The 72089-nt window shown below is 39.9% G+C and overlaps 1 protein-coding gene across 1 annotated transcript; it reads right to left on the bottom strand.

Annotated features, from left to right (window-relative positions):
* Nucleotides 1–630: 630 nt before the first annotated feature.
* On the bottom strand, nucleotides 631–26461 carry LOC127661561 (lysyl oxidase homolog 1-like). The gene is made up of 7 exons (XM_052152320.1): nucleotides 25048–26461; nucleotides 19665–19773; nucleotides 19191–19328; nucleotides 7682–7838; nucleotides 7306–7401; nucleotides 6652–6767; nucleotides 631–5832 (listed from the first exon to the last, which is right to left on the bottom strand). Exons 1-7 carry the CDS (start codon nucleotides 26087–26089, stop codon nucleotides 5826–5828), a joined length of 1665 nt encoding a protein of 554 aa, XP_052008280.1. The 5' UTR covers nucleotides 26090–26461; the 3' UTR covers nucleotides 631–5825.
* Nucleotides 26462–72089: the final 45628 nt, after the last annotated feature.

Here is a 72089-nt window from a genome sequence, read left to right on the forward strand (position 1 = left end):
AAAATTACAACTCATGACTTTAGGAGTTAAACTTTTTTAATGGAAAAAGATTACTGAGTGCACCTCTAAGATTGAGTGTTGAATTTTGAATGTTTGAAGTAATGCCTAAAATATCCATGTACTTACATGCTTATATTTCAAAGCCATTGAAATTATTGTTATTGATATTCAGAGTCGTGTATTTGTTTGTATTTTACTTAATACATTTTGTGGGTGGATTAAAGATATAGCTGATGTTTTTGTTGTTCTAAAACAAGTAAAACCTATTGAAAGTTATTTACTTTCTATTAATAATATGTATTAAAACCATTTTGGTTTGACAAATTCCATGTTTTTAATGCTTAATTTGAGTCTAAATTGTGTTGTCAATTTAGAATACATTTAAATGTGAACTTATTGACAAACCATGATTTCTGTTTAAAGGCATTCATACACAGGTTCTATGCAAATGCATGCGTATGCACAGTTAGCATGAATTTAATTTCTTTCAAAAATAAAGTTTTTTTTTTTTTCAAATCAAACGATAATTAATGAGCTGCCTCAGTTGAAGATCACTGCGTTAGATTTTCTGGGGAAAACAAAGGACTCCCAAATGTACTATGCAATTTAAATTGATGCTAAATATTGATATACACTTTAGTCTTTATTTAGATTCAGATAAACTACGACAAATGTTCAGAAAACCAACAACAACACAACAACAACCAACAACAACAATGATGACAACAACACATAGAGATTGATGTGTGGTAATGATGTGTGCACCTGTCTTGGACCACAAAACTAGATCTATCTATATTTTTGTCTATATTTTAAAACAGTCATTATAATAATGATTTATACACGATATAAAGGGATACAATAAAACAGAAAGTCTGTTCTGCATTTAATCTGGATATTTTTAATAGAAACCAGGTGGAGTGAATTACAGAATTGCTCACTACAGGAAGGAATCCACTTGCTATGTCTGTGTCTTGTTTCGAAGGCTGCGTGCTTGGTAGGATGCTTCCTTTGAAGGCTGCAGTATACCGAGTGTACTCCTTTAAACAAGCATCGTTTAAACGAGATGGCCTTCGTTGTACAAATGGAAACGTAACGTAATGTGGTTGCTAAGATAGCACACCACTCTTTAACAAGCACGAGCGCTTGATCGCGAGGGAATGTATGAAGTACAATTTAGGCGAATTATAATGATGTAGAGAGAAAGGAAAATAGATTTTACAGGTGTACTTTTAGTCTAGTACTTAATTTTAATTATATATTAATATAATTATACATATGATATACTCTGCACCTATCTACTGAGGTACTTCAACTTGGGAATTAACATTAGTTGCATTTGAACATCATATTTACTGGGGAATAGACATTTTCGTTGAAAATAAGAATTGTGGGATGTGAGTGCCCACGAAGGATTCACCTCATGCGTCCTCCGAATTCCCATGAAAGAAGGTCACATTCAAAGGCTGCATTCAGAGTGTCCCACTCACTTTTCTGAAATGAGAGAGCCTCAATGACGTATGCAGCCAACAAATGCGACCTCCTGAGGACACAGCCTTCCAAACGAGACACAGTCTTTTTTTGAAGAGCATCATGCAAAGACAAACAACATACATTCCATTTACATTGTATATCTCATGTTGACAATAATATGACCCCACAGAAAGCTTGTTAGAACACTTGCAGCTAATTATAATAGCTGCTTTTTAGCATATAATGTGGATTTGCAGATGTTGTAAGTTTGTTATATAGTGTCCCTTCAAGTGTAGTGTACTAGGGAACTGAAAACATTAATTTCTCTTTCCGAGGTAGGTATGGATGGTATGAAGTTTGTTAGTAACATCAAGTTATGCAATGTTAGCTCTGCAACAGTAGTATCATCTAGGTTGTTTTCTGCCACAGCTTGGCTATTTAACAAATCTTGGAATACATCTAGATTTCAGATACAAAGAAATATGAATTCCTGGAATGTACCACAGCAAGTACAGTATTTTACTCCCACACAGTACATAAGAACAGAGTATTGAATACAAACAGAAACAATTAATTCATTTCCTACCTAACTAATAGCATGCATCAGATGGTTAACTGTATCATATAAAGCAAATAGTGACCTGTGGCATCTGACCAGTGTTGGCAGTTTAAAGGAACCATTCACTCAAATATGAAAATGTAGTTTTTATTTACTATAACTGTCATGTCATTCCAAACCTAAGCTGTTGTGTCTGTGGAACCCAAAATCAGAATTGTGAAGAATCTGTACACAGATTTATTGTATGCAACTCCAGTCCATAAGTCACCACTATGTTGAGCTCAAAAAAGGACAAAAAACACTAGAAAAGCACTACAAATGAACTCGACTCATGTGCTATGTATGCTTTGGAACAACATGATTTTTTTCATTTTTGGGTGAACTGTTCCTTTAAGACATAATACTGTAGATACATTCCACATTAAAACAAGCATCCACAACAAAAAGGTTTACAAGCTTAACATCTCAGTTGTAGTTAATTCCTTGCTCTGCGTAATAATTGAAAACCAAATTCAAGCCATACTGTCACATAAGCATCCACTTGTAAGGGGACCTTCTCAAGTATATCCTGATTTTTTTGAAAATTGACATAAAAGGCAACATTACAACCACATCTAAATTACAGCAAGGTAAAGACTAAGGAACAAAAGGTACACTTTGATAAACTCAGTGCTGCTGTCAGATTTTACATACAAGGCTTTTTATTCAAAGTGCCATTCAAAAAGCCATTTTTTCCAGCCCCTTAATTCAAGCTAAATCTACATTTTACCGAATTGATAAATGTAATTATTGACAGGCTGGTTGTTCTCTCAGACATATTTTTCCCCCAGTATTGCACCTTTGCTAAAGTGGCACAGAACAAAGAAAGAGTCTTGGGGGAAGAGGGAAAGAAGGATTGCTTCCAGTTGCTGAACTTTCTACCCTACTCTAGAATATCTTTGATTTCTCCTAATTTGAATTATATATAGAGAGTTGTATAGTGCTGTAATGATTGAGGATTTTAAGTGGGCATGTTTACTGATACACCAATATGGTGGCGATTCTTTTTACCTGCTGAGCCTGTGCGTGGATGGTTTGTGATATTGTTTGCCACTTTGGACAGTATGTGAGACTGGCTTGGTGCTGATAAGTATCTTGTTCCCACCTCTTAAAGGGATTGTTCACCCCAAAATGATCATTTTCTCATCATTTATTCAACCTCATGCCATCCCAGATGTGCATGTCTTTCTTTCTTCTGCTGAACACAAATGTAGATTTTTAGAAGAATATTTGAGCTATGTAGGTCACAATAGAGGTACCAAAATTTTGAAGCTCCATAATGAAAAGTAATCCCTAAGAATATATATCTTCATAAGCGAAATGATAACTGTGGGTGGGACAGATTTAATATTTAATATTTAAATTCCACTCCATGCCCAGTAGGTGGCAATATGCATGAAAAATGTGAATCGCAAAAACAAAAGATTGATGGGAAATTGAGGTGATTGATAGTAAAAAGTTCTCTACGGACCTAAGCGCTGATTCACATTAATGACATGTTTAAATGGTAATTTATGGATTACTTTTATTCTGACTTTATCTGTTTTTTGGAGTTAAACATTTTTTGGTTCCCATTCACTTGCATTGTATGGATCTACAGAGCTGAAATATTCTTCTAAAGTTTGAATTTGTGTTCAGCAAAATAAAAAAAGTTTTACACATCTGGGATGGCATGAGGCTGAGAAAATGATGAGATAATTTTCATTTTCTGGTAAATAATACCTTTATCTCACACTTTTTCTCCCTTCTTATAGGACTGATATTGTGGTTCTTTAATTGACGGAATTGTACTTCATTTATCCACCGTTTGAATTTGTATTATTAGTATATCTAAATTAGTTCATTATCTGTGTATGTGTGAATTGGTTTTGAGTTGTGATGCACATGTATTTGGAAATGTAACTTTTCCTGTGTCTATTTTGGTGGTGTAATTAGACATTCTGAAATATACAAATCTGTCTGTGCTCATTCAATTAGCATAGTGTTGTTTTGAATGTTAACAATAAAGTTTGTAAACAAATGTAACTATCCGACATTGTTTTTCCAGACACTGGACCATACCGGTTTATCAAAGGTGGTGGTAGCACTCTTTTGATCCACTTGTTTCCTCACAGTGCCATACCTGGCCTGACTTTGCATTTCAGCAATGTTTGGAATTTACATTTAACCACTCTAAAACATGGCTAAAGACCCCATGAAAAAAAAGTAGAGTTTGTGGTTTTGGCCCATGTCTAATATGTTTGAGGCCCTCTATATCCTAGAGTACTCCAAAATATTGACAAAATGTACTTTTACCAGATATACGCATTTAAAATGTACAGATTTTGTCTAATTAAATGCTTCTAGAATGATAATTTCCCTAATACCACCTGCCCCTGCCAAAAACAAGTAGCAAATCATGACTCAAGCCAAATGTATTTTCTTTCTTTTTTCAAAGCGGTCGAAGCTGGAAGAGTTATTTAGTTGAAATGTCAACAGCATGGCAAAAAAAAGCGAGTTGTATTTTTTGTTGTAAATTATCCAAAGGTCAACAAGAATGCATATTTTATTGACCCTACTCCCTAACCCAAACCCAAACCCAAACCCAACCCTAAACCTAACCATCAGTAGAGTAAAAATATAACCTCCGAATAGCATTCACCATTGTTTATGGGAATGTGATTACTTCCTGGTTTCCATGGGACCAGAACCTGTGTTTCAAAGTGAACACGATTACTTCTTGGTTTCAATTGTGTCTAGGAGTATCAGTAGCGCCACAGAGAAGGGTGAACATGTTTGAACACGCCATGCTTTTCATGGCACGCTTCTCAGTAATTTTGGAAACTGGGTTGATTTTAGGGTACATTGACATTCGGAAGCAGCATGTCGATTTCCTGCATGGTCATATTGCCAATTTCATGGGGTCTTAAAGGATTTAGACTTACAGTAATTGGGGAGTGTGTGTGTGTGTGTGTGTGTGTGTGTATGTGTGTGTGTGTCTTTAATGAAAAATGTGGGTTAATGTGTTGGCTGTGTTGGCTTAGGGTATAGAATCTATAGTTTGTACAGTATAAAAATCATTATGTCTATGGAGATTTCTCATAAGGATAACCACACCAACATGTGTGTGTATGTGTGTGTGTGTGTGTGTGTCTTTAATGAAAAATGGGGGTTAATGTGTTGGCTGCATAGAAAACAAACGTTGGTCTGCCATGTGCTGTGGACTATGGAATAACTCAGTGTGTTGTATGTGCGTGGGCAGGTTTGGGTGACATCTATTTTTAGGTTAAAAACTGGTAATTACAAGGGTATTATGCTATATTTGTGGTTTATGATGACATTTCTAGTGTTCCAATAATTCAAATCACTTAAAAAACATACTAAATTAAATAGTTTTTGAAAATGTAAAAATGCAAAACGTTTTTTGTGAGGGTTAGGTTTAGGGGTAGGGTTTGGCTTAAGGTATAGAATCTATAGTTTGTACAGTATAAAAATCATTATGTCTATGGAGAGTCCTCATAAGGATAACCACACCAACATGTGTGTGTGTATGTGTGTGTTTGAATGAGTGTGTGTGTCAGTATGTGTGCTCATTCCTCTTGGCACAAGCTGAACCCAGGTTCACAATGGGCTAACAGGACTGTAAAAGCACATAAACAAGAACCAAAAAAAATACAATAAACAATCACAATAACACCAGAAATTCCATTCACATTGCAATGGAACAGCACTCCACTGGAGATTCCTCCACACTAAGCTGCCCAGACATGGCAAATCATGACCTACAGAAACAGAAAATACAGTGAAGGAATAGGATAAAAAAAAAGATGGTAAGTCAACTGAAACATACTTTGCCGAATGTAATGCCAAATGAATTGTCTGTGGAGAGTTTTTTGCAAAATAATGATACGTGGGTCCTTACAGGTATTGCAGTAGATCCGAGGTGAAATGTCCACTGAGAGGCGCTAAAAGCAAGTTAAATTTTCCCCAAAAGAGATGACGTTTTTAAGTTTAATGCTTTATCTAGTTTTAAATCAACAAAATCTACCTCAATACCTTAAACTTAACCCATAGTGTCTTAAAAAGTAAATGTGAAAATGCAGTTTCTGAGACAACAAAATAATTTTGTAATGTGTCTATGCTTCTCTCAGTTCAAGTGTCTGCTGGTTTGTATCCTGGTCCTTTACATCACATGTGAAACGCTCTATCAACTGAACAAGCTTATAAATGTGGTTGGTTATGTAATGCAAATGTTAAAATGTATCGCCTTACAAGTCATGCACTATAATCAAAGTGCTTTTATGTCAGAAGAATTTTGGAACTGATGCCATTTTACTCCTGATTTGTGCAAAAGGGGGAAAAAAAGTCATCATTGTTTTAGCACCTTAAAATTGTTTATTTCACCAGGAAACTGCTGCGATAGCCACATACAAATCATTTTGCAAACATGTAAGTAAAGTATTGTAAAGACGTTGCAATTGTTACTTGTATTTTAAGCAGTGTAAGGCTCCATATTTTTCTTGAGTTCACACAGCTAACCAACTCCTTTATGATTGACATTGTTTTTGACAATGATTGTCTACAAAAAAAGATTTACTTACTGGGAGATTTTGCAATTTGTTGTTTTGACAAAGCGCCCTGTGTAGTGGATATTGCACCTTACTACATTGTTGGTGAAGTCAGATTCCAGCACCAAGTACTTAGGGTTAACCTGGAGCTAAAAAAAAAAAAAAAAAAAGAACAGGCAAAGTAGTTTTATGCCAAGTTCACACTTGTATGGCATGAGATTACATCACAATTTAGCTTTGGAGCAAAAGGTAAGGACGACCTCCTTTAACATCCATGTACATCAGCTATTGTGGTGTCTTTCTGCAAAGGGTCAGAATGTGAGAGTATAGAATCTACTCAATAGAATCTACATTAGGGCATGTCTGTACTCTGTATATGCACTATTTATGAGCACAGGGTTCCATACACAACAGGAGCATGATGAACACAATGCACAAGCCCCAGTGACATAATACACTAAAGAGCTGGACAAGAAGTCTGGTGCAGCTGCTAGGGAACACCAAAAGACTCCTCATGCCAAACTTTTAGCAGGACATTTCATATTCTTTAGATGTCGTAAATACAAGATACTCTTTGTGAGGACTCTCTGTTTGAAGGTTTGAAGAGAATTGTCTCTGCAAATGCTAATATCAAATGTTCAGTGTAATATAGGAGACAGAGTGTTTGGCCTTCTTTCATAGTGTTACCTTCAGTATATAGTTTCCTGGCTGAACATCAGTGATGTCAATCCATTGACAATCAATATCTGCATTGTATGTGTCATAGCAACCTGGGCTGAGACCCTGGAAAATCAATGGATGACAACACACAGTACACTAATAAATAATATAGATACTGTAATTAATGGGAATATTAAATGAACAAACTAATATTAATACAAAATAACATTTTTAAATACATGCAAACAAACATAAATGAATAAAGTATCTACTAATTAACGCAATATTTATAAATGTACCTGATGACAAAAAATAAGACATACAATTTCAAGATAACAGGTCTCAAAACTGGCATAGGAGTACAGAAACAGTATTGCTCATGGCACTGTGTATGGTACTGTACCTGGGTATGTGAAGTACAAGCGTAACGTTTCAGGTGACCAAAGTCACAGGTGGTGTCCTCCAGACAGAAGCTCGCCTTGTGTCCCTCTGCCACCTTACGGCCAGTGCTCACCTCTAGCAGGTCATAGTGACTGAACTCATCCATACTGTGGTAATGTCTGAAGCAGAAAGAGCACCAATCTTAGAACTAGACTGCTTTAGCCCATTAGACATTTAGACAGTTTAAATTCAATTAAAGACCCAATCAAATCGCTGGATGTTTTCTTAACTGTGTTAACAAATGTTCTATTGCAACAAAGTTTGGGCAGGATATCGAAGGACTTTTTTTATATAACCAAAAGGCCTTAGTTACATTAAAGCTGTGAACAATAATTTGCTACTTGTTAGTTGGTTGCAGTTGATAGTAGAAGAGGAATTCTCATCTTGTGTTCCAAAATGTGCCAGACCACAATACATAGCGTTGCATTGTCAATATTGCCGCAAGGTGGTAGTTTTTACATTGAAACCTGTTTGCCCCCCGCCCCCCGCCTGCATTTCAAACTTTTTTTTATTGTTTCTTTTTATTACCCTCTGTCCACATATGTTGCCATACATTTTAGGAAAACTATTTGCTCTTTAATTTTTTCTTATTGATTTTAGTTTTTGTGCATGTTTATTAGGTGGCACTAGTTACAAATCTAAAAGGGAACAGTAAAATGGACACAGTAATAACACAACTGGTCTCAGGATGTTAATAAATAGATGGCCTCAAAGCTAACACACAACTCTTAATCTGGTTTCATTTAACTGTAATTTTAAACTTTAACTACATTTATTTATTATTTTTGAGTCATAACATATTTCTTCCCCCAAAGCTAGCAGACATCAACATTTCTTGTCACTGACAGGTTTATTACATACACATGAATTGTTCATTATTTTCTTTAAGCCCTCAAATTTAGCAAGTTCAAATATTTTCTTTCTTATTTCAGCAGGTGAGGTAAGAGCTTCTTGAATGAACAGAACCTGACTTTACATGTCACACCACTTTTTATTACCATGAGTTTGGTCTTTTGGCCAAAGCACATTTTTGGAATGCTGTGGTAATACCTGAAGGACTGTGGCTGGGAAAACACAGGTACTTTCCACTAACAGGCATGAGTTCATATTTTCCAGAGGGATAGTATATATTTCCTATGCCAGTGCCAATCATATTAAAACCTATTTGATGAGGGGATGACAGATATTTCAGAGTACATTTTGAATGACAGAACAAATACTGATGAATGCAACCCACAGATAGACCAGCGACAACATACAGTTGGATCCGCTATTCACTTACAGGCAGTGCTTTATTTGTAAATGAAGAATTGTCAGTTCAATAACAATGATTAAGGGGTGTGGAGACCAATGCTGACCATACGACCTCAGCTTTCCTGGATTACACAATGACGTCACTAAACAATGACCCATCCCAGTTAGAAAAATTTGTCTGGACCTCTGTGGGCCAGATCTGGCCCATGCACTATTGTGAGTAGAAATTATGAGTGGTTCTTGCCCAGATGTGGCAAAAAGTGTGTAAACTGAAGGAGAAAATGATGTGGTCTAGATGTGGTTCATACAAAGCTCATATTATTAACCTTATAGTCCAGATGTGGCCTAAGAATGCCACAAGGAAGTTGACTGAGGCATGTTAAAATAATATGACAACAAGCAGTTTAAATACATTATTTTTATATTTGTTGAAGTTAATCAGTTGTCAATACAGAGAAGTACTGAACAGGGGTGGGTGAGAATTAAATGAACAATGTAATTTCAGGAATGTCTTTCTAAAGATACACAACCACAGTCAGTGTGACGGGCTCCCGGACTATAATGTAGGTTACTCAATAACCCCCGTTCTAAAAAATAAATAAATGAAGTTCTCTTTCTAACATTTGTTCAGTATCTCAGTATGGGATATAGTGATATATAACTCCTGTATTTCAGCTATGCTGTTCGAAGCAGACCATCAACTGACTTGGGGGGACGGGGGACAAAATAACACACTTGTGCTTCACAGTGTTATTGTTGATTTGTATATATATATTATTACTTTTACACATCGACAGATTGACTACCCACACCAAGATATCCAATCTGTAAATTGTAAAAAAGTGTGAGGTGACGCACAATTTACAGCCGCACAAATGACCTGGACTGAAATGCTCTTAAACATTTCTCTCCACATACAAATGTAGAGTACAAACTGGACAGAGACAATTAAGCTGCTCGTCCTCCAATGTGGAAAACGGTGGTAGGTGAAAATCCAGCAAGCTTACATCTGAGCATGGAGTCGCTCATCTTAGGCACAAAGGCTGGATTCGTTTTTAGAGATACTCTCGACAAATCCACCCCAAAGCGCATACAAGAGTGATGTACCGACAATGCATGGAGTTCACTAACTCACGGTTGTCAGAGCCAGTAACAAAGCTGTCTTAAGAGAAAGGAGCTTAAAATCCATAATTTCAACTGGCTCAAACGGAGGCTGTGAAATCGCGTTCAGAACCACGGACAGATCCCATGACGGAACTAGCGGTTTTGACAAAGGGATTCCCTTATTCTCCATTGACGGAGAGCGAGCATCCCCTCTGATGTCACTGTCACCCTGCGATTTAAGTGACGGCGAGGACACAAGTGTTGCGCTGCCATTCAGTGCTGAAACTCTCTCATTTGCAATAGTCCCAATGGAATGACTGATGGGTTTGTGGACATGAGACCCAATACGCATAGAATGAGACTTTTTTCCAACTCTGAAAAAGGGACAAACAGCTGTGATTCGATCCAATGTGCTTCTCTGGCAGAAATGCTCGATACAGATCGGAGTTTAATCTGAGACCCAAATATTTTATTTCCTGTGAGGGCCTTGTCTCATTTATTTAGAATTTCTCTATTTCTCTAAATGAGACACCAGTCTCTCGTATCTATCTCTGCTTGCTCTCACGATGGAGCGCAGAGCAGTAGATTTTCTAGATAAGCAGACACTCTGAGACCCATTAATCTCAGCTGCGGTAGCACTGCTTCCACGCACTCGCTGAACACTCTCGGTGCTAATGACAGTCTGAAAGGCACCATCAAAACTACGTAGGCTACTTCCTGATAAGCAAACCTAAGAAATGTTCGGTGTGATGGGTAAACGGCAATGTTGACTGACGTAAACCAGTCTCTGGGACGAAAAAGATTTTGAGCATGAGCATTTTGAATTTGTACCTTCTGAGGTGCTTTTTGAGGTTCTTCAAACCCAGAATGGGATGGAGACCTCCCTCTGTCTTAGGAAGGTTGAAATACCCGGAGTAAAAACCCTGATGGCTGTTCTCCACCGGCAAAACCCTTATAGCTCTTATGCTCAGCCAATTGGCAATTTCTTCCTCCAAAATCTGAGCGGACACCCCCTCCGCTGTTGAAATTAACACCTTGTTGAAGAGAGGTGGTTTTGCGAGTATTAACCACCAAAACCATTTCAGTTGGCTGTGTAATGTAATTTTAGAAGTGGGCTGCTTGTGACACAGGGGCAGTGTTTGCGTATGGCAGAATATGGTTTCCATACCCTAGCATTCAGGCAAAACAGGGGAAATAAACAGCTCATTTAAGATAATCCAAATATTTATTAAACAGATCTGAACATAACATTGGCAGCAAGGGTCTGTTAATAGTGATGATTTATGGTAGTGGGAGGTCTCCGTTGATGAGTGCTGTTTTCATTGTAAAGGCGAATCCTCTGATTGATCCCGTTTCAGGATTGTGGGTAATGTAGTCCTTTGGTGGGGATTTTGGCAATGAAATACGTTTTTTTTTTTAAAGAAGTAAAGAGGTAAAAAGCTAACAACAGCAACAGCTATTATTAACAACATATCTGCAGAGTTGAACGAAAATCAAGCTCAAGTGAAAACTTTGCTACGGGCAGCAAATGACCTGGGCCGTCAAGGTCTGCCCTTCAATTGGCATGATGAGCGGAAACAATCAAACAACTGAGGACATTTTTGTGAACTAATTGATGTTTTTAGAGAAATGGACAGTGCGATGAGAGCATGAATGGAGTGAACATATGGACATTATACATCAAAGGACAGTCAGAATGATCTCATCACAGTGTTTGGGAACAAAATTGTTAAAAAGTTAAGAGGCCAATTCTTTTCACTTTTGGTGGATGAAACCAAAGTCCTGTCAAAGGAGCAGCTTGCAGTTCTTTTGCAGTATGTACACTCTGGTAAAATTAAAGAGTGTGCTCTAGTAGCTTTTCATATGCAAGACCTCTCTGCAGATTAACTTTTTACGTTTATTGTTAACAAGTTAAGCGAGTTTGGTATAGATATGTAGTTTTGCATTGGACAGTGTCATGATGGTGTCAGTGTTATGTGGAGTTCAGTCAATGTAGTTCAGGATAGAATTAAGGAGAAATTACCTCATGCAGCTTATACTCATTGCTATGCCCACAGATTGAATTTGGTTCTTGTGAACACTATTAGGAATATTCCAGAACTGTCAGCCTTTTTTCAACATGCTGCAAATGTTGTACACTTTCACTTACACTGTCAAATAGTAACACAAGCCACAGAATGTTAAATGATGCACAAAAGCCCCTGGGGAAAAAAGTGCTACAGCTGGTATGGACATGCACAACTCGGTGGCTATGCTGGTACAGAGCGGTACAAAAACTAATATTGCACTATGAATTTTAGAATTTTGGATTCATCTGGCACGGCACAGAAGGATGGATTAGTCGAGGCAAAAATTTTGTTGTCAATCTTCACATTGTCAAAAACGTATTAGGGTGATCATGCGTCCTCTTTTTCCCGGACATTTCCTCTTTTTCTGACCTTAAAAAAAGCGTCTGGCCAGGATTTCTAAATTTGTGGAAATGTCCAGGATTTGGCTTTAGTTGCATTATGATGTGCATCTGGTCTAATACTTAATTGTGTGTGCACGCATATTTGTATTGCTTTAACCCCTCTTTGTAAGTCCCACCTCCTCGCAGACCAATTGGTCGATTATAAGAGGCTTGTGGCAACTATTGGCCAAATTCTGCCTGCCAATCTCTCCACGAACGTGTGAAGCACTGTTGTGTTTGGCATCAAACTTTTGCTTGACAATAGCAGCAAATGACAGCTGAGACAAAGGAAAGTGCAAATTTACTGAAGATTTCCACCAAAAATTCCCATGCTTTCGTCCAGGTCGAGATCTGTGGGAAGCAGAATGTATGACATGTAAAGCTGCACTTATGTATCAGTTGATAATAAAGGTGATTTAGAAGAACACATTAGCTCATAATTTATGTTATGCTAATAGAGTGTCTTTTTCACTGTATTAAAGTTTGCATTCATAGTTACACTGTTTTGAACCCTATTATTCCACCCCACCCCAAAAAGGTGTCCTCTTTTTGGAAAACCAGAATATGGTAACACTAGTATTAGCTATTACATTTAATCTGTCTGAACAGCTGCAGGAGTCTTGACTTGTTGTCCTCAAAGCAATAGCTCTGATCAGAAAAACAAAAGAGCACCTTGAGACCATAAGATCTGACACCGAATGGGAGGCCAGGTTAGAAAAGGCAAAAAAAATTGCTGTCACACTAGGTGTTTCACCTGAGTATGCAACCACAGTATCAAAGTCCCAACCAGCAAGACTACATAAAGTGTCATCACTCTTGAGCAGGTATCTTACAGCTTCAGCCACTGGATCTAGAGAATTATGGGAGTAGACAACACAAAACGATTTTGGCTGAATTCTGTCACTGGTTTACTGACAGTGATGCCCTTTTAGTCACTAGAAGGCCTTTGAGAAAAGCCACCTTTATTCTTGGATTCAGCAAAAATGGCTGCATTTGCAAACTACTACGCTGCTTGGTTGATGAAGTAATTCTCGAGTCCCAGATCAGCTCTGCAAGGATTTTTTTAAAGTGTAATGACAAACCAACAAATGACAACAACATTTTGTCAGATTTACTTCAATTGCAGTCTATGCCTGTAGCCTACAGTACAATGTGTTGTTAAAACTATTCCAAATCGTGCTGACCCTACTGATCACAACAGCTTCCAACAAAAAAAAAAATTCTCTGCCCTTAAACAATTAAAAATATAAGGACAACAACGGGTGATGAGAGACTAAGTCAATCTAAACAATTGAGACTTGAGAAAGAGTTGGTAAAATGTTTAGATTTGGAAGAACTTGTAACCGATTTTGCACTTTTCCGACCTCACCCCAACCCACTTATGGAATAAAAACTGCACAGCGACAAAATAGATAAGACCTATGTATTTATGTATAATGTGAGTAATTTTTTAGATAATAATGCAGTCTAATCTTTTATACATAGGGACAACTAGTAATCTTCTTCATAGGTTTGTAGTCTTTTGTTGTGTTACTCAAAGCGCAATCAAACCATTTTAAACTGTGTTGGCGGTTGTCATGGCAACGTTTGGCTCACCCAGTGACATAGGTGTGGACTACCTATCTGAATGGCAAATGGATTTGTGAAGTGTGTTGATAAACAGTCTAATTTCAGTAATATAATTTACTGTAGTTGGAAATGGGCAATAATTGTTGTTATCTGTAAGTCAGAGTCTGTGCATTCTTTTAGTATGGTGAATTTGTGCACATATATTTGTTTAGATATAATGTGGTTTCATGGTTCCATTACTCAGAAATGTCAATGTGGTATGGCCAGAGGGAACTATGCCATACCCTAGGTTTTTGTTAAATGCTGCCACTGTTGTGACATATTGGTCTATTTTTCTAGACCAATAATTGTAAAAGAACAAATTGTACACAAGAGTACACATACTAATTATAGGAACATAGTTATACATTAAACAATACACATGCACAATATTACTGGCCACAAGATCATTTTCTCAAGGTAACAACATCCTTATATCACTGCCATGGAATGTAAATTTGTGGCTTCATGATCCCATGTTGAGGGAACAACATTATTTTCTCGTGGCCACAAGTTTAATAAGGAAAACAGGCCTGCATGGCCACAGCAATCTTGGATAAACAGAATGGAGATGATTGATAAAATAAAATTTTATTTTGAATTAGGTATGACATCAAGACATAGTGTGGTCTCTGGTGTTAATACATGGCTAAACGATAAGGTAATGGTGTCTAAAACAACAACAGTTAATGGGCTTTGCGGACAACAAATGGCTCCTGAATGAAATGGTCAGGTTTATCATATATCAATTAATGCCATAGATAGGGCTTAATACGTGGTGCTGTAATGAAGTTTGAATAATTTGGGACAAACCCCTACACTTGTTAACATATTACATTCAAAAACACAGAATAATACTGTATAAGAATGCAAAATATATAAAACCCTAATAAGAAAACGTTGGGACAGTATGAAAAATTATAATAATAAAAAAAATAATAATGTAACACGCACAAGAAGAGATAGTCACAATGTCGGGTAAAACTGCTTTATTGGCAGAATGGCAAAAGTACAAAGGGGCAAATCCAGAGAAGAGTAGTCGAGGGGAGCGTAAGGTCGAAGCCGGGAAATCAGAATAACAAACAAACAAACAAACAAACAAACACTGGAGTAGTCGAAACAGGGGAAAGCTAGCGAAACACTAGAGCTGGCAAAGCGAAGGGGTAACTAAACAATAACCAACAAACGTGGGGGGAGAGGGCAGAGTAAATATAGAGGAAATGAACCGTGCAGGTGAAACTAATATTCTGGTGATTGGGAGCGAGCGTGAGAGCTAGAGGGGGCGGGGTGAACTTGAGGATCAGAGTTCGTTACAAATAATTTGATTTGTAAATTATATTTCACCCTTTGCTATATTGAAAGCACTACAAAACATGATATGATGCTTTACCTTGTGAATTGTATTGTTATTTTGTTTTTGTTTTTTTATGTACAGTCATTTCAAATCAGATAATTGCAACACGCTCCAAAAAAGTTGAGAAAGGGGCAATTTAAGACTAATAACAATTTGACAAGTTAAAATAACAAGGCAACATGAAACAGGAGATGCAATCATGTCATAGTATACAAGGAGCTTACAAAAACAGCCAAGTACTTCAAGAGCAAGGATCAATCGAGACTTGTCAATTTGCCAACAGATGCTTCAGCAAATAATCCAACACTTTGAGAACAATGTTCCCAAAGACAAATTGGAAGGATTTTGGGCATTTCACCATTTACAGTGCACAATATAGTTAAAAGATTCAAGGAATATGGTCAAATCTTGGTGCATAAAGGGCAAGACAAAAACCACTTCTGAATGTGCTTGACCTCTGATCCCTCTGACATCACTCTCTTAAAAAATCATCATTCATCTGTAATAGATATCATGAACATGGGCTTGGTATTACTTCAGTAAACCTTTGTTTGTCAACACCATTCGCCACTGCATCCACAGATGCAATTTAAGACTTTACAATGCAAAGCAGAAGCCCTACTTTAACACTGTCCAGAAGTGCTGCTGACTTCTCTGGACTCGGTCTCATATTAGATGGAAAGTAGAACAGTGGAACCGTGTTTTTTGGTCTGATGAGACCACATTTCAAATAGTTTTTTAAAAACATAGCAGTAGTCTTCTCCCAGCCAAAGAGGAGAAAGACCATCCAAGCTGTTATCAGCGGCAGGTCTAAAAGTCAATGCCTGTATGGGTCAGGGGTGTGTCAGTGCCCATGGCATGGGTAACTCGCACATCTGTGAGGGCACCATTAATGCAAACAGATATGTACAAATTTGGAGCAGCATATACTGCCACCCAGCACCGATTTTTCAGCAGGACAGCTTCAAACCACATACTGGCCGAGTAAGCAGAGAGTGTGAGTGCTAGATTGGCCTGCCTGCAGCCCTGACCATCTCCAAATGAGAATGTGTGGTGCATTATGAAGCGCACAATATGGCAATGAAGACCCCGTACAATTGTGCAGCTGAAGACCTGCATAATGGATGAATGGGGGAATATTCCACTTAATTCCACAAAAATTAACAAACTTGTGTCTTCACTGCCTAAATGCTTAATAAATATTATTAGAAGACATGGTGGTGTTTCACAGTGGTAAACACTTAAATGTCCCAACTTTTTTGGACTGTACAAATAATTAAAATAAATGTCCTACTGTCCAAAATTTTTCGGAATTGGGGTTGTAGAATCACTTATCTTTCCTAATTTTGAAAAGTGGTGATTTTGATTCACCCTAATGACTCAGTCAAGCTTTGTGCACTCTGAATTTTTTTTTGCAGATAACTTTTTAAGACAGAAGGTGGTGACAAGTAATGTTTTCAGTGATTTATTGAATTGTTGACTCAACTAATTCATTAACAACACGAGTCCTTCATGTCCGATTCATTCAAAGACGTGATAGAAACACCATAATGATATTTGCACCATTATCTTTTTGAATGTATTAACTATGACTAATACGAGCCTAACTGAAATAAAAAGTGATAATACGTATAAAATGCATGTAAAGAGAAGTAGTTCCTTAAAATAAAACTCTTGGCCAAAAGAGAAGGCAGCTTTAAAATATGTCATTTCAAAGGCACTGAATGTTACATTTAGGTATCTTCTGGCTGCCAATCAAATTACATTACGATATTCAATTAGTGTACGAATCACTCTTTTGAGTCTGTTCTCAATTAATTAGTCATAGTCAAAGGTGTGAGCGAAATGATCTGAATCATTTCACGGTTTATTCAGAATCACGACAGCTCATTCACAGATTGATGTGTTTGGAGTTCTCTCTCTCTCTCTCTCTCTCTCTCTCCTGTAACACAGTATTGGAATACTTTAGAAAACAGAGAACAGGAAGAGCGTTGGATGAAGTTGTTTACTTAATGTAATTCAGCTAACAAAACCTGCACCATTTGCCAGTGATGAAGGTCATTAGCCTAATTTAAACACATGTGTTTGCAGTGTGTAAACGACTCAGTCCTGCAGGTAAAGATATTTGGATTTTCCAACCAAAATAGTATCAAAACAGTACACAAAGTCATGAAAAGCACCATGACATTACCATGGTTTGACATTATATGTACCGTAATGTATGGCATTCTTTGTCTTGTAAATATATGAAAGTGGCAATAATTCAGAACCAATGTATATCATAGTAACGTAATGTCACTGTTTACATTCTTTTTTTTTTTTTAAGGAAGTTTTAGAAACTTCCAGAAGTGTGAAACACACACAGGCTAATGCAACTTTATACATTGAGGGAATGAAGGAACGTTTGTGTTTATAAATCACTGTTTGTATTCATTTAGTATTAAAGTAGAAAGACATAAGCCTCCCCTTATACATCCTTAGTAGATGTACAGAGAAATCAAAGCAGTTAATGCACTAAAATGCTGATGGCAGTTTTAACTTCTTTGTGAGATCACTTTTAGGGCATTTTCACACCTGGCTCGTTTAAACTATTTGTTTTGGAACCTGGTGCGTTTTCTCCCTTAGTTTGGTTCATTAGGCATATATGAACATGCCAATTGCACTTGAACCTCTCCAAAACAATTGAACTTCTTAAATCATTTCTGGCTCAGAACTGTATTGATTTAGCTACATATATTCAAGTTTGTGAAGCACCCTGAGCTATCATCTTGAAAAGTCTTTTAATACACTTGTCTGATGTCTGGTGAAACAATGGAGCTTTAATTCTGAACTATGAGTGTTGGCTGGATTAGTCTGTGTTTGAAGGACACATGCATTGACAATTACAGTATAAGCATTTGTATGAAAATGCCTTGGTTCTTTATGAGCAGTAAATGCACTTATTTCATAACCTATGTGGTATAAGAACCACCGTTTCACATTTATTTAACAGTATTGTATTCTTTGAGCTGAATGTCAGAATTTTAATGTATAACATTAGACTATAGACCCACACTTCAATACGAGAATGCATTCATTTTAGTTAGAATCCTTCGGTCTCTAAAGTATAAAACCATTTTACCGTTCTATGAACGCTATCTTGGTGTCAGCATGCTATCTCAGCTACAGGGGAAACAACTTGTGCTTGTGATTCAGTTGTTGTAGCTGTATGCAGTAAATTAGTTAATAAATGTCCCTTTTTCCTTCCTATTTTTTACAACGTATGACTCCATTTATACTGTGAAATAAGACTATTTAGTATACAGTTTTTTATATATTTAGTATACAAAATTTGCATGGTTATGTAAAAACTTGAAAGCGCACTTTATTTTGTTTTAGATCATTAGACATGTTATGGTGCCTTGGAATCATTAGACATAGTTATGGTGCCTTGGAATCTGAAACCATGCCGTGTCAGTAGGATACATCTTCATAGATAAAACGCTCCCTGTGAAGTCATTGACTGAGTGGGCAGTGATGCAGCAAGAGTGTGTTCATTTCCTCATCTGACTCATTTGAGAAAACATTTGAGTTTCTTTGTAAAGCAATGGATGTCTTACAAGCATCCATTGCTGGGGTTGTGATGTATTTTTGGATCACCACATAAATGGATAGCTATGGTCACACACACATAGCTATAGAGATCCTTGATCTTGAACTTACTGGTGACAGCTGTGCCACTCCCAGGTGTGTCGAGGTCGGTTGGGCATGAAATCAGCCATCCCTTGGTTCTTCACTCTTTGAGGGAACCGCAGAAGAACCCTGACATTATAGTCTGTTGTATCATCATTGTAGGCCGAGCTGGATAGAGAAAGGAAGTTTAACAAGGTAATGAAGCATAGAGTAATGGAAAAACTATGTATGAAATGAGCTCATAACAGCACCATGGAATTTCTATGATGTGCACCACCCATATTCTTACACTTAAGATTTTCTATTTTCTCCACAAACATTTTGCTTTCTTCAGTTTAGTTGTCTACACTGATATTGAATGGAGGGGTATAACCAATTCTGAAAGTGTTAGGTTAGGTTAAAATGTGAGTGTGAGAGTGCAATTGGGTGTAAATACAGCCTGCCTAACTTTGTTTGGCCAGTCGTAAATAGAGAAATAGAGGACTAAGAGTTGACCATTCTCACCTGGCCAAACATTTCTCCTCTGCAGCACAGCGCAAGGAGTACATGTGGGCTCTTTGAATGTATGTAGAAGCTTGCACATAGTTTGGGTCAGGAACCAGGTCAGGTAAACCTACAGACAAAAAAACAACAGGACAAATGCTGAAGCACACACACTGAAATTAATCATAATGCATGGGTCTTTAACATTATCAGGCCAAGGTGCCCTTGGTGAATAGACAGATGGAACAGGGGCCCACTGTTACATATTAAAAAAAATTGAGTGTATCATTTTAAGTCCTTTAATTACATGCATAAATTACCATATGTAATGTATTTGAATACTTTGTTGTTGTTATTACATTGCAAAGCCATTACAATAATCATAATTCACATATTTCACATAGAGTCACATATTTCTACATTACACTTTACTATTATATTGTAATGTGGGAGGGACAATGAAACATTTAGCTGAACTTCTAAGCTTCTAAACTTTAGCTTTGATTAACACTTTAGCATTTGAGTTAACATATTTCATTTTTGCTGAAAGCATATTTTAAATTTTTCACAAACATGAGTTTGAGATCAAACAAAATATGGTAAACCCCCTGCAGTACTGCTGCAGACCCCCTGTTGAAGACCCCTGTCTCAGAAAACACTGTTCTGGGGACAAATGGGGTTCTTTAATGTTCTGAAGTTACATACTTTTAAATGGAAAAGTGAGAAACATATATGAAAAAATGTCTGTGTCCAAATAAGCATGCCTTTGAAACAATACACAAGAGAAAAATAGTTGTTTTATGAGGTAATGCTGAAGCCTCAGAGTATAATAGATCAAATGTTGTTTCTCATCTGGTTTCAAGGTTAGGCAAAATAAGTTTATACTACCAGAGTAAAGAACAAAGTATTGCACATAGCTTCAAGGGGATAACAAGAGTACGAAAGATGAGGGAGGGTGACAGTGAAAGAAAATGAGCTCACTTCCCTACAGGATTCAAATTGGGCCTATGACCAACTCTGTTAGAAAACAGAAAAATAAATAAAAAAGAAAAACAGCTAGCTGTGACAGCTAAGGTTCATACAACTTTCAGCCAAGCAGTACAGTGCCAGTGGAACCACTTCACCTTCAGTTAAAGAATGCATCCTGGCTGTTAGAATCTTATGAATATAGTACAATTGTAGTCTAATCTGTGGCATCAAATGATCTTACATGGACATTAACATTTCTTTAAAGGGAAGACAGCATTCAGTTTAGAAACATGCTAAATCTGCTTTCCTGCTTTGCATGCACTGGCTTTCAGAGAGAAGAAAATCTTTCAAAGCAACAGTAAAGATGCCAGATCTAATCTCCATTATGCTGAAGGCATGCTTAGAGTTTGGATCAACTTTTACTCTTTAAAACATCATGACCTTAGTTACATTAACATTTATGCATTTGGCAGACGCTTTTATCCAAAGCAACTTACAGTGCACTTATTACAGGGACAATCCCCCGGAGCCACCTGGAGTTAAGTGCCTTGCTCAAGGGCACAATGGTGGTGGCTGTGGGGATCGAACCAGCGACCTTCTAGATTAACAGTTATGTGATTTAGCCCACTACACCACCACCACCACTCCATGTCCTTAGTCAGTCTTCTTATTGCAGACATGCTAATATTGCTCTTCCACTCCACTGAGATGTGGGTTTCCAGTGAGTGCTTTGCCATCTCCATCTCTGTGTACACATCCGATTTGCAAGCTCTTTTCAAGACCGAATTAAAGACCTCACAAAGTTTCCTGGATCAGCTTTAGTAAACAGTGTAAAGAGAGTGTGAAAGACTGTGGTTCCCCAGTGTTCAGGAATGTGGTTCTTCTGGATTACACTGAAATGCTGTTTTTTCCACATAATTGTGTAAATCCATCAAAACAATTAAATTAAATTACAAATACAATATTTAATCGGGGATAATATCTTATTAACAATGTCCTGTCTGGTGCATTCTAAAGAAGCATTTTTCACCCAAACAAATGCCATTCAAATTTCCTTTGAAACAACTTCACATACTCAAACTTCACTGCTGCTTCTACATCATGCACATGAATTGTTGAGAATGCGCAAGTTGGAGGCTACTGATTTTTGCCATCAGGACTTAATTTAACTAAGACATGTTTACTTTCATTCAAAAGAGAAATAAAATAGTTGGATATAAAATGGATTTGAACCATTGCCACAGTTGATGACAAGTTAAAAATCCCTATTGTTAAGATGCAATTCCTGCATTCCTGATATGAAATTTGCAGTGAAATCGTGAGTTTAACTTCACATATAAAGTGAAGTTTATATGTGAAGATAAAAATATATCTAACCATTTGTATGTATACTCATAAACCCCTGCAGATACAGTCCAGACATTAGAAAATGTTCAGTTTATGCAAGTTTTTTTTTTTAGATCGGGAATTTGGTTACAGATATTATTTTTTTGGAGACCACTCTCTATAAGAACTCTGTTCAATTTAAATGCACACAATCCAGAAATAATAAAAGCCGAGTAATGTAGAAGGGTTGGCTCTCCTAATGACATGTAATATTACATTTTTATTCATTGTTATTTTCACAATAATGTGGAAGTTTGACAGCTGAAAAAGCAGCACTTATAGTAAGTACATGTTAAAGGAAAACCATCCAAATCTCTTTAAAACCTGCAGACGTTAACCTCTGAAACATTGGTATGATATCTGTTAATGCAGCATTATGGATTTAATTAAGACTGAAATCGCAATATGGCCTTGCATGATTACTATACCGCATATCCTAGTGCTGGATGGAGTCTTTGGTTTAAAACATTGACTGCTTCGGTCTGCACTGCACAAGCTAATGGCGTCATCTAGTGGTTGTTAGCGAGAAATCCCGAAATTTTTGCTCTTGGGATTTGGTTTTAACATTAGATTGGTAGTTTCTGTGACAGTGAATGTGGGAGACAAGACCATATGTGTAAGGTCTAATTAACACTTCATGCTGTACAGATTCATGGTTAACGTTTCTATTGCATTTAAAAAAAATACAACATTTATCCCATTTTCTCCCCAATTTGGAATGCCCAATTCCCACTACTTAGTAGGTCCTCGTGGTGGTGTGGTTACTCACCTCAGTCCGGGTTGCAGTCAATCCACGCAATTTACCACATGCCCCATTGAGAGCGAGAACCACTAATAGATACCACGAGGAGGTTACCCCATGTGACTATACCCTCCCTAGCAACTGGGTCAATTTGGTTGCTTTGGAGACCTGGCTGGAGTCACTCAGCACACCCTGGACTCCAGGGGTTGTAGTCAGTGTCAATACTCGCTAAGCTACCTAGGCCCCCATTCTATCGCATTTTTAAGATTTTTGTCTTTTTTTTTGCTGACCAATGCTAACCAATTAGAGCAGATTGTTGCCACGTTTGTGATGCCTAGTATCTTAAAATCTGTTCCGATAATAAGTTGTGTATTGTAATCCAGTTTTTGTATTTTTGTCTTTAGAATGCCATTTTGAGACTCAATCACACAGGGAATGTATGTTTTCACAGGCATCATTTCTTTGAGTCCTTTATTACTCAATTTAAATTTTTCCACATGTGTAACTTCCAGTGAATTGAGTTTACACCCCTCTCCCGTAAGACTGGATTTTGTAAACTGAGGTGGTGAGTCGTGCGTGAAGCTAGAGACAAAGAGCATTTCAAATTACAAAATGAGCCTGCACACTTGGCAATGACCAGCAATGTCTCAAAGTCTCTGATGGTCTCACTCTACATCCACAAACCTCCTCACAACCATCCGCATATATGCACACTTTTATTTAGGTACTAGCTAAATATTTTCTATTTCCTGAGGCAATGGACCCCTTGTGTGTTAGGGATTTCCATCTCCCAACACCACAAACTTATTGTGAAGTAACACCCTGCTATCCCCCAAACAGGCCTCATGTTCCCCATGCTCACTATCCACTCCACAACAACCACACCACTTATGCCCCTCACCCCACCCTTTATGGCAAATACTGGGGTCATTCACTCCTTAGCCTCCGCAGTGCAGTCATCACCATAAACCAGAACCAAATTTCCAAACAATGACCACTCTTTGTGCAGAATCACTCTCCTATCCATAGGCTCATACACACATTTTACAACACCTGGTTCCAATAACACAGGCTCTGAGATCAACTTGCAATTCATTTGATTGAAAATAAACACAAAGAAAAGTGGGAAGGGAATCTATGATGCTTGGGTGAATTGATGGTAGGACAGAGCACACATTTGTGCAGTTTGTGTCCCTTAGAGTTTTGTGTTTGTCAAATCCAAAGGGTTTGCAGCTGCCAGGAAACACAAAGAGATGGCAGAAAAATTACATTTTTTAGATGTTTCTCTTTTTTCTCACTTCCGCTCCTTTAGAGAGAGAGAGAGAGAGAGAGAGAGAGAATTTGAAATGAGCTCCACACGTGTATACATTTTCCAAAATTCCCAGCCGTGCAAGAGCTAAAGCACCTACTGTAGTTCCTCAGTTTTTAACTTTATTAGCATAGCAGCATAATAATAAGTTTTGTCAGCCTGAATTAGCATACACTGCAAAATCGACACCAGGGACTTGATACAACTGGGACCTGGGGCATGAGAAGTAGCTACTTTAGGGCATGATAAATTGGTAAAAACAATCTGCAAATAAACCCCTTTTAGTCTGTGTCTAACCAAATAAATGAATAAGTCAAATCAAGTGTGTCCTGTTGAAAAAACAAAACAATAAACAGAATAGTTGGTCACCAGCATATGCTGTGTTTTGAATGCTGGATTGAATACAGATTTCCTAATTTTATTTGATTCCGATTCACAAGCTCTCAGTTCGATTCTGATTAGTTAGGAACATTTTTAGATATAATTTCCATTTTGTTTACACATTAAATACATTTCCCATAAGCTAATGCTGCAGCATAAATTATACAGGGAACCTAACTTTGTACAATCCAAAAATCGTAATTTTTTAAACTAACAACAGGGTGCAAACTATAGTTAAACTGTCAAATATTTGTAAGAAGTATATTTGAACTAAAAGTAAAAGGTAGATCTTGGAATTTTAAGAATCAATATCAGGATCGATTGATAAAGATCAAAATTTGCCTAGTTACCAAACCCTTTTAACTAGCATTAACAGAAGAGAGAGAGAGAGAGAGACACTATACAGGTCAACCAGCTTCACCAGGTTTTGTTTGTGAACAACATGGCTATGTTGATTCACATGCTAGGCATGCACCAAACCAGGCCTTATCAGCATAACCCAGCCTAGACCAGCATGGGAATGGCATGTGGGTCATGATGAACTGGATCATGTACAAAGAGAATGGACATCCTTAAGTATGTTATATAAGTGTGTGCGACATGGAAATGCACCTTACCTCTTTGCTGCGGACGATAAACACTCCCGACATTGATGCTGGTGCTCTCTGCATTGTTGGAGACGAGAGGGTTCCGTGGAGGTGGTTGCATGAATGGAGGCTGTGGCTGGGGCCTTCCGAAGGGTGGGAACTGCTCGTACTGAGGACTTTGTACTGCAGGCTGGTATGCTGCTGACCCCATACTGGTCGGTGCACCATTAGAGACAGGTACTGCAGCATTACCAGCATCTCGATTGTCCTCATTGTACAGACTTTGTGTGTATCTGTGGTCCAATCCATCTGCGATTTGTGGCTGTTCAGGTTGGGCAGGAAGAGCTGGGTATGGCTGACTGTGAGGGGGAAAGTGGCGATACCTCTCGTCAGGTGCTGGACCCACTCCTGTATAGCTTCCTCCTCCAAAACTGCCAGTAGAGTATGCACCCCCTCCATACCCTCCTCCAGTGAAGCCACCACTAGTGCCTGAAGAAAACCCTATTCCACGGAAGGGTGGTTCATACGCCCTGTCCAAACCTGAGTCATAGGGAGAACCATAAGGAGGCTGTTGAGGTAATGGGAACTGTGGATAAGATGGAACGTTTAAGGATGAAGAAGAGGATGATGAGGAGGAGGATGAGCCAGAGGACACTCTAAAGCGAGTGCTGGGAGATGACTGGAAGCGACTTGTTTCACTTGCCCCTGCTGTACCTTGACGCCAGTTGTCCGGCACCTGCCCGAATCCAAAAGGATGTCTGGCTTGACCTCTCAAAGTCTCGGAGATTCCTCTAGAAGGTGCTTGCCTGCGAACATTCCCACCCTGTGATCTATGGTTGGGAGCATCAGCTAGAAAAACTCTGTGGTTCCTGTCTCGTTCATGAGCCTGAGCAGGGACATATTCTGCCCCACTGTTGAGAAGACTGTATACACGTCCATTATTCTCCCACTGAATCCTCTGTCTCCAGGGGTTTGAGTCCTCAGTCTGGGACTGTTGCTGAGATTGGGACTGACCTCCTACGATTCCAAGGAACGCCCCAACCCACCATGTCACGAAGAAAATTGGCAGCATCTTGTCAAGTTAAACTCCTGTTAAAGAATTACAACTTCCACAAGTTAAAAAAGACAGGACAGTGAGGAACCTGTAAGTTTTATTCTTGAGTCCAGCAGGTTAAAGATGGTCAGGTATAGATAAATTACAGTGTACATGTGCAAATCAGACTACATGTAGTAAATAAACTTTTTCCTTTGTTTAGTTTGTGGTCCAGGCATAGCTGTGAGGAAGGCAGATTATTTATGAGGCCCCAGGGCAGGCAGCAGTATGAAAAACCTCCCTCTTCCTTACTGTCCAGATTTTGAGTTGTTGTCAGTGGACTGAGCATTTCTCTCAGACTCTCTCCAGAGACGACTGCCTGTTGCTCTCCTCTGCACTTCTCTATATGCCTCTCTGAGTGCTTACAATGTTCTGTGAAAAAATAAAAATGTTCTCATCTCCTCCTCCCTCTCTCTCTCTCTCTCTCTCTCTCTCTCTCTCTCTCTCTCTCTCTCTCTTTCTCTCACTCAATCTAACATGCTCTTTAAAGAAAAAAGTGAGATCCCACATGGCCCTAGTGCTAGAGCTGTTTCCTAAACTACAGCAAAGCTAGGTCTTCCAGGGTCAACATCACCATCTGTGAAGGCACTTGAATATCTAGCATGCCTGCGCTGACTTCCTTTGATCATTCTGAACAAGCAGGGATGTCTGATGCGTGGCCCGGATTCACCCACCCTGGTGTTCTTGAGAGCAATGCCTTTGTCTCATATTTTTCCAAACACATTTTTATATGTGTGAACTCATCATCATTAAACTGTGCGGATGAGAGAACATTTATATGGCAGGATGTTTAGAAAAGTTATGAATATCCAAAAAATCTGCGGTGTATGGAACAAGCAGTTGTTTAAAAGCAAAATTATTTTTACACTTTTTTAAATCTTTTATATGTGATAAATATCAATGTAATTAAACCTGTTTTGTTGTCAATTAATTAAATTGATTTTAAGATTAATTCCAATTAATTCAGAAGATTGATACAAACCCAGTTTATCCGACTTGTTCTGTTAGCCATCTGGCTGTAACATTCACAATCGTATAATCATACCTTCATGCCAGCTGTGGCCTGTGCATTTTAAGTCAATGCCTTCAGTGCATTTCATGCCATTTAGAAAACAGTTTCACAATGAACAAGATGCTGTATGCCCATCATACATTACATGGCAGTCAACTAATAATACCAATTGACATTTTAAAAACACGTCAATGCATGAAAGCCAGAAGCAAGAAGGTCTAATACCAAGGACCTCTAATAATATTTGTGTTTAAATTTTTGCTCGCAACACGGTTACTTTTCAAAACTTGATCTGACACTGAATGCTCAAGCAACCTAATTTACACTTAGAAAACTCCTGATGTTGGTATAACAATGCAAAAAGCACATACCAAATAGCTTGAAGTGAAAATCAGTCCTTCTTTCCTGTTTAATTAATCAATCGCACGATCGTGCAGAACATCTCAGGTTTGTAAATCCATAAGGATCTCTTTCTCAACAGCAATACCAGCAGTGATGACAGCCGACTCGTCAGCAAGATCTCGTGCTCTTCGCTTTCAAATTACATCACTTAAAGCGTGATTGCGTTGCTCAAGGCCAGCTAGTAGGCCTGGACTGGGACATATCCTTAAGACCACACCCACAAGAACGAATAAATCAACCTGATTGGCTGATGAATCTGACAATCTGATTTAAGATGCCTATTCACTGCAGTGTTGAGGGATTCTGTGGAAATTCTGAGGGATTCTGTCGAAATTCTGAAAGCCTGACGGGGTGAAGCCCCGACTCACGTGCTGCTTCGGCTAACAAGCATGGCTTGGAGCATGCGATTTGTGAAACAGTTGTCACACTTTGCTTGCAAGCATCTAGGATTAAATTCTGAATGGATACATTTGTTTTGTTTTTTAGCTATTCATTTGTAGATTAATTAGGAGTGGAAGGCCCTGATAAATCGCCACTGCTTCATGCTCAAATGAGCAACCGATGGGCATTTATATAAATCTTACATGAACCAACATAAATGTTAAATATTTTGAAGAAACTAAATTGATTTATTGATTCTGTTATTGGTGGTGTGGGGCAACATGATGCAACAAAACTAGATTGTATTTTTACTGTATAATCAAGAAAGCTGTCTATTTAAAATGCAAAACAAATCATATGTTAAAGTGTTCAACATTGTTCAACATTCTGTTAATGATATAAAAATAATTGTTACAAACAATAATGCCTTCAGTCATCCATGTTAATGGCCAGAATACTGAGAGATAGAATAGGTAATCTAATCGTCAATATAGTGAACCACTAATTAGAGCATATCTTCTGTCTGGGTCATTGATTTGATGTTCTAAAATAAAATGTAAATGTTTACTCATTAAAATAGCCGTACCACTCTTCCTTGAATTTGTTATGCAGGAAGAATAATATATTTGCCCTACCCAGTCTCGTTTCAGTTATGAATTTTCAAGATCTGATAAATGTGTTTCCTGAAGCATTATTTAAGCAATAGTAATATTGACCTTTTTTCGAAAGGTCAATATTTTTTTCCTCTTGATCACATGCTCTAACACTTTAACATTCCATGTAATAAATAGAGTTATACAATGCAACAGGATATAGAAAAACAATAACCAAAGAGGCTGTAAGTGTACAGTTAATGTCTACTATATAGGCAAAACCATCGGACGAGATTTTTACATTTTGCCAAACAAAACAAACAGTGGTACTACACCCTCCCCCCCAACTTTGTCCCCAAATGACAAGACATACCTAGACCAACTAAACTTACTTGTCCCCACACTTCTGTTATTCTAAGCATGAGATGGAGTTGTGGAGCACAGAATCACTCTGAAAACAATATAATAATGCTCTAATTTAATATAGACTGGACTGAGATTATAACACAATTTTGATTTAATTTAGATTAATTGCAGCCCTATTAGCCAGTATTAATTTCCACACAGGTCCAGGCTGGTTTAAGTTGGTAATTGCTGATCAAGCTGGTTGACCAGAATGGCAATACTGTTCACCAGCAAATTTAGTGCCTTTTTTCTGTTAAAACTATTGACCTTGCTGGTTAAGCTTGTAGAGATTTTTTTTTTTTCATAGAGACTGATGTGTAAATTAATATTAATCAAAGCCTGCCCTCCTTACATTGTCAAAACAAAAGATTGTATTAGTTTATCTTCTTTTTTGCTGATAATTATACTCGGTAATGTACACAGATGTCTTCTCACTGATAGCTAAAATATATTCTAATATATTCTAATTTATATATATATATATATATATATATGTGGCAGGGCGGAGAGCGGGGCCGTGTCGTGATCCTACACACCCGGTCCCGTATTAGACTAATCAAGCCTCCGAGAGGGATAAAGGTCAACTGCAGAGGATCGTGCGGGAGAGAGAGATCGTTTACGGACATGTCCGTCATGTGTGTGTTTGTCTGTTAAGTTTCAGTTTATTATTTATCAAACTATTATTTATATTGTCAAGCCTGTTCTCACCTCCTCCTTTCCACTGATCCCTTTACACTGGTGCCGAAATCCGGGAAGGAGGAGGGATACGCCGTAGTAGAGTTCTCGCCACTACCGTCCACCCTAACGGAACAGCCGCGGCCGTCTGCCGGGGGAAGAGGAGCCCACCCGCCTGGAAGAGGACGATGGCCGCCGACCGCGAGGGGAGAAGGGGCTCCTAGCCGACCGCCTGGAGCGGTCAGGGCTGCTGCCATTGGCGCAGAAGTCGTCTACCATCTGCTGAAACGTGGCGGGGTTTGAGACCGTGAGCGGGGAGGGGCTCGCTGCCGACCACCTGGAGCAGGAGAACCGCTGCCAGGGGCGGGGGAGACCCCTTCTGTTCCCCGAGAACACGGCGGGGTGTTCCGTCCGCCCGGAGAGGCGTGGCTGTCGTCCGATAGAGGGTGGAGGAGTGGCCGAGGAACAAGCTGCGGCGTGTTGGAGAACTGGCGAGTAAGAGTTTTTTTTTTCATCTCTCTCTCCTCTCTCTCTCACTGCCGCTCTGCGTTGGCCTTTTCCCTCTCTTTTAAATATTACAGTGTATTTTTGGGGGGTTCTACACTGTTACAGGACGTACCCCCCAATTTAATTATTTCAGTTTCCCTCCCCTTGTCCAGGTAGACGGGGATGATCTGCTGGCAGATGGGGCTTAGGGCACGCCCTCCCCCATGGAAGGGGGGTGTACGTCATGCTGGGGGCTCCCCAGCCTGAGAGAACAAGGGAGGAATGTGGCAGGGCGGAGGGCGGGGCCGGGCCGGGTCCCGTATTAGGCTAATCAAGCCTCCGAGAAGGTTAAAGGTCGACTGCAGAGGATCGTGCGGGAGAGAGAGATCGTTTACGGACATGTCCGTCGTGTGTGTTTGTCTGTTAAGTTTCAGTTTATGATTAAACTTTTATTTATATTGTCAAGCTGGTTCTCCTCTCCTCCTTTCCATTGATCCCTTTACAGATATATATATATACTGTAAATTGTATCCTTGTGCGACCCCACGTCCACGTGGATGTTGTATTTTGGCTTTGCTATACGCAACACAAAATTTAAATGAATAAAAACTGAATGAATACGGTTCACAAAACTCTAGACTGTCATTTAAAGGGTCAACTTCTGCTGCAACGAGTCACATGACAAAACAGAATGCTGTCGATTTCCTTGAAGTGCTCCTGCGGAAACAGAGCCAACAAAATGCCTCTGTTACGAAATATCTTTACGTTTTTTACGTTTTACAACATTACACAGACAGACACACCGAAACACACACAAACTACAGCGATGGGAAAGGACCTCTTAATGCCATTTATATGTACAAAACAAGCCCAGATGGGACTTGTGACAGAAATCAAGTACTTTGTAGCCTCTGTAAGGTGCAAATTAATTACCACAGAAGCAGGTCAAGTCTTAACTATCATGAAAATGCTAAATTAGTCGTTGTCTGTTTTTTTGTTCTTTTTAGGTTGAGATCAAAGCTGCGGTTGAGGCTGACATTGACGCACTCTCATGAATCATGAACGTGGCTTCACGATTGCTGTAGCAAAGTGGATAGCCACAATCTCCTGGGTGATTAATATTATGGAGGATGAGAGTTTAAGAGATTTAATGGCCATTGGAATGAATATGAAACCTATGGGGGGACTAGTTATTTCAGTTAGTCAACCTCCCACTTAGACTTTGGGAAAGTTTAATGTTACTTGAATTGGTGCTAAATTAGTGCATTTCTAAATTCATACTTTGGAAAGCTTTGTTTGTAAATGTAAATTAAGCATTATATTGTTACATATTGTTTTTTTCATAAAAAAAACAAAACAAATAAATGCATTTTGACGAGAAAATTATTTAGTACAATTTCAGCACTTTCAAAATATGCAATGAATCACGATTAACTGTAAAAATGTATGCGATTAATCGGCATTAAAAAGTTAAATCGACTGGCAGCTCATATAAATATACAAGAACATACGTATATATATATATATAAAGTAAACTAAAATAAAATAAAAATATATATATATATATATATATATATATATATATATATATATATATATATATATATATATGTTTTTATTTTATTTTTAAGTTGCTACATTTATTTAGAATAACAGCTTTAGAGAGTTTACAGAAAATCAGCCTGTTTAAGACTGTTCCCTTCCGAGGGAACTCGCACTGCGTCGTTGAAAACGACTCTTTGGGGAACGCTCCTTAGCGTGCGCCTCTGAAGTATGAATGAAACTATTCCAATCTTGATTGGTGTTGCGTCATGACGTAACATGTGACGGCATAACCGGATGCATAAAAGTGACGCCGGCACACATACACATTAGCTTTCGCTCTTCAGCAAGCGCTCTATGTTGAAATTGTTTGTCTTATTTGGTTGTTTGTCTGATTTAAAAATATTATGGCCACCGAACAGTTCAAGAAGTGCGTGCACCCCTGCCCTCGTTTCATTACGGGTAGGGACACGCACGCTTTATGTGTGAACTGTTTGGGAGCGTAGCACGCACAGGCAGCTCTCGAGGGATCTGCCTGTGAAAGTTGTGAAGCACTACCCATGAGAGTGCTGCGCTCCCGGTTGGCGTGCTTTGATGAGCACGGTCAGGCTCGCGTTCCCCACGGTTTTGGTCCCGCGTCTGTTGAGGCAGCGCGGCGATTGAGATCGCGGGGTTCGCGAGCGGATTTTGCAGATGAGAATGAGACTGCTGCGCACTTTCTCATTCTTCGCTTGAGGATCCCGAGCCTACTGTGTGTGGTGCAGAAGCCCGTCGCGGCTTCTTCTGCCCATGATCAGGTCCCGATGCTTGAGCTCACTGCTTCCGAGGAAGTGGATATGCTCAGCATCGATGCGATCTAATCGCGTGAGCCAAGCACGCCGGTTTTTGGCCAAGCTTATGAGGAGCTGATTGAGGTTATGACGCGTGCCGTGGCCAGACTGAATATCAGCTGGCCACAAAATGAGCAGGGAACGCAAGTTGAAAGCAAATTAGACGTGCGCTTCCTGCGGCACAGATCACAACCTCAGCGCGGGGTTTGCCGTTTTCCCGATCTCCACAGAACGAGATCGTGGGGTAAACCGCATTGCCCGTATCTCCAGCCCCAGTGTTTGATTACAGAACGATGTTTTGGGGGCACGGGATATGGGCTAAAACCCGGCGCTGCCTAGTAAGCCCTGCAGAGATACATCTGCTTTAATAAGTAGGGCTTACATGGCGCACACAAGCGGTGTAGGTTTCCGCCGTCTCTGACGCTCGGGCCACATCAATTTCCACCGAACGCACACTGTATGTTCGTGTCAAAAAAAAAAAAAATATATATAAAAAAAAAAAACAACAAGCATCAATTGTGGTCACAAGAACCATATCGACTAAATCCTGCCGGTCTCTCGCTTCAGGAAGTCGAGAACAGTGCTTGAAAACACCCGGGAGGCTGGTTCCCTTAGTTGAAGCTTCGGGAAAGAGGTCCTACCGAGGTGGTAGAACCTCGGAGGGCTGCCCCCACTGCAGAGCAACCGAGGTTGCTCTCGCAGCGAGTCCTCAGGAAATCGGTGTCGGTTCCCGCCGTCTTTGACGCTCGGGCCACATCAATTTCCAGCTGAACGCACACCGTGCCGTTCGTGTCAAAAAAAAAAAACAAGCATTAATGGTGGTCACAAGAACCATATCGACTAAATCCTGCCGGTCTTTCGCTTCAGGAAGTCGAGAACAGTGCTTGAAAAACACCGAGACCAGCCTCGAGAGGCTGGTTCCCTTAGTAGAAGCTTCGGAAAGAGGTTCTACCGAGGTGGTAGAACCTCGGAGGGCTGTCCCCGCTGCAGAGCAACCGAGGTTGCTCTCGCAGCGGAGTCCTCAGGAAATCGGTGTCGGTTCCGCCCGTCTCTGACGCTTCGGGCCACATCAATTTCCAGCTGAACGCACACCGTGCCGTTAGCGTCAAAAAATAAAAACACACATCAATTGTGGTCACAAGAACTGTATCGACTAAACCCTGCCGGTATCTCGCTTCAGGAAGTCGAGAACAGTGCTCGAAAAACACCGAGATCAGCCTCGAGAGGCTGGTTCCCTTAGTAGATTTTGTTGAGGCATGGAATCATCTTCCCAACATATCTGCATGGGTCCTGCATATAATAAAATCAGGGTACAGACTGCAGTTCGGGCACCACCCCCCAAATTCTCTGGGGTGGTGCAGACTACAGTGGTTCCGGAGCAGGCTCAGGTGATGGAACAAGAAGTGCAATCTCTGCTGCTGAAGGAGGCCATAGAGCGTGTTCCTCATTCAGACAAGGAGTCCGGTCTTTACAGCCGGTACTTTATAGTTCCAAAAAGGATGGGGGGTTGAGGCCGATTTTAGATCTCAGAGTTTTGAACCGGCCTTTGAGGAGGTTCAGGTTCAAAATGCTTACCATTCCTGTCATCGTGAGTCAGATCAGATCCGAGGACTGATTTGTCACGATAGATCTAAAATACGCCTATTTTCATGTACCCATCCTTCCATGTCACAGGAGGTTCCTGAGGTTACGCTTTGGGTGAAGCTTACCAATATCGGGTTCTTCCGTTCGGCCTAGCACTCTCTCCCGCACATTCACCAAATGTATGGATGCAGCTCCTGCTCCTCTGAGACTTCAGGGCATCCGCATACTGAATTATATCGATGACTGGCTCATTCTGGCCCAGTCTCGAGAAATGGCGATTCGGCATCGAGATGTAGATCCTTGGCCATATTCGAAGTTTGGGGTTGAGACTCAACACAAAAAGAGTGTGTTACAACCATCCCAGTGCACAACATTTCTGGGTGTTGTGTGGGACTTCGATTACGATGCAGGCACGCATGTCTCCTGCGCGTGTCGAGTCCCTTATGGCGATGGTGTCCGGGTTAGAGCTAGGCCAGGCCATCACTGTAAAGCAATTTCAAAGACTGCTGGGCCTCATGGCAGCGGCATCCAACATTGTACCGTTGGGCCTTCTACACATGAGGCCCCTCCAGTGGTGGCCGAAAGCCAAGGGGTTTTCCCCAGCGGGAATCCATTTCAGTATAATCAGAGTAGCGCGCAGGTGCCTTCGTTCTCTGCTAATATGGAAGAAACCTTGGTTCCTGTCCCAAGGGCCAGTGTTGGGAGCGTCATGTCGCCGGAAAACCGTTTCGACAGGCGCCTCCCTCACTGGCTGAAGCCGTGATCATGGGCGGCAGCTTTGCCAGGGGTCTGTGGCAGGACCATCATCATTCTTGGCACATAAACTGTCTAGAGATGTTGGCTGTGTTCAGGGCTCTGAGGAGCTTCCTTCCAGACATCAAGGGTTACCATGTCCTAGATGCGTTCGGACAATACATCAGTGGTAGCTTATCTGAACCGACAAGGAGGACTCAGATCGCGCCCTCTGTGCAGACTGGCGCATCAGATAATTCTTTGGTCCCAAGGGAAAATACTGTCTATCAGAGCAATGTATATTCGGGGGTTCAGAATCAGGGAGCAGACATCCTGTCGAGGCAGGGGCTGAGGCCGGGGAATGGAGACTTCATCCAGAGGTGGTGAAGTTGATATGGGACAAATTTGGACCATCAGAAGTGGATCTGTTAGCGTCTCGAGAGGCGTCCCACTGTCCACTTTGGTTCTCCCTCTCACATCCAGCCCCACTGGGGTTGGGCGCCATAGTACAGGCTTGGCGAGGCTTAGCCTGTGCGCATTTCCCCGATCGCTCTGCTCCGGGAGTCCTGGAAAGGGTCCGCCAAGAGGGCATCAGTCTACTTCTGGTTGCCCCCATGTGGCCGGCCAGTATGGTTCTCAGACATAATTTCACTCCTGATAGCTCCGCCATGGCAGATTCCTCTGAGGAGGGATCTGTTGTCTCAAGCGGGGGCACAGTCTTCCACCCTCGTCCAGAGCTGTGGAAACTGTGGGTCTGGCCCCTGAGGGGGTTCAGTACCTAAATGCTGGTCTATCAGTGGGGGTGGTTGAAACCATACTTAGCTCTAGGGCTCCGTCTACTAGGAGATTATATGGCCTCAAGTGGAATGTGTTCTCCACTTGGTGTAGAGAACATGAAGTAGATCCAGTTAACTGCCCGGTGGCTTCAGTTCTGGAGTTTCTTCAAGATCGTTTCTCTCTGGGTCTCTCCCTTCCACACTCAAGGTGTGCGTGGCTGCCATTTGCGTTCCATGCACCACTGAGTGATGGGCCTCTGGGGAGGCACCAGCTGGTCATTCGTTTTCTCCGTGGTACATGGAGGATGAGACCGACAACCAGGTCCAGGGTTCCTGCCTGGGACCTGGCGGTGGTTCTCGAAGGGTTATCCCTGGCCCCCTTGAACCCCTTCAGTCGGCTTAGCCCAAGGACCTGGCGTTCAAGATGGCTTTTCTCTTAGCTATTACCTCTCTAAAGAGGGTGGGTGATCTTCAAGCCCTGGCAGTGGCGCCAGCTTGCTTGGAGTTTGCCCCTGGCGGAGTTAAAGCCATTTTACACCGAGACCTGGCTATGTGCCTAAGGTGCCGTCTAACACGGCACGGTCTCTGATCCTGCAGGCTTTTCATCCTCCACCTTATGTGTCGGCAGAAGAAGAGAGGCTCCATTTGCTCTGCCCTGTCAGAGCTTTGGCGTTACCTCGAGAGGTCCTCTTCTTGGAGGAGGTCGGACCAACTGTTAGTGTGTTTTGGGTCACCTAAGAAGGGGCTCCCTGCCTCAAAACAAACCATTAGTAATTGTATTGTTCAGGCTATTATCTCGGCCTACAAGGTCGCAATTTGCCTTCACCTTTGGCGTGAGGGCTCATTCAACTAGAGGCATGGCGTCCTCTAGGGCTCTCTTATCGGGAGTACCCCTCCAGGAGATCTGTGAGGCAGCCGGTTGGGCTACCCGCACACTTTCATCAGGTTTTACAGTCTGCACCTCCCTAGTACGCCTGGCGCGCGTGTGCTCTCGTCCTAGCTGAGTGCCTGAGTTCAGTTTCACCCTAGGGCAGGCCTTTTTTCGGTCGCGTGGCCTAGTGGGCATTCGTTCCCCAAAGAGTGGTTTTCAGCGACGCAGTCGCGAGTTCCCTCGGAGGGAACGTCTCGGGTTATGACTATAACCCTTGTTCCCTGAGAAGGGAACGAGACACTGCGTCGTCCTGCCACGCCCCTCAAGGCCTGAGAGCGGCTTGCTTCATCGCTAGGCTAATGTGTATGTGTGCCGGCGTCACTTTTATGCATCCGGTTATGCCGTCACATGTTACGTCATGACGCAACACCAATCAAGATTGGAATAGTTTCATTCATACTTCAGAGGCGCACGCTAAGGAGCGTTCCCCAAAGAGTCGTTTTCAACGACGCAGTGTCTCGTTCCCTTCTCAGGGAACAAGGGTTATAGTCATAACCCGAGACGTTTTTTACATTTTGCTGAGCCATATCTTTTTGCTTACATCATTTGCAATTTTGCAGAATTAATCCTATAATTAATGACTTTATTATCAGTAATTCACTGCAAAGCTGTACAAACACTTTTAAGAGCAGATGAGCTTAAAATTTATGTATTTTGCAACTACTTTCCAAATAAGGGGAAGGAGAGAATCAGATTACAACATTACATTGGAATGAATTGGGGGACAGTGAGTTCAAATAGTTCCAAATATCAGATTTTGCCTTCTCTTGTTATCAAAGTCAGCAGTTGCCCAGCTGTTTGCATTGGCTGTATGTGGAGAGGGTATCGTCCAGAACTCCATGTACCAGAAAAAAGGCATGACAACATTCCTCACAGGATTATGTTTAAACTAACGAGCTGCAGGAAAGCATTTTGAGTCAGCTCATTGGAAACTGTACCTACTGAATCACGTAGATGAATAACTGAACGGTTTATCCGCACATTTCTGGCTGATGCAGAGCAACGTGCTTCAGAAATGGAGATTTATATTGATGTTCTCGGGATGAAAGAAGGAGAAAGTGGTCAGGGGGTGGCTCTGGAGATGACACTGGCCACATTCTTCCAGCAATTTGCATCAATATGTATGTGGAGGATGTTTATTTGTTAGATCTAGTGATGCTGAACACTTCAATAACTGGTCCCAAATCAGTTCCAGGTGGTTCCAGATTTGGCAGATTTGAGGCTAGAAAAAAAATGAAATGGGAAAAACAGGATGAAGCGAGACAGAATTAGGTGCAATATAAGGGAAATCTCTAAATAGGCTACATTTACAATACCTCACTTGAGAATAGTAAAATATGTCTTTGGCATTCATCAGGAATCTAACAGACAATAAAAGAGTTATTGAACAACAGAAAGTTAGAAATGCAATGAATGTGCTACACATATCCTGCTGTTTTAAAATGTCCTGACTTGCTGTTATCTTTGTGTATTTTGTACAGTTATCCATCAGCTATGCTCACTTCTACGTTTCCCAGGTCAGGAAAACAAATCCTGGGGCAGCTCTCCATTGGGATAACTCTCAACAGATCAACACAACATAAAGAGGTTCTTTCACAACACAAATATAATGGTCTTTAACCTTCACAGCATGATTTCCGTATTCCTGTATTCCAGAATTTCCTGTCCCAAAACATGTTTGATTAATCATACATATTTCTCTCTCCAGATCATTGTTGTCAATGCAAAGCTCATTATTTCCAGTGACCCTGGTATGCTGTTAAATTGCCTACAACCTTTCATTTACTTGCACAACCTATTACAAGTCCAAAGCAATTACCCTCACATTTACTTGTGTTAGTTAGCAACTAGGCCTCGGCTAAAGCTGAGAGAGTGCTCATTTATAGCAGCTGCAAGTGCTCGGTTTTATGTTTGCTCTTAAAAAGCCAATTCTTATTCCCCTTTAAGTTTATTGTGTTGACTAAGGAGAGCCAGGTTTAAACTTGAGGCACAATTGAACAAATATACCATACATTCTCTCAGTTTATTATTATTATTATGAATTTTCAACAGTATAAGTAACATGTGGGATTTTGTTGTGAACCAAGGGTATCTTTATTCAGGGGCACCATCAGGATTTCATCTCGAGGTATGCTCAGAAACCTGACCATGCTGTTTTTTTTTTTTTTTTTTTAAAGTAATAGGTTCAATCACCTTAATCATATTTAATTTCACCTTTATGTGGTCTCAAACTTGTGTGACATTCTTTCTTCTGCTGAAAACAAACAAAGATTTTGTTTTGAAGGGGATATGAGAGAAGAGCATGAGAGAAGCTTTTTCACACTTCTGCAAACTTGACACATGCATACGATTTATAGTGAAAAAGGAGCTTGGAGCTTTAAAGTTTTGGACTTCATTGATTCAACAGAAAAAATAAATGAGTTTGAGATGCAACAAGGGTGAGTAAATTATGAGAGATTTCTAATTCTTAGGGTAAATTGATATGGTACGAAAGTACAAGTCACAAATTAATGTAAAAATAAAAACAAAATAGCAAAGGACACAAAATATGCACATTCTTGAAAATGTAGGTGGTAAGAAAGTTTCACAAAATGAACATAAAAAAAAATGCCCAGCTGAAGGTCTACACTGCTCATGCTGAACCCTTGATGACCCGTGAATGCTAATAAACCAATTCTAACTAATTACACACATACACAGAAAGTTATTCACTCAGGAGATTTCTACACTGAGGCACCATGCTTTCATCTAAAAATCCACTTGCTTATTCTTTCTCTTGTACAAACAAGTCAACACAACTTGTCAGAAATAATGTATCCCAAAGCCATCTTCTTGAGATCTACACAGCTTAGTGCAGTGTGTTACAATGTGGCAAAATTCCAACCAAGACACATGCTCTTCACTGTCAGATTAAACCATTTGAAAACCTCCAAATCAGTGTTGCTGCATGAAAAGAGTCCAATGTGGAAAATGTGGGAATAGTAAACTCCCACTTGACTTCAAGTTTGTCAGATGTTTTAAGAAAAACAGACACAAGTATCATGAAGCCGCTTACATCCGCAAAAAGCCACAAACCTCAATTCAGTGGACATGTAAATGGAACCGTGAAGTTTGATGGAAATTTACAGTTGAAATTTGGCTAGTTTTGATGTCTGATGGCAGTGTTGCTGTAAGGGCCTTTTATATGTTAATGACTGGCAATTGTGAGTGAAAAAACAGCAAGCACCTAATACTTTTTAGAGTACATGTGAAAGGAAATAAATGAATGTTTGGATTATTGTTGGCCACAGCTAACTACATTACTGTACAGACAGCCCGGATCTAGACATCATTGAGTCAGTCTGGGTTTACATGAAGAGAAGAAACTATTTAGACTGTCAAATAGATAGAAGAACTGGGACAAGTTCTCCAAGAAACTTGGAACATCGTATCTGCCAACAACCAAGAAAACTGTACAGGTGAACCTAGGTGTCACACCAAATATTGATTTAGCTCTTTTTTATGTTGACTGGACTTTGTATGACATTAATTGGTAAATGAAAACTATTTATGGCATTATTTTTGAAGACATCATCATTATGCAAAATGTTTTACAAGTGCCTGTAACTTTTGCACAGTACTGTACAACACCTACACTGTTACCATATGCTGATATAATAATTCATTTAAATGGCTAAAGGATCATTCATAAAAACAGCCTAAAGCATTTTGTGAAAATAAATAAATAAAGTAATAAAAGCAGAAAAATAAACCTCAATTTATAAAATTTCAATTTACTAACCTTGAACCTGCCTCATTGTCTCCTGACTCCTCCATCTCCCGGGTTTCGGCACCACTGTAAACTGGTTTGGTTGGGGTGATGGAGGAGTCAGGAGACAATGAGGCAGGTTCAAGGTTAGTACTGTTTATTAGCACTTCTTTTTACACACGACGGTAACCGTCGTTACAATTATGGGTGATCTCAGTACGGGGCACAGGTTGCCACTCTGGCTGTCGTGCTTGATGGACACACTCTCTCTCCCGCTCTCGACATTTGGCGTCCCTTAAATGTCTCTCTCCGTATCACTATAACAAGACACAGGTTTTAGAGGTAATTACAAACCAGGTGACAAGCCTTACCGCTCTCTCTCTCCCGCAGACCGACACATGACCACGCCCCCCATGCCACATGGTATTACTATTGATATCTTCTCTTTTGACTGGTTTATCTGCACAGATGAAGTACTAAGTACACATCTGCCTTCAAAATGTTCCACAGGTAGAAACATTGCAGCAGAGTCAGTCTTTGTGTCCTGCAATCTCCATACCTCCACATGGCTCCCATAAAATATCTGTCTGGGTGAGGGTACAACCATGTTATTTTCAACAACATGCTGTTAGGGCAATATGTGCTGCAACATCTTTTTCTTGGACAATAAAGTAGAGGTGTTCAGCAGCTTTTGTTTCAGCCAAGACTTTAAGGTGTGTGTCTATACAGAAATTACATAAACCTGCTTTAATGGAGTAAAAAGTGTAACAACCAGCCCTGGTCTCCCCCATTGTTGACTATTCATGACTGACATCCCTCCCCACCCCCCATGCCCACATACACACCTCAATTCCACCCCCTCCTGAACAAACATTTGTTGTTTTGATCTCTGGTCAAACTTAAGTCACTTCAAACACACCTACAGATGCCACAAACAGACGGTCAGACTGCATCATTTTAAGAAGTATCTTTAAAAAAACTAGGTACAACAGATTATTTATACTGCATTTAATATCAATACTGTATTTAACAGACTCTACTCATCTTCAGAGATTTTATGAGGCAACATTCAAACTGTTTCTACAATCTTTTAATATCCATGTTTATGTTGGTTTAACTATTCAGTATTCTGTTACTAACAATATTTTATGTTTTTTAAGCATCCTGCAAGACTTATAATGAGACTATAAGGAAGGAGCATTCCTACTTTCATCCTGGAAAAGGCAGAGTTGAGAGACTCAAATTTAAAATATGGCAAAGAGAGAGAAGAGTAAGTTTAAAATATATTATACAGTTGATGCTTTTTTTTTATGAATATATTGTTAGGAGTGGGTGTTTTCAGTGGATAAATGACTGTTATATTCTACAGTTGCTGGATAATAAGTCAAATGAGACAGACACAGGAGTATTGTGTGGACATAATGTCTGATTAAGAAGATGGTGTCTAGGACAATGCATGTTGTAAAACCAAAATCTTTGAGAATATCTGTTTCAGGAGCTACAGAAGAGACTTAATGCAGACCCACTCTGTCTGGGAACTAATCACTTTCTTGTGATGATAAGTGACAAAGTCAGATGCCAGTTCATTTACTGAACTCTAATTGAACCTTCACACTGTGATTCAGATGTTTGTTTATTTTATTATTGTTATAAATTGTATATTTCACATTTTCCTTTTAGTAAATATCATTAAACCCAGTTATTGTCTCAGCATTTGCATTGTGTAAACATTGATTAAAGGCTGTAATAAGAGGAAAAAGCTAAATGCTGTTTGGGATTGGGTGGAGTACATTTTAAATTGAACTAATAAAATGAATGGCAATTCATGCAGTGACCCAGTGGTTGTCAAAATGTAAGGGTAGGTTAAGGGCAGCCAATTCAGTTTGAGATAAATGACCAATAGGGGTGAACATTTGATCCAAAACGTGAGAAATGCAAATGTAACTTGGCTGTGAAAAGGTCTCCTGACAGACAATTTAAGGGGATTACATAGCATTGCAACAAATGGCTATAACATGGAAGGAATCGTCAGTCGCTATATATCCAAAATGGTATATAATCATATGTATATGCGTGCCTGTGGAATTTGAGACTCTGGCCAGTAGATTTCTGAATAAGTCTGAAATTCGGCAGTTTAAATAGGAGTCTACTGGTCCAGATACAGCTCTTTTCATGCAGTGTGTGTTATGAAAGGAAGGTTATGCAAGGTTGTTCACAGACAGAATTCTGCCTTTTTGAGACTTATAGGATCTCATGTGTTTCGGACAGGTGTAGAATGTGGTGGCTAATCTTGAAATTCATGCTTTGAACTGTCAGTCTCTCATAAGGTCATAGAGGTCAGGGGATTCAGTCAAGATGCATGTCGTTGTCTTCCATATATTGCTAACCTTCTCACTGAAACACTCATACTGTACAGTTGAAATCTGTGTGTTATTGCACACTGTTAAAAGTAGATTTCACCCCAAAATTAAAGCCTCATTTTGAGTGTGATTATGACTTTTATCCATGGAACACAAAAGATTTTGATTTGTAGAATATCATGGCCACTCTGTTCTAAATAATAAAAGTGAAGTCTGGGACTGTAAACCTTCAAAATAAAAAAGCACTATTAAAGTATCATACAACTGCTCTATATGACTTAAACACAATATTTCAAAACTTCAGAGGCAATATGATTGCTATGTTTGAGGATCATAACGAAAAAGTTATTCACTGAAAATCTGAAAGTCTGCACTAGATTACCTTTCTGCATTCATAAGAGTTAAAGGGTCATGGTACACTACAACACATTTTTTGAGATGTTAACAGGTATATACAGTATGTCTTGCACACAAGAGAAGAGAATTTCAACTTTCTTTATTTAAAATTTAAAGAGATAAAGGGTTAATTTAGGGATTTTTCTGGCTATTTTCATCTTCCAGGTTTGAAATGAGCATTGAGTCAATGTCACAGGTCGTGAAGTACATGGTTTAGGCTTTTCATTGAATTTCAGCAAATTTACATCATGGGTGTTCTCGATATTATTTATGAGAAGGCGTAGCCATTATCCTTTGACATGCGAGCGCTGCAGGTTTGTCAGTGTCGTTGCCATGCACGTGACCAGCACTTCAAACTCTCAAGCGCCTCAGTCAATTGAGACACTTTTTGAATCAACGTCTTGAAATAAGTCCCAAAAGTTATTAATGTTTCAAAAACATTCACATATTTTCAATACAGAGTACATGGCTTGGCATTTATATGCGCGTTAAATTACAGATATAAAATTACAAGTGTGATTTTGTGTGCAGTTTTGTGAGCTTACAAAACATTGTAAAAATTATTTGTGAATTCTGTTACGAGCAGTTAATAATGAGTGACTAATTCAGACAGCTGTTTTGTTCCCTCAGATAGTGGTGTTCAACATATTTAGTTGTACTTTAACTTTGCTTTGGTTTGACTTTAACATTGCCAAAACAAATCGTACTATTCATCATACTTTATCCCGATATTTTGTGAGAGCTGGTATGGTAACTGACATATTGCGGACCCCCCCCCCCGCCCCCCCGCCCTTCTCACAGCTGTCCACGCCCAATTGAGTTGCATTTTTCAAAAGGGATGAGAGGCAGACTTGAGCTGAAATTGAATTGTTTCATTACCTTTTAATGAGAAATAGCGATATCCGATTTCAAAGAATTAGCTGATTCAATTCACAAAACCTGTCTGCAAGGTTCATGCATGAATCTGACTGATCCAGCTCTGAAGTTCAACTCACTGTCATCCAGTCATCCGTTCACAGTGGCTAACATCTCACTGAATGGGAAGATTATCAGTGAATAATGACTTAAATTGTGGTCTGTTCGTCTAACAATTGTTATTGTATTACTTCAGAAGACTTAGAATATGCACTCACTGAGCACTTTATTATGGTCCTAATAAAGTGCTCAACATGGTCTTCTGCTGTTGTAGCCCAACCTCCTGAAGGTTCTAAATGTTGTGTATTCTGAGATGCTATTCTGCTCACTACAATGGTATAGAGTGGTTATCTGAGTTACCGTAGCCTATCTGTCAGCTCGGACCAGTCTGGCCATTCTCCGTTGATCTCTCTCTCATCAACAAGGTGTTTCCATCCACAGAACTGCCGCTTACTGGATGTTTTTTGTTTTTGGCACCATTCTGAGTAAACTCTTAAGACTGTTGTGCATGAAATTTCCAGGAGATCAGCAGTTGCAGAAATACTCATACCAGCCCAGTTGGCATCAACTAACATGCCATGGTCGAAATCATTGAGATCACATTTTTCCAACCATTCTGATTGTTGCTGTGAACATTAACTACAGATCCTGACCCGTATATGCATGAATTTATGCATTGCAATGTTGTCACATAATTGTCTGATTAGATAATCGTAGGAATAAGTAGGTGCACAGGTATTCTTAATAAAGTGCTCAATGATTGAAGTGCGCAGGTTGTATGAACCACTTTTATGGTACTTTTTGTCAGTTTGGAGCTTATATTACATGCAAAGGAGTGTTAAGGGAATTCTTCAAAAAATCATAGGGGTTTGGAATGATAAAAATTAGAGTGACATAATTTAAGTGGAGGAACAAAATGCCTTTGTTTCAAAATCAAAGGAGTTTCTCTTCAATTGTATGGCTAACAGGGCCATATGTTCATTCAGTGATGAATCCATATATTCATTCATTCATTCATTCATTCATTCATAAATCAACACGATCATTGCAATGTTTCTGATATAAGCTAGAAGGCATTTTAACTGCACTCAAAGGAAATAAGTTTTTTTTTTATTAGTTTCCAACTGTCTCTTTAAAATTACATGTTAAACGTGTTTCTGCTATTCCTTTGGTAATTTATGTTACCAACAAGATTTGTATTTTTAGAGTGTTTTATGTTTGTGCATTTAAAAAATTTCCCATTCTTGTCCTCTCGCTGGGTATGTAATACATCCTGGCAAGAATAATTCTGCTGGAATAACAATTAGTAAAATATTTCACAGATCCATTTCACACAGAGGGCCTTACTCTTAGCTTGTGTAGTGTACTTGGACTTCAGTCAAAATGTTACTTTGAGCTGAATGGTTATCTCAGTTTCCTACTCTCAGAGGGAAACCTGGCATGGAAAGTCAGTAAACAGCACAGTTGCTCAACACAAACCACACAAATACAGCTGTATTTTAGCAGACACTTGGACAAACCCATATCAAAGACACCTAAATGCACATGCACTCACAGCTGTGCTACATTCACACACAACACACAACATTTGAGATATAGAAGATTCTTAAAAAAAAGAGTACCGTGGTGGTATCATGGTATCTTATAGTACATCTATACATACATGGTACAAAATTATCACCATATTTATTAGCCTTGGTACCTACTTGGTACTCCACGGCACTTTTAAATATGCTACTTTGCTGCAATACTACCATGCCCTATCTAAACCTATACAAATGTTGTGATTTGTGGGATTCTTACCAATTACCCTGCTTTTTGGTAGTTTTTTTTTTTAGAGTTCAACAGAAAAAAAGGTTTCATACAGGTTTGGAACGACATGAGTGTGCATACATAATGACACCATTTAATTATTTGGGGTGAACTATTCTTTTAACAATAATAGGGAATATACTTTTTTGTCAGAAATCTATATTCATAAATATGCATTTTTCTGCCACCTAGTGTTAGCTGATTTAATAGCACATTTTATCAATGAACAAATCTTTGCAACACATATATTGTTAATACAATAATTTTATGAATTTTGGTTCAACAACTTTTAGATTTTTAGACCACTCCTCCTTGGAAATAGAAGTATCTTAGATTGAAGTGTTGGGTAAGCTGTTTCACCACTCTTAAAATAAAAGCACCGATGATAGAAAAAGAGCAGCTCTGGAGTGTTTTAAATCGGGCTTATGTCGGCATGTTAATTCTCTCACTTATGAGTCTATTAGGAGCATCACCTCATCTCTCCCCTTTTTTTCCTCTATCTTTGGACAACTAACTATCAAAGTGCTACCCATGGCTGATGTGCTAGTTCATTAATTAGGCCCATATGTCCCTCTCTCCTCATAATGTAGGATTTCTCCTGACAGAGCATTTGCTGTGTTGCTGGGACAATATACCACCTACATTTCGGAAGTACTGCTGGCAATGTTAAGTCAACGTGTTTATAGGTGCATCCTAAACCACACACTTCTGCACTATTCTATGCCATTTTGTAGTGTTAGTAGTGCAAGTAGTATATTTATATTGAAAATGCAACAAAAAGGATTGTATGAGTACACGGATGATGCACTTCTTCAACTGTCAAAATGGAGTGTGGAATGTTGAACACTTCATGCACTCAGCGCTTGCGGATTTACCCAGACAGACCAAAATTTCAATCAACATTGACTGAAAATCTTGCTGTCCACTGTAGCTCATATGTCAATTATATTTTGGAAGACAAATTATTTTTGCCGTCCATTTAAGAGCTTCAGTGGAGGGGAAGATTATTAGTGAAAAACGACTTAAATTCTGATCTGTTAATTAAACTTTTTGTTTTTTTAATTTATTTTCTGGTTGTTTTCAGACATATCATAGACATGTCACTATAAACGGTCATTGTATGGAAAAGAGCTGCATGAATATTCTTAAAAATATATCATACGGGATTTGAATGACATGAAGGTGCATACATAATGACACCATTTACATTTTTGTGTTGAACTATTTCTTTAACAACAATAGGTCATATAATCAATGAATTTCAATCTAATTCAGTTGTTGTATTGAATGTGTGGAAAGGTGTCTGTGAAGTGTACATAACAGCAAACGTTCAATCACAAGACGGCGAGACTGATAACGTTTTTATGGTTGTGTGTGTGCTTGCATGTTGAACATGTCCTTCAGAAGAACCGAGGGAGTGGGTACAAAGTTACGTTGAACATTATTCTTCTCCTCCTTTATTTTGAGGTCTTTATTACTGTCTAATGTACATCAATATTCATCTGCTGCTTTCCCAGACCCACCCATAGCATGGTCAGATTCTGTTTCTGACACCTCATAACACACACACACACACACACACACACACACACACACACAATATCCTTTATTCACTGCCGAAGTAGTCCACTCATAATTCCACACTCATCTGTATTGAGAGAAAATGGAGAGCAAAAGTGGGAGAGAGAGGTATAAGGAAGGTGAACTAAAAGAGAGATCAAGGATGAAGCACGCTGGCTCTGCGATGCAGCAAAATTGTCTCTACGGGCTCCATAATAAATCACTGACCACTGGGATGTGTTTACTCATTACAGTGAGGTGCAGCTCTGTCATCCAGACTCTCATTTAGTCCTCAAGATCCCAAACCGGAGTCCACCGCAGACCGAATGCTGATCTTATCCTTGCAGCAGCTAGGCCGAGATAAAATGAGTTCCGCTTAGCTCACCGGCTGAACATTTGTCTCAGACTTTAACTGAATTATGTACTGAGAGCTGGTCAATATTATAGTGCTGTTTTTTGGTTAGTGGATGCAGACTGCTATATATAAACACACTGCCATATATTATGAGGCATCGCAGGAGAATTCAGCTCTATGAATGTGAACCATTATGTTCTGTTGAAATGACTGCATTTGATTAAATATTTTATGTTTGCTGTCCCAGAGATCACAATGATGTACATAACAATTATTATTATTTTAAAATTAGCTTTAAATTCTTTGAATAGGTTCCACTTACATAAATCCATATAACTGAGACTTTAAAGTGATAGTTCCCCCAAAAATGAAAATTCTGTCATCATTTACTCTTCATCATATTGTTCCCAACCTGGATTACTTTATTTCTTCTATGTAACACAAAGGGAGGCTACATGTTGTAGCACAGTGTAGACATGCACTTTTCAGAAAGCTGACTGTTATCCAATATAGTAATGTTTCTTTTTGTGGTTTCATTTTGACCCTATCAAAAATGCATTGAAGAAAAATGCAATGAAATAAATCTGGAATTATCTGTACACCAAGCACATAATGTTGGCACGTGAATTTATTTTTTACTCTATAAGACCCCAAACATTAAAATACAATTTTGATGCTTGTGATCAAGCTTTATCAAATCAAATTTATTTTGATTAAATTTGTAAGGAATATTCCAGGAACAAGTTAAAATTAATCGACAGCATTTGTGGCATAATGTTGATTACCACAACAATGAACTTCCTTTCAACTTGTAATTTCATCCAGGGTAAAAGTGAGGCACTTACAATGGAAGTGAATGGGGCCAATCCTAAAACTTCAGAATAGTTTCAAAAGTATATAGCCACAAGATGTAAAGAAGATGTAAAGAAATGTGTGTGCTAATGTGATTTTAGTGTGATAAATCGCTTATTAACCTTTGTGTAAAGATATATCCACCTATACTTCCTTGCCATGATGACGCAAAACAGTAAACCCTAAAACAACAGTAAAAATGACAATATAAACAACTTAAATAATACACAAGGTTTAACAGAGGAATTCATGCAATTGCCTTATAAAAAAATAAAAGCTTCACATATCAGCCTTTGAACCCTCCAAAAAGTAGCCCCATTCACTCCCATTGTAAATTCCTCAGTTTAACCTCTATTTTTAAAAGAAAAGGATTTGAGACAATCAGCAATGCAAAAAATGCAGTTGATTGATCTTAACTTGTATTAAACCTGGAATATTCCTTTAAACGATTATAAAAAAGTAATCAGGGATCAATTTGACTGTCTTAAATGTTAACTATGCTTTTTGAGATATTATACATAAGATAATTGAAGACAAGATAGCAACAGAACATAAAGAACAAGTATTCTTGAAGGAAAGAGTTACTGTTCACATTTTAATAATCTAGATGCCCTAGACACCATATTCACATCACCTTCACAACATAAAAGACTTCAGACACATTCATCAGATTTCTCATTGATTTATTTTCTCCACACTTCACTCTACACTGGCAGAGATAAAATAACAATCTATTTCTCTTGCACCTGAAACAAGAATACAGTTGTTTTAATATTTCAGAAAGACTGCTTTGCAACCTTAATATGAGAAGTCAAGCAATCAGGCCCGGATATAAATCTGACTGAAGACAAAAAGTCCTGAGGTAAAGGAGGAGGGCATTTCGGCTGCAGAAGAAATGAATGTAATCCATCTTTGGGGCAGAGGTGAGATACAGGTCCACATCTCTGATACATACACATAGCTATCCGAGAGCGACTCTCAAAATGTCTAGAGGCAAGCTGAAAATAGGGAGCTTAATAGGTGGATATTCCTTGTAAATAATTGCCAAGGAAGATCATAAAGTCACTTGTATTCATTTTAATTCCTGTGTACAATGAGTTAGCTGTTCATTGCATAGAACATAATATGCAATGATGGAGGCCATTTACATTCATTCACTGAGCACTTTATAAGGAACACTATGGCCCTAATAAAGTGCTTGATGTGGTCTTCTGCTGTTGTAGCCCATCTGCCTCAAGGTTCGACGTGTTGTGCATTCTGAGATGCTATTCTGCTCAATACATTTGTACCGATTGGTTATCCGAGTTACCTTAGCCTTTCTGTCAGCTCGAACTAGTCTGGCCATTCCCCGTTGACCTCTTTCTCATCAACAAGGCGTTTCTGTTTGCAGAACTGGATAGCACTACCATTCTGAATAAACTCAAGAGACTATTGTGCATGACAATCCCAGGCAGGACAATTGGCTGATTAGAAAATCGGATGAATTAATAGGTGTACACAGGTGTTCCTAATAAAGTGCTTTGAAGTGGATTGAACAATGTTAAGGGTGTTTTTGGACACCACTTAGCCGTGATGAAATCAGTGTAACATATAGCCTGTCATGGATTAGTATTTTTATTCTGTCTATGTGCATTGCCAGTATTTACCAGAAATCAGTCACACTGTAAGACCACTACTACAAAAAAAATACAATTTAAATTAAAATGTAACAAAATACACACACGGATGCACATATTCACATATAAACACACAAACATAATTGCATACCGAAACTTACATATTTATTCTTCTCACAGACTAGGGTTACACTCAGGAGAAGATAATTCTAATTACCTTTCTTTCTGACAGTTTCTGTCAATGTTTTGCCAAACTGTAGCTACTATTGATTTGTTGAATATGAGTATGAATCCATAACACATCAATAATCTTTGTGTTTGTGCGTTTGGCACCAGAGAAGAGCAAATGTACCTTTACTGCCCTCAAAAAAGTAATCTGTCACCCTTTCTAAAAAGGCAAACCACCCTCTTTAGATAAAATGTTATTGGTGTCTTAAAATGGCTGTAACAAAACAACAGATAACTTTTGAGAAAGTGCATAGTACTTTCAAGCAACAGACCACAACATTTAGCTCTAAATGAAAGCAAAGAACAAATATTTTACCCCAGAAATATTGTACCTCAAACATGAAAACTCTGAAACAGTGCAGAAATGTATGTAACACTCAGCAAGCATTGCATTCCAGAATCATTAAATCCATTTTTTCTGAACTGGTGGGCAGTGATAGCATGGATAAAACATAAAAACCAACAAACCTTCATTAAGCATATTGAAGACAACAAATAAATATGCATATCAACTTTTAAAAGTGAGGAGAAAACACAAATTGTATCTTTTGTCAAATCTTTTCATATTAACTTGTCACTTGGCAGAAGATCGCCAGATTAGGCAGAGGTCATGGACAGGTGAAACCAATTAACAAACCTATTCAAATGTAAGTAAATATGAATCATATTTTAAGTTTTTATTAGGATACATTGTTGTTTTAGCAGTATGATAAGCAATTATGATACTGTGCTGTGTCGCCACAGTGTCCAAACTAAAATCTGGGTAGTCCTGAAGCAAAATCGGTCGAGAACCACTGATTTAATCTGCCCAGAATTTTAGATTATAATTAGGAGAGGTTCACGTCTGGCTGCTTTACATCTCTGTCAGCACAAAAAGCTGCTAGGGGCGCCAAGCTATGCTCCCTCTTAATCTTTGGAGTTCAATTTGTAACATTTGTTGTTCCAATTAATCAGTACGGACCTGATAATGCACACCTAAGGTAATACATATGTTTGGGAGACTGAGTGTCCATAGATGAAAAATTGGAGCTGTCTGGAGATTAATCATATTTGGATGGAAAGAGAGGGAGAAAGAAAGAGAGAGAGAGAGAGAGAGAGAGAGAGAGAGAGAGAGAGAGAGAGAGAGAGAGAGAGAGATGTGTCACGTCTCTGGGGGGGAAGACTCTAGGCATGAGTGACTCTCAGTGGGTCGAAGCTGATTAATTGGCAGCCTGTTGAATGCAGAGAAAAGGGACTGCCAAAGACACACATCATAAAGCACAAAGCAACAATTTGAATGAACTGGCCACAGTAGATATCAGCATAGCTCCTCCATTTAATATCTCTCTCTCTCTCTCTCTCTCTTTCCCTTGGGTAAAGTGATCCCATTGGACTGATTGCCATTTGTCTATCTCACCTCGAGGTGGTTCCACAACAGTCACTCAATAATGACCCCCGAGCTGAAAATGCAATGAAATACAGGTCAGTTTAGGGAGTAAAGGTCAGAGATTATAAATTGGGTGGCAATTTGTTTTATTTTTAATGTTGTAGTAATCTCATGTAGCCCGTTTTGTGGTCAACATGATCACACGAGAAATCAACATTTTGCATTCGAAAGTTAATGTACCCTGAAATCAATGCACGAGCAGCCTCAGAGACATGGATTCTGTTTTATTTTTTATCTGTTTTTATTTATTTGCATGTATATTTTATTTAACTTTTCTCTTCCCTTTTTATTCTTCTGTTATCGTTTTCTCTTTTTATGTAAAGCACCTTGTGATGCTATCTTTAAATGTGCTATATTTTTTTTAATTATTATCAAAAGTACAACTTTTAAGTAATTTTTAGCGCCACCCTGTGGACAATTCATTGAAAACTGGAACTCACATGTGTTAATTTGTTCAACAACTCTCCCAGCTTTGGCAACTGTGGGCAGTGGTTTGAATTTCAAGAAACATAGATGGATTTCAGTAGCAGAATTTTCAACCTACTACTGACAATTTCACAGTGAGGTCAGTCTGTTATGGTCCACAATGCACCTTATTCAGTACCGGAGTTGCTCACTTAGATAGGGAGATATTTACAGACATGTAACGTGATCAACCACAGTCATGTGCCTTTTGGGGGGCAGTGTTATATGAAATAGATTATACAACTATAATAGACCGTACCACAATAAATTAATTCAAATAAGATGTGACAGTCTCCGTGAATTGTTTTGGGGAAAATATTGGAAAAAAAAAATATTGGAAAAAGTCGTTATTTAAAAGATTTAGCCTAAATGAATAAAAAAATAATTTAAAAAAAATACAACAGATTATACAGTTCTACTCATAGATATCTAGTTTAATTGTGATGATGTGCCTAAAAAAAAAAGTAAAAGAAAGAAAGAAAATTACAATTTTAAATGACTTGATGCCACTTTCCCTGCCAACTTTTGGAAATTTTAGTTACTAGTTCTTCTTCCAAAGGGCTCATTGTGTCAGCCTGGTACCTTTTTAACACAACTTTATTTCCAGGTGGACTGTTGGGAGAGAAGTTGCATGAAGTCATCCATCTGATTGGAACTGGTGATTTCAGTCAGCGCTTGCCATTTTTTGTGTTCAAGATGCACCCAGTGGTCAGTGAATGGACATCAAGCAATTTGTTGGTGTGCAGTATGAGGATAATAGGTTATATTGGGTCGATTGCTTATATTTGTCACTCTAGTATGATATTTGTTTTTTATATTTTATACATGTTACACATGTTATACATTGCATGTATTTAAATGCTGTAATTTAGTCATTTATTGTTTACCTGAACTGAGGATCATTAGGCTACCTTCTATTATAAACAAGTGCTTTGTGCATTTAGAAACATCATACTAGATGAGGATGATGTTAATGATGATGATGATGATGATGGCTTTGCTTTATCAAACCTTCATTTCAAGAAAAGTGTGTTCTATAGTTAGAGAGCATGCTCCAAATATCAAGACACTACTCGCCTAAGTAACAATTGAGTGTATACAATTGAAGAAAGGCAACACTAATTTTTCAATTTGCTCATGCCTTTCAGATTGATTACTTGTTTATCCCTTATGCTGAAAGCTATTTCCCAAAGAGAACAGATGGTCAGTGGTTTTATGTGACATTTTTTAACTTATTAAAAAGTTTTTTTTTCTTTTTTCTTTTGCTGGAAAGTAAAGGGAGGAGATGCCTGCAGAGGCATCATGCCCATTCAGACATTCAGACTTAGATTCTTGAGCTAAGAGTGGCTCAGGTGGTAGAGTGGTCGGCTGCCAATCACAGGGTTGGGTTCGATTCCCGGCCCACACGACTCCACATGCCGAAGTGTCCTTGGGCAAGACACTGAACCCCAAGTTGCTCCCAATGGGAGGCTAGTGCCTTGCATGGCAGCTCTGCCACCAAAACTGTGAAATTGCATCAATTTTAGTGCAGTTAACATTTACCAACTATGTCTAATCTCTGTGGAACAGTCAATCAGTTTATTTCGTAGTCTAATATTGTTTACCGTGTTTTTGTATCAGTCGCTTTTCATTTACTTTGATGAAATGCATTTGACAGATTGTGTGCAGTCTTTACACGCTCTTTTCTTTTTAAAAAAATTAAATAAAAAATAGGTGCATGACGCTGGTGCCTAATATTACTACTACTTCTTAGGCAGGGTTAAAGGGTTATTTTACCCCCAAAAATAAATACATATTATTTCATAATATACTCACCCTCATGTTGTTAAAAATGTATGTCTTCCATGGATATGTTTCAATTCACTTTCAACTTATTTTTCCCCAATTAAAGTGAAAGGTGACTGAGGCTTTAATTCTACCAAACATCTACTTTTGTGCTCCAAGGAATAGAGAGTCGGAATATAATGTTTTCATGGACTTCCATAAAAGTCCCTCAAATACACATGCATACTGCATAAGTAATATCAATGAGGGTGGTAACAGTGGATTTATAAAGGATACTGGAATGTTTGAGGCATTCATTCTGGAGTACCATCTGCTCCAGTCATCATAAATAGCACATCCAAAACAGTAGATGGCAGAGATGGACTATATTTTAACCAAGAGCAAGACCTAAGATGGCCATGCTTTTCCTGTCCTCTCCTCTTTTCACCTCTTCTCTCCAACACATTTTAATGGTGTTCCTCTATTATATAAGAATGCAGAGTCTTTTCAGCTTGTCTTATCTGTAAAAATTATGTTGTACTTCTCCATCATCTCTCTTCCCTGCCCCCTTATTTTATCTTTTGAAAAAGTGCCATGCTCAGTAAGAAAAATGCAAAAGTCATACTCATTTCTCTGCAGTTTTAGAGCGATCTGGCTTTGATCATTGACCTAATTAATGAAGCAATTGATAAATGTAAATAGTAATTTACATTTATCAAAAAAGATTAGTAATGCAAATGATTGTGCTGGAAAAATCATGCCCTCATTTGGACTCTGGACATTACAAATGGATGAGACAAACTCTTGCAATTTATGCATTCTAAGCTAAAATGAAACAATGTTGTAACCCATTTCACTTCCATTAACTGATTAAATTCCAAAGCAAAACAAGATATTCAATGAGAAAAAAAAGTAGAACTGGACAACAGGAATTCATGGTATTGTTAAAAGTGGGCATTACACGCCAGAATGGAGCCAGGTGGTTGAAAATATAAGAAGGATTTGTGATGTTGGCAAAAATTTTAAGTTGTTCAAGGGGCAAAGCAAGTTATTATATTTTGATAAAAAATTACAAAAACAAAGATTTTTTTATTTCTTTTTATTTGGAAAAACAAATATTGCACTAAAGACAGGAACATTGAACGGGGTCCATTCTGATTTCATGTTGACTGAAGAAATCCAAAAAAAACAAAACATTGAAGCTTATCTCAGAAGATATGAGGGATCCAATGGAGGAGGATGAGGAGGACGATGGACTTGAGCCCCCGATGTGTGGAGAAAATAATGGAAAAGCAGAGAAGCTTTAAAAAGTAATCTTTCTAAAATTACTTGATTTTTTTCCAGCAAGCCTGTGCCCTGTACTAATAGCGATCGGCGGCAGGCCGTGCCCTGTTGCAGCCCCTTTCTGCACTGGAGAGTACAGGGATTAGGCAGAGAGAGGAAGCCCAACTGGACATAGAGTCTGTGGCCCATAAACAGAGAAAGAGAGGGGTGGGGGTGAAGAGTCAAACAGTGAAAGACATTAAATATTTAGCAGATTTCAGATTCAGATCGCAGGTTTATTTTTGAAAGACAATTTCTAGGAACATACCTTAAAGACTTGGTCACATAAAAATAATCAACAAAAAACAAATCTAAATAAAATATTTCCACCATTATTGTCCAGTGAAATACAGCCGGATCTCATGAAACTGATGACTGTGGTGACGACTTAGCTAAATTATTTTATGTGGTTCCTTGCACGTATCAGAGCAGTTCCAAGGTGAAATGTCCACTGTGGGGCAGGTTAGAAAAACAACACCAACAAAAAAACACTTAACATTTAACACATTGACTAGTTTTGCCCTGTTGTCTGTATGGGGAAAGTTGTCATGATGGAACCTGCCATGAAATAGCCTCTTGTAGAATTATTAACAGTTTTTCAACAACAGTAAAATTGTTAAATAGAAACGATTTATAAACCAGCAAAAATTTTAAATGTAACAGTTATTTGGCCAACATAAATTAATGAACTGTATATAATTACAACATTTAAAACACATGTGACAATCTTCCAGACCTAAAATTCATGAAAAATACCCTTGTCCTGAAAACATTAATGTTTTCATTTAAAATCTACATTTGTAATATTGCTGACCTTTTAACTTGTTGGCCTTGTAACCCAATGTGGTTTTATTGTGTTTATTTGTTTACCCACATGACTTTACCCACACCAGCATCCAGGTCAATTGGTCACTCGTGACTCCAAGCGTGGTAGTTGGCATCTTTGCTCACTGAGCTACCCAGACCTAAGTTTTTCTAATTAAGACAGTTTTGTACTAGCTGTTTGAAACCAGCATGCAAAACCACCTGTAGAAAAAAGATCAGACACAAAACCTTATAATTACAGAGATTTTGCCCAGGTAACAACAACATTACATACCCTATTATATACATTGATAAACCTCCATCCAATTAAAACATTCAATATGCCATTTTATAAGTATTAAGTCCCTGTTGGATCATCACAGCATATGAGGTCTTTACATGATTAACTGTAGGAGAGATATTTTGCCACCATAACTTGAGGTCAGAGGTCATATGAAATTGCTGAAATAAGTACTAAGTATAAACACAGAGACACACCTTTATGCACACATAAACTCTGAGAACACTGGTAAAAATTTTAAATGACCTTTACTTAGACCTTGACTCGACATCATGTGTCTGTGATACATTATATGCTGGACGGCACAATTCTTCTACATCTCCTGCGTTGAACCACATTTAGCAATTCAAGTTCTAATTAAATCACATTCAAACACTGTTACTTTCCTAATTAAATAATTTATATGTAGCTAGTAAACAATATTAATCACGATATCATAATGGCATAGATTACTGATGTCACTTAGATTGAAATTAAATGTATTGGCCTTTGTTTCTACCAGTAGCACATAACTATACAAAAAGGGTTTTTACGTCTCATCGCAGCAGTTTCGTGGTAAAATGAAAAATTGTGGTGCTAAAAGCCAAAGTATACATGAGGTGTCTGCGTTGAAGATCCCACCATGCACAGTATGTGTGACGCAAATTGTGGCATCAGCTCAGCTGCACGGCTTCACTGTGCATTGTTTCGTTTTTTTTTAATAGCACACATGGTCCCCGTCTGTGCATGTCTTCTGTGCATGCCCTGGCCATTGACTGTCCAAAAAGAGTGACACAAAGCTGTTGAAGTGCGCTTGTGTTGAATGCGTACCTATTCGTTCAGTCAGGAAAGTATACTCAGAAAGGCGACGTGGTCGGCTGGGTGCGATTCGATACGGAACACACAAAAACAAAGTATACCCAGGCCTTAACACTACAATTAATTTTATTCCCTTTCACACAAATGAAAGTAGCCCTTTATAAACGTCTAGGTTACTGTTGTATCCTCCATTTCCTGATGGAGGGAATGAGACGTTGTGTCAAGTAGGGGACTTTCTTGAAGGCCTCTGTTACCTCTGAACTTGAGAAAAGGCCAATGACAATTTGGGAGACAGAATTTGCATGTCCCTTCCCCGGACATATGGGTATAAAGGGAGGGAATTGTGCATCTGTTCATTCAGGTTTTGCACGGAGGAGCCGAGAATAAGGTTCGGCTTTTACAGTGGCTCGGTTTAGCGTCGTGACCAGGGGGACACAACGTCTCGTTCCCTCCATCAGGGAATGGAGGTTACAACAGTAACCTAGTCATTCCCTGTCTGTTGCTCACTTAGACGTTGTGTCGAGTGAAGCGATACTAGGCCTATTCAATCACGCCATGTGTTTCCACAACACCCAATAAAAATCGTCATAAACTTTTTAGGTTCCTGGCATCCCGGAACGGGGGAACAAAGCGACTGTGCCAAGCATGGGAGCAGGCCGTGCCAGCCGCGCATTTTCTCTCTTTATGTTTTTCGCATAGAGTAAAAGCGGTTGGGGCCATCTTAATTCTATTACATGCATCAGGGGAGGTGTTCTTTTCCAACTCCTATTCTTTCAGGGAGAAAAGTCCCCATGAAGACCACCACCTGCCCAGGCTGGGGGGAGTTAAAAAGTCGCAAAATACGTCACATGGGATTTCAGGCCAGATGTGGAAATGGTGCAGGTTCACTACCTGGTCCCTGAATGGGGTCATAGGAACCTTGGGCATGTAGGCCGGTCACAGTTTTGGGACGACATGGGTGTCTGCCGGACCGAACTCCTGGCAAGTGTCGCTGACAGAGAATGCTTGCAGGTCACCAACCCTCTTGATGAAAGAGAGAGCGATCAGGAGGGCTGTCAAGTGCCATGCCCATCTCGGGACTCGGGTCTGAAGCCAGTGCTGAAGCGGTCTCATATGCATCAACCCCAGTGGTGCGACTGCTGCGGAGGATGCCATATGCCCCATGAGTCTCTGGAAATGTTTTAGAGGAACCGCTGTGTATGGCTTGAATAAGGTAAGGCATTTCAGCAACGACTGTGCACGCTCGTTGGTAAGGCGCACTGTCATTGAGACTGAGTCTAGCTCCATGCAGAGAGAAGAGATGCTCTGAAACAGGATGAGCTTGCTCTTTTCCCAGTTAACCTGAAGCCCTAGACGGCTGAAGTGCCTGAGCACCTGGTCCCTGTGGGTGCACAGTGACTCTCGAGAGTGAGTCGTCGAGGTAATGCGGATGGGTATGCGGATGCCCACTTCCCTTAGCGGGGCAAGGGCTGCCTCTGCAACCTTCGTGAAGACACAAGGGGACAGGAACATGCCGAAGGGGAGGACCTTGTACTGGTACGCCTGTCCGTCGAACATGAACCGTAGGAATGGTTGTTGTCGAGGCAAGATAGAGAAGTGGAAGTATGCGTCCTTCAGGTCTACCACTGCAAACCAATCAGTCCAAGATTGGTCATAAGCTGCCACCTTTCTTGGGTATGATGAAGTAAGGGCTGTAGAAACCCTTTTTCATCTCGGTTGAAGGGACAGGCTCTATCATATTTTTGAGTAAGAGGGTCGCGTTCTCCGCACGTAGGGTGTTGGCTCTTCGCCATGCACCAAGGTAAAGTGGACACCACCGAAAGGGTGCGGGGCCTGGCGAACTGAATCGCGTAGCCGAGTCGGATGGTCCTGGCCAGCCAGCGCGACGGGTTGGGAAGTGAAAGCCACGCATCCAAGCTCCGTGCGAGGGGCACTAAGGGGACGATCAATTTTGATGTACCTGGCGAGACTTTGCAGCAGCGTGGAGTAGGTAGTGTTGTGTCAGGAGACAAAAGTGTGTCCTGAGGCTTTGGTGCTGAGAGAAGACTTGAAGCACTTACCTTGCTCCGTGCACAAGGCAGGGGGCATGTTAGTGACTTAGGAGGACGTCCCGTGTAGGTGTCCTCTAGACTCGTCAGAACCGTCTGGGGGCAGCAGTCGTGGGTCCGGAGGCAAGGGGTACATGTCCACGGTGCTGGGACTGCTGGAGTGTGGCACCGAGTTGCTGTGAGAATGGCATTTGTGGGCCAGATGACCCAGGAAATGAGCTCTTCTATTGATAATTTTGGTACTGCAGCATGAAGGGGGTGTGGCAAAGTAATTAACATCAAACAAGGATTCTCCTCCCAGCCCTCCACCGGGGGACGGAGTGGTCTGCTTACCAGATCCGGAGCAAATGTCTCAATCCCTGGGTCATCCTCCTCAGGAATGCTTGGGAGCCTTCCGGGTCCTCGAAGTCATTCGGGAGACAGGGATGCGCTTCCTGTGGGGCGCTCGACGCTGGGGCTGAGAGCTGGGCCCAGGTTGAGGCGGAGCTGCCTGGTGTTTGGGAGCCGCAGGGGGATGCCCTCGACAAGCAGACGGACCACGGCCTGTGCTGGATTGTCGGCGGGGCATGATGTGGGAAATGGCCTCCATCTGTTTCTTCACTGCCGAGAACTCGTCAACGGTGTCTCCAAATAGGCCACGCTGGGAGACGGGGGTGTTGAGAAAACAAGCTTTGTCTACTTCCTGCATCTCGACCAGGTTCAGCCATAAGTGATGCTCCTGGACCACGAGTCTGCCCGTGTCCGCGCTGTGACCGTGGCCCGGAGGGCGATGTCAGTCATAGAGGGCAGTTCCTGCAACACGTCAGGGTCAGGACTACACAAGTGCAGATCTTTGAGTGCCTTGACCTGGTGAACCTGCAGGAGGGCCATGGCATGCAGGGCGGAGGCAGCCTGTCCGGTGGCACTGTAGTCCTTTGCGGTTAGTGATGACGTCATCCTACAGGCCTTTGATAGAAGCACAGGGCTATCCAGCCAGGTGGCGGTGTTTTCGAGGGTAATGAGAGTGGATGAGCGAGGAGGTCGGTTGCGGGCAGTGAAAGGTGCACTCCACGACCTCGTCAGCTCATCATGCACCTCCGGGAAGAAAGGGGGGGGGGGGCGTGGCTATGAGTGGCGCCCCGGACCTGAGGAACCAATCATCTAGCCGTGAGGGCTGTGGGGAGGAAGGAGGTTTCCAGTCCAACCCCATACTGACGGGTACCCGGGCAAAAATGTCGGCCATCTGGGCGTCAGCCTCAGACTGGGCGTGCCGACCCGAAGGTGGCAGTCCAGTAGTGTCTTCCGCGTCAGATACCGGAATGCTCTCCGATGCAGCGGCTAATTCATCATCCAGCTCGGGGGGCTTGAGGGAGTAAACAGACTGGCCATGAGGCTAGCCGCTCTCACCACGAGCCCAGATGGAAGTCAACGATCCCCAAATTGCCTCCATCGCTAGCTTGGTCATCCTCAGTCCCGTGGGAAGGAGCAACGTGGGGCGGCTGGAGTGGCGTTCCTCTTTAAGACGGAAAGGCGTTCCTCCTTCCAAGCCGCAATGTTGCCATGGTCAAGTTCTCGCAGTGAGAACATGAACCATCCATAAATAACGCCTCAGTGTGATTGTGGCCCAGATACACGAGGCTGCATCTGTGACCGTCAGGAGCGGAGAGAAGTCGGCTGCATCCAGAAACTACACAGGGGCGGAAGGGCATCTTTACAAAGATTTGTCCTGAAAAGGACATTCATCGCCAGCTCTGTATTGCTCTTTTAGAGAAAATAAACTCTTTTTAGAAGCGCCCATGGGCAAAGGTAACAGAGGTCTTCAAGAAAGTCCCCTAGTGTCGCTTCACTCGACACAACGTCAAAGTGAGCGACAGACGGGGAACGCTTACATAGTGCATGGCTTGTAAGGTAATATGTTTTTTGTTTGCATTATATAATCATCTACATTTATAAGCCTGTTCAATCGCAATCAAATTGCCCAGTAGCTCATCTGATAGAGCGCTGCACTTGCGAAGCAAATGAGTCGACATATGAGCCGAAAGTGGCATAGAGGCACCACAAAATGACACATGATTAAGTTTTAGGGTAGGGAGCTTGGTTTTGTTGATTTAAAAGTTGAGAAGAGCATAAACCTTCTTCTTCAGAAGATCTTCAATCTGTTTTTCATGTCACATTTGCATCTTATGGCACTTAGGTTTAAGGTTTAGGGTAGGCACTTATGTTATGTTAATTTAAAACTCGATAGAGCATTAAACCTAATTTGGTATGGGTAAAATGTAACCAATTTTGGTGGACATTTCACCTCTGAACTGCAGCGATGTTTGTAAGGAACCACATAATATAATTTTGCAAAAATGTTGCCTCAGTCATATAACATTCATGAGATCAGTCTGCACAGTTTAGTTCCCAGCATCACCAATGTTAATTTTTGTTTTGTCTAAACAATGACAATCTAGCTTGGCTTGTCTAAAAGCTTCAACAACAGTAAGACAATAACAAAGTTCTGAGACAGGGTCATTATCCATCTTAAATGTGGCCACATTTGACTGGGTTGAAAACAGAGTAGTCTCCTCCTGTGGTAGTTCTGGAGATGAAAGACCTTGCACATGACTGCACCACAAGACAATGAAACCTGCTCGTCCCTTAATTAAAACAAGCCACCAGCTGTTCCCCCAGTAATTAAAAATGAGAGGTATGAAGGTGTGGTGTTTAAAGAGAGTTTGGGCGACATTGCTTCTTTTACAGATGATTTAGCAAGCAGATGTTGCCTTTTTGAGGCTTGATGTAAGTTAGTGCCAGTCGGCCATTTTTTCCCTTGATTTGGATGGCTCAGCTTCTCACAACTGCCCAGCAACACAACGCCTGTGTGCAGATCCACTGGTTGTATTGGTGTCACCTGTGGTAACTAATTTCCTCTGAGGCTTTAGCCCATTGCTCATCTACCTTTTCGCCAAACATCCATTTTATAGACATTCTTCCAGGTTGAAGATGTAGCTGAGTGATTGCTAATTTGCACATGGACAACTTATGAAGGGAGGATCCCTATCACTGTAGATTTATGGGCTTGAATTAGGGAACAGTATGAAGAAATGGTGGCAGATGGTAGAGGAAATAAGCTTTTGCGAGGTGCCACTCCCTCCTCAGAGAGACATTTGGAGCTTATAGTGATAAAGCCTTACAGCTCATGTATGCATGCATAAAGGATTGCACTGACTATGCGACTATAGTTCTACCACTAGTTGACGCATTGAATCCAGGACTGTATATTTACTTTCATAGGTGCTAACACTGGTGGGAATGGATATATATATATATATATATATGCAGTGAATGTGAATAATAACATTATAACATGGGGCCTAACATCTCCTTTCAACAGAAAACAAGTGTTAACAGAAACAATTAGTCACATGAATTATCATTTTTGGGGTCAACTGTCCATTTAACACATTTTGGAGCCTCTTGCTAGGTTAGTGAAATGGCACATAGACTGTCTGGAGGTCCCTGTAAGGTGATGGGGAGGGAGGGTGGAGGGAAGATAGAGCTTCAGCGAGGTGAAGAGGAAGATGAGGCAGTGGGATTGACAGAAGTGAGACCTCAGTGTGTTTCACAGCTTGGCTGACTGACAATGAAAATGCACACATAGCTAAACAGTGTAGGGAATAGACAAGGTCACTCAGAGAAGTGTGTCATCTAAAGTCCCATCTTTTCCTCACAGGATGTTACCTCTTCAGTATATTTCTATGACTTGTCTTGTATTTTCAGAGGCAAGATTTAAAGCTCAGTCACCTTTTGTACATGTTTTTGTCCAAGCATGTATGGCCTAAAGTCACCAAATATCAAAAGAAACATGAAAGCTTTTAAGAACTTCCCAAAGATAGGACATTTTCAGAGTTTCCCAGAACATAATGAGAATGAAATACACTAGTGAAATGTTTGGACACACATCTTCTGTTCATTCCATATACGGCTGGAAATCGAGCAATTTGTTTTTTTCAACATTTTATTTAGCAATTATTTGTGTTGGCAAATTATTCACTAAAACGTTTTTCATTCTTGTACTGTAAATTCAGAATATTGCGTATTTAAAAAATTACCTGAAATCTGAGATATAATGATCTTGCTCATCTGTATTTTGATCTGAATGTTCACGTAAGGTGACATGCTAAGAATGAACACTTTATTTTCTACCAGTTCTCTCAGAGTTATAGAGACTGGAGCATCCAAACTGATCTCATGAAAATTATGTGATTGTGGATACATGTTTGCAAAATGAAATTATGTGTTTCATTACACGTACCCCTGCAGATTCAAGCTGAAATGTCCACTGAGGGGCACTAAAAAATCTCCAGAAAAGATGAGGCTTTTAAAATGCATTCTCTATGGAGTTTTAAATGAACAAAACCTACCTCTCTAACCTAAAGTCTCTTACCTAAACTTTGTCTTGCATAGCTAGGCCTATGACTAGGGCATAGCTCTGGGCTCTATAGCAGCTTCAGTTGGCAAAGGACCACCCATTTAGACAGGAAAAGCCAACTGACATGTTAAGCAACCAACCACAGTCCAGATGTTGCAGGACATGATGCAATCCCATGTTGACTGCATCATTCACAGGCCTGTTTGCTCGATAAGCAAATTGAAGGGGATCCAGAAAGGGTCCAGTGATGTCCTTCAGGTGGGCCAACACCAGTCTCTCAAATGACTTCATGACCACAGATGTCAGGGCGACAGGTCTGTAGTCATTAAGTCCTGTGATTTTTGGTTTCTTAGGGACAGCGATAATAATTGAGTGTTTGAAGCAGCATGGGACTTCACACTTTAGTGCTCTATTGAAAATCTGTGTGAAGATGGGGGCCAGTTGGTTAGCACAGGAACGAAGGCACGCTGGTGAGACGCCATCTGGGCCTGAAGCCTTCCTTGACCTTTGCTTCCGAAAGACACGGCACACATCGTCTTCACAGATCTTGAGTGCAGGTTGAGTAGCAGGAGGGGGAGGAGGGGAGTTGCAGGAGTTGTTAATGTTTGTGTGAAGTGAAGGTCCGAGTGCTTGTGGGGTGTGAAATCGGGCCTTTCGAATCTGCAGTCATTGGTCCACCACAGGGTTGGGGGTAGGAGTTCTGTTCTGAGTTTTCCTGTGAATGATGGTTTATCATTGTTGAATGATGAAAATGTCCTAGTAGGGATGCACATGCCCTCACAGAAACTGATGTATGATGTAACAGTATCTGTGAGCTCGTCCAGGTCTGTAGCTGCAAAAACACTCCAATCAGTGCAGTCAAAGCAGGCTTGTAGTTCCAGCTCTGCTTCATTAGTCCATCTCTTTACAGTCATTACAACTGGCTTTGTTAATTATAATTTCTGCCTGTAGGTCGGAAGAAGATGAACCAGACAGTGATCAGAGAGTCCCAAAGCTGCACGTGGGAAAGAGCGATATGCATCCTTTATTGTTGTGTAGCAGTGATCCAATATATTCCTGTTTCTGGTGGGGCATGTAATGTGCTGTCTGTATTTGGGCAGTTCACGTGTGAGATTTGCTTTGTTAAAGTCCCCAAGAATAATAATAACTTAGTCCAGGTATTGTTGTTCTGTGTCTGTGATTTGATCAGCCAGCTGTTGCAGCGCTATGTTCCCAGATGCGTTTGGAGGAATGTAAACACACACCAGAATAAACGAATAAAACTCCTGCAGCGAGTAGAATGGCTTACAGTTAATAAAGAGCGCTTCCAGATTAGGACAGCACATCCTCTTTAACGTTGTTACATCTGTACACCAACTTTCATTGATGTAAAAGCATGTTCCACAACCTCTCGTTTTCCCCGTTAACTCTGCTATGCGATCCGCTCTGAACAGCTGGAAGCCCGGCAGATATAATGCGCTGTCCGGAATGGCTTCACTCACAAACTGTTAATGCTCAGCAGTGAGAATGTTTTTCATGGCTTTAATTGCACACAGCAGAATGCAATAAACTACTATATGTTGCCTCTATAAACAAAATTGCAGTTGACATTCACATGGATAAAGTGACCCACAGTTACTGGCCCTTCCAAGTGACTGCACATTTGCACTTCATCTGTTGCTCTGCAAGTCCATCCTCTCCATGGCAACATGAAGTCCTGCACCGGCCATGTTTTATCATAGTGGCTGCATAAGGGAATATTAAAAGGCCAAAGGGCTTTTGGATCTCCTAAAAAGCACAGAGGGGCAAAGAGACAAATGTCTGGCTGACGTCAACATGATGGAGGAGGTTGGTAGAATCATCTGACAGCACCAGAATCACACTAGAATAGAGTATTCATACTAATTGCTAACCAATGGTTTAAAAGTCTACTTTTGTTTTTGATCTCTGATAGGAATCAGTTTGTCACAAGGATTGTATTATATGGTTGTCTTAACTTCTTCAGAAGACATCTTACTAAGGTGTGACAATATGTGAATGTGACATTGCCCTTATGTATTTCCGAAGGTTAAATGTCTATATCTGAAGGTATTTAACTTATTCCAAAATTTTTTGCCAGAATGTTAGCCTCAGTCTTTATTCCCTTTCATTGCACTTTTTTTTTTTTTTGTTTACATAGAACGGAAGTGAATGGTGACTGAGGTGAATTTAAATGTTTGGTTAAACTATCCTTCCACAATTCAGTGTACAAAGGCAGGGCTGACTGGACAAGCTTCATTGAACTGAGATGATATCTAGTTCTGCTATGACCAAAAAGCCATCAGCCTGCGTTGCTTTGTCTAGTCATGGCCATCACTATAATATGATCAGCGTCACATAGATTAAAGAGCTACAATTTCCTTCCCTCTTAAGTAGCTTGAGGTCTCATTTGGAGATATCACTAATCTTTACACAGCTCTTCATCACTGTCACGATGCCATTCAGAAGCTGAAAGTGGCGCCAATGCCCTTCTCCTCTTCCTCTGCCATATTCCCTCTTTCCTCTGACATCCCCATTAGGGCGATCCAGTTGATAAATGCCATGCAGATTAGTGGAGCAGAGAGCCTCATCTTGACGTCGGTCCTTAGGCTGCTCTTTCCAGCATGGCCCCAGATCATTCCTCTGTTATGCCCTTCATAACACACTCAGTGTTTGAGCAGGCGAAAATGTGGTGCAGTCTAATAGTTATTCATAAGGTTTTACAGTGACTTCACACTGGACACAGAGGGCACAGAGATGAAGATAAACTCAGTAGAGGTTTAGAGACAGGCTTCTTCAATTACTGTTGCAGCTCTTTCCAAGCAAATTATGCAAAAAGGGATATTTATCTGTAAATAATGAAGAAAAGGTACATTTATACAGTTTACAAGTCGGTATTATTCTGGTTTCACACAGGATTTCATCAATGTCCAATCAGGGCCCCAAGCAACATGCCTATGGAATAGTGGTCAGCATGTGCTGCATGCAAGGAGGGGTTGAAACAAGTGGTCAGCTCGCAATATACAGTATGCATCCTTGGTGTTTAGCTTTCTTTGGCAGTCCAGGGCCACACAGCCTTATGCTTTGGGGATGCCAGCAGCCCAAGACCCCAGGGCACCAATAACCACAGGGTGGAAAAAGTCACGAGAAGCTGGTGGGTCATTATAGCATTTTCTACAAAAAATAAATAAATTAATGACTTACAAAATGTCAATGGTGTAACCAACAAAAGGTATTGAAATATTTTCCTTGCACATTGAATACATGTTAATAATAATAATAATAAAAATATCAAAACAACATTTTTCCAGATATATACAGCATATAAAAATATTTAAACGTTATTGTTTAAACATATTATTTAAAATAAAAAAAAACATTATTGACTCAGGTATTTCAAGAAACCAGGAACGAGAAACATTAGGGGAAAACCAATCATAAAAGGAAACTACAAAGGACTACAAAACTAACAGGAAACAGGAACACGGAACAAAACAATAATTTCAAAATAAAATTCTGGGCAAAATCAGGGCATATGTGACAGAGCCCCCCTTTAAGGAGTGGATTCCAGACACTTCACAAAAAAAACTAATTGTACATGGGATGTGAGGGGAAGGGGGAAACAGGCAGTTCAAGGGGGCACAAGGGGCAAGGGGAGCAGATGAACAAGGTAAAGTCAGGGTGGCTTGAGACCAAGGAGGAGCTGGAGGGATGAAGAGCAAGGGGGATGCTGCAGGCTCGGAGGATCAAGCTGAAGCCAGAGGCTCAGAGGGCTGAGGTGGAGCTGGAGACCAAACAGGCCAGAGCAGATCAGGTGGATGGCCAGGAGACTAAGGAGACCATAGCAGATAAGGCAAACGGTCAAGAGACCAAGGAGACTAAAGCAGAACAGATGGACGGCCAGAAGATCAAGGAGACCAGAGCACATCAGGCAGATGGCCAGGAGACCAAGGTGACCAGAGCAGATCTGGTGGATGACCAGGAGACCAAGGAGATGACCTCAGGGTGGGGACTGGGTCAGGAGTACTGGTAGGCGGACTTGGAACAAGTCAAAATGACTCTGACTTGGTTTTACACTGGATGCCCTTCCATATGCAACCCCCAGCAGCTGGGGGACTATGTATGAAGAAACACTTATAATAAGAATTTGTTTTTTTCCACCTTCAGCATTTTCCATTTTCCATTTTATTTCTATTGCTTTGTATACCTTTCAGACCTTTTTCCTCAAAGTAAAAGTGTGAAAAAAATGGTGGCATGTAAGACTCAGCAGCACTGTTGAAGACTAAGATTACCAGGCTGAGAATGGAATATCTGCTCCGACAGATTCACATCACACCAATAGCAAGATATGTAATTTCCATGCAAATATCTGTGAGAAAAATGAAATGCCAATCAATTTCATATTCTGGAACTCTTTCCTTTGTTTTTTTTTTTTTTTAAAACCACACTATTTCCTTTGAGTTTGCATGCTCAGTCATCAAAAATTCAAACTGGTGTTGAATGTTATTTTCACAGCAAGTACAGTTTGCTCTCTCTGATTTTCTGCTTGTCCTTTCATTTCATCCACTTTACTGCTTTGCAGGGATACAGATGACTGCGATAGCAGTCACAATTGGGTTGCTAAGCCCCTCATATGCCAAGCAGTGCGACAACACCATTAATCTCCCTTATCAGTGTGGCAGTTAGAGCTAAGTCCCCTGTACTGTGCATGTTGCATGGGGCCACCGCTAACCAATGGAGGTAGAAGAAAGCTCCCCTTTCAGCCACTGATTTAGCACTGTCGCTGAATTACAGCTAGTGTCACCTCTGCAGAATGGATATTCCCCTCGCTTCTGCTCTCGACCTCTTTGGTATTGTATTTCTTTCAAAACAAACTTTCTGCAGCCCCTTAAACTATTGGCTTGACAATATTGTAATTGTGTTGCGCGATAAAAAGCTAATTAACTTATAGAAGATGGCTTATCGTCTCTGCTCCTCTGCACTAACAATGAATGACCTTGATAAAATCTGCCCAAGCGCATGTTGATTTTCTCAAGTTCTGTGTGCTGTTGAAGCCATTGATATCCTACTGTTAGTCAGCATGAGAAGAGAATGATTTATGAAAATGAGTGCTACAGGATGCGAGAAGATGTGTTTGATAAAGAAAGCCTCAAGCGGTTATTGGCTGATGAGTATTTTTTTTTAGGTGGCAGTGGGTGTAAAATCTGAATGGGTATGTCACTGATAATCTCTGTGGAGAATATTAGTGATGATAATAAGCATGGTTTATGAACCGTAATCAGTGGAGGCATGTGAAAAATCTTTTGTGTATGGCTAAAAATCGTGAACTTGTTCTCTGCTTTATTATGAGAACTTGATTCTGATGTATCTTAGTGCCACTAAATGTGTACAAAAGTATTATCAGTATTCTCAAGTTCCTTATAGCACAAGTTGATAAGTTTTCTATTTTAAATTAAAATGGTATAGTTCACCCATAAATTAAAATTCTCTCATTGTTTACTGACCTTCATGCAGCTCTAACCCAAACAGTATGACTTTCTTCTGCAGAAAATCAAAGGATATAGTTTAAAATAATTTCGCTGTCACTGATTTCTATACAACATCAGTTGATATTGTCTCATTTTAAAGCTTAGAGGGATAGTTCAACAGAAAATTTTATTTTACTCATCATTTACTCAACCTCATGCCATCATACATTTCTATAACTTGTTTTTCTTCAGAACCCAAATAAAGATTTTTAGAATATACCAGCTCTGTAGGTCCATACAATGCAAGTGAATGGTGACCAAAATTTGAAGCTCCAAAAAGCACATAAAACTAATCCATATGACTCCAGTGGTTTAATAAATGTTTTCTGAAGCGATCCAATAGATTTGGTCTATTCTCACCCAAAACTGATGGAATCACTTCAGATGACATCAATTAAACCACTAGAGTCATATGTATTGGTGGTGGCGTAGTGGCTAAAGCACAGGGCAGTTAATCAGAAGGTCACAAGTTCTAACCCCATGGCCACCACCATTGTGTCCTTGAGCAAGGCACTTAACTCCAGGTTGTTCCAGGGGGATTGTCCCTGTAATAATTGCACTGTAAGTCGTTTTGGATAAAAGCGTCTGCCAAATGCATAAATGTATTACTTTTATAGTGCCATTATGTGCTTTTTGGAGCTGAACAATTTTGGTCACCACGCAATAGAATTGAATGGATACAGAGCTTATATATTATTCAAAAAACCTTTGTTTATGTTCTGCAGAAGAAAGTCATCTGGGATGACATGAGGATGACTAAATGATGAAAGACTTTATATTTTTGGGTGAACTATTCCTACAAACCAGTGGTCGGCAACCCTTGGCATGCGTGCCAGCATTGGTACGCGAAGGGGTAATCACTGGCACGCCAGCAACAGCGAGAGGGAAGTAGACTATTTTATTTAGATGAAATTCTGCACCTGCATTCCAATCTACATCTTGATCATCCTTCCTCATGATCACACAAAAGGTTTTCATGAACTGAATGGGAGACTAAACAAAAAGTTAAAATGTGATGAGACTGCAGTATACCCAACAGACTTCTGCAGTGCTTGCAAGCCATTCACACATTACGTTCGGTTACTCACGCAAGTAAATGCGCCCGCTTTGCTTGGTCATGCTGCATGGATGACAGCCTACATTCCAAGTTTCTTTTGTTTCTTAATGCTTTCAGAACAACATGTGATGTAATAAGGAAAACACCACAATGAATCCTTGAGATTTCCAACCCAGCAACAGGTACACCCTCCTTAAATCATTGTCACACTCAAAATTACATTAAATGATTAAAAGAGAAATCATAAAAATGATTTAAAATATGAGTCTAATCAAAATATAAATTAAATCTGGAAATAAAGTTTTAGGATTTTGTAGGTATAATTCACAGAAAATGGCTAAATAGATGATCGGCATATGATGTGTGAACGGCTTGCATGCAGTGCAAGTCTCCTCGCACTTTAATAATGTTTAATGTAGATTGAAATGCAGGTGTGAAAAACACACAAGTAAAATAGCCTGCTCCACTCTCTGTGCTAGTAATTACGTGCTAGTAATTACCCTGTGGGATTTTGAAAATGTAGTACTACATAATATAAGAAATATTTAAGATTGCACAAAACTTTGCGATCAGTAATCAAATAAGCAGATTTGTGACATTAACTGTAACTCATTTAGTAGCCTACAAAAGGGCAGGTTTTCTTTCATTAAGGTATTTAAGATGCTCTGTGAAAATCCACATGCAGGATCATGATTATATCAAAATCACTGGGTTTTCACTCAAACGGTTATGCTGATAATATCATTTGTAATAAAAAAATAAAATAAACAATTAAATTAGAAAAATGCAAATAGAAACATTTTCACACTCAAACTTTGGAAAATCACATACATGCACATATATATATATATATACATATATATATATATACAGCTCTGGAAAAAAATACTGATTTAAAAAATCTTAAATCAGTATCTCTACGTGGGGATGGACTGTCCATTGGGAGAACCGGAACTTTTCCCCGGTGGACCGGCCGAGGAATGGGGCAAATGGGCCGCGATAAGCTGAACGGGTCATGACAGGCTGAAGAGGCTCGCAAAATGGCGTGCGATATTCCATTCCAGTGTCTGATGAATTCCTGCTTGAATCTTTGTGCCTGGACTGGCATGAAGTCAGCAATGTGAAAGACTGGTGGAAAGCGTGCAAAGACACATGCAAGCTGTGATCTCATTACAAACAAAAGTAAGAAATGTAATTTTTCACTAAAGGCCCTTTTACAAAAATTTTGTGATGGCTATAATCAAATTGTAATGCAATGCTTTCTTTAGAGAGCCCACATCAAGAGCTTTGTCCTTTGTAGTGAGTAGGGCATAGGGACGATCACTTTCGATATGAATTCGCCCATATTTTTTGGGAATGGACATCGGCACAGCCATTAACTAGGAAAATAAAATATGGCACTCCATGTCAAAAAGGTTGCCGACCCCTGCTTTAAACCCACCTACCTGCAGCACTGCCTACCTATGACTTAATAACAGCCATGCAGATATTCAGTACAAAAGCACTCTTGCTCGTTTGATATCGCTTAAATGTAGGCTATGGAGTGGATTGAGAAGTCGTGCTCACCACAGCAAGGTCACTAATTAGTGGGCCTTCTATGTTATATAAGAATCATTAGAACTAAACGATTTTTAGTTCCCAGCAGTGGTGATTGCTACAAAGAATGACAATAGTACTTCACAGAACAGATTTCCTCTGATACTTTTGTGTGCTGAATATATTGGGATTCTGCTGTCTAAGCCGGAAATATGTGTGATTTTCTGCTGTCTCATTTACCGCCCTACAGTCTGGCTAGCTGAGCTAGCACAGGAAAGATGGAAATAAAGGCCCATTTGTTTTAGTTAGGACTGCCATACAGGACAGCCATGGCACAGAGCTGGA

Source organism: Xyrauchen texanus, chromosome 21 (assembly GCF_025860055.1).
Source record: "Xyrauchen texanus isolate HMW12.3.18 chromosome 21, RBS_HiC_50CHRs, whole genome shotgun sequence".
Lineage (NCBI taxonomy): Eukaryota > Metazoa > Chordata > Actinopteri > Cypriniformes > Catostomidae > Xyrauchen > Xyrauchen texanus.

Excerpts from the sequence above, each read along its gene's own strand:
- LOC127661561 (XM_052152320.1), bottom strand. The coding sequence starts at position 26,089 with ATGCTGCCAATTTTCTTCGTGACATGGTGGGTTGGGGCGTTCCTTGGA. Across the intron at positions 19,774-25,047 it reads TTATCGTCCGCAGCAAAGAG|GTTTACCTGACCTGGTTCCT; the intron begins GTAAGGTGCATT and ends TTTTGTCTGTAG. Across the intron at positions 6,768-7,305 it reads CAGGAAACTATATACTGAAG|CTCCAGGTTAACCCTAAGTA; the intron begins GTAACACTATGA and ends TTTTTTTTTTAG.